This window comes from Ricinus communis, chromosome 7 (genome assembly GCF_019578655.1).
Source record: "Ricinus communis isolate WT05 ecotype wild-type chromosome 7, ASM1957865v1, whole genome shotgun sequence".
In the NCBI taxonomy this organism is placed as follows: domain Eukaryota; kingdom Viridiplantae; phylum Streptophyta; class Magnoliopsida; order Malpighiales; family Euphorbiaceae; genus Ricinus; species Ricinus communis.
The window spans coordinates 24974728-25031550 of record NC_063262.1 but is presented as its reverse complement, the minus strand read 5'-3'; the positions used below and the strand labels follow the sequence as shown (position 1 = coordinate 25031550).

Below are 56823 nucleotides of genomic sequence, written 5' to 3'. Positions count from 1 at the left end.
ATCTCCAGAGAGCTGACCATGTAGAAACTCTTTGGATGGTAGTCTAATGGTCAAATTATGATTTGAGTATTTAGAGAGATAGATGTTAAGATGTTTAGGGTTTAGAGAAGAAGGCGGCAGGGAACATAGATAAGCAGTGAGAAGCCATCCAATCTGCCACCTGATTTCCATTTTTATATACAAAAGAAATATAACATTCGGGCAAATAGTTATATAAATACAAAATACTGTCCAAAAGGGTACAGATTCAATTGAGTTATTTAGGTTAAAAATAATTATGTAATTGGACTATTTGTACAATGACATGTTACCAGTGTATTCAGGTGACCCTATGTCTCATCCCTTTCATGCATCTTAATTGCCTATAATACTATACAATATATTCAATTTTACCCTCTTCAAAAACTATCCATTTAGATGGATTATAATGTGAGAAAATACTAGACAATAAATATATATACAGTTTATTTAGTTTTCTACCTCTTTATTTATATTAATTTGTAACACCCTTAGTTATAATAATAATTATATATATATATAAAAAAAAACTTTTTTTTCTCCCCTCCCCCTCCTCCTTTTCCTTCCTCCCTTCCTTCTCCCTCCCCCCATCGACTGTCTTCTTCCCCGCGCCGCCTACGTGCCGCCCAGCTCGCCGCCGCCGTCGCCAGCGCCTTCCTCCCTTCCCGCCGCTCTGCAGCAGCTCTCCTTCCCCTTTCCTCCTTTCCGCCGATGTTAGCCGAAGGTAGGGAGTTGTCTTCGCCGTTCGGCCTCTTGCCGGCTTGTTTTCGGCGATCTGGCGCCGGAATCGGACTCCCCACCCCCGAAAACCCTTGAAGCAACCCTCCTCCGTCGGAAATCCTTGCCGGCAGCCTTGAAAGGTGTCGCGTGAGCAGCGACTTTCCGGCCCCGATCCGCCGCCTTCCGGCCACTTTCCGGCCAAAACTCTTGTCCTTCCGGACTCTCCGCAACTTGAGCTTCGCGTAGGCGCTTCCGGATTTGAATTCCGACACTGTTGGCGGGACCGGCTTCCGGACCCCAGTGTTTTCTGGACGCGCGAAATATTTTAATTTTCAACTCGGTATAATTTTATTAGACTCTGAAAAATTTTGTTATAATATTAGAAAGTTATTGAGGCTATTAATTGCTTGTGTTGGGTAGTTTAAAAATAAATCAAATTGAATTGTTTGGATTGTGGTGTTTTGGAGTCGGGAAAGTATTAATGCAGTTCTTGTGGCCCGGCTCCTGTTATTAAATTCCAGCATGTCTGATATGTTTTTGGCAGGTCCTGGACCCGTTTTACGGGGGGTAAATATCCGTAATTTAGGGAGGTTCATCAAATTTTCAGTAATCCTCGAGTCTAATTTAATTCTAGGCAGTCGACCTTAGGGTCTAAGTTTAGGAAAAATTTTCGAATGTCTATTAATTGTATGTCTTTTGTTATTAGATAATTCAGCCTTCCCGCCAGCTCCACCCGAGGCGTAGGAGCGGACTGTGGAACGCATCAAATCTGTGAGTTAAAGTCATTTAATCTTTCGCGCTATTGCTAGTCCGATTTTAATATGCTATTTAGAATTTGTGCTTAATATGATTATTAGTATCGCAAGGTAAATGATTTCACTTGATTATTAATATTTGAAATAATATAAATATTATTATTAGTATGTTATAATAAGATAAGCGTTATTATTTTTCCCTCGCAAATTGCACGTTGTTTTACCTTAAATCTTTAATCTTTATTTCCGATATGTGTTGGTTGAGTTCATCGGATAATGATATTTATTATATGTGATGATTGCGAATTGGGAAATGTGGCTTGTAGAACATGCCACTGATGGGTTACATCGGGACGCGTCTTGCCGGTAATGATCATGGACATGTAATAAGATATTTATGGGTTTGCCACGGTCGAGCATGGCTCTGGGCTGATTTGTGTAAATTACTTGGGAGGTAAGGTCCCTGGTCGAGCATTGCTCTCGGCTTATTTGGATATTTAAGTGACCAGTCGGAGGTAAGGTCCCGGTCGAGCATTGCTCTCGGGCGCCAGTCTTATTGGATTAAGAGAGCCGAATGGCTACTAGATTTCTTATTTGGATATTTAAGTGACCGGAGGTAAGGTTCTGGTCGAGCATTGCTCTCGGGGCCTTATTGGATTAAGAGAGCCAAAGTGGGCATTTAGAATTTGGGGTTAGGGTTCTACTTAGCCACACGTCCCGTGAAAGTAAAAATGTCTTTATTTATTTACACTCTCCTTTTATCATTTTATTATTATGGTGTATGATTTTATATTATGACCGCAATTATATTCGGAAATTGGTATATTGTTTTGAATAATTAATATATCATGTGAAGGTTGCAAAAGCCCTTAGATTATTTGATTTTGACTCACTCTCGGTTGTAATTTTTTCGGTGTGAGTTAAAGACTTTCGCTTCAAGACATTCGACAGTCCGACTTCTTCTTTTCGGACTTTTGTAATTATCTTGTACTTGTATACTTGTCATTTTTACTCTAGAGTATCCGCAGTAGGAAATTTTAAAATTTGTATAACTATTCTGACTCTTGTTGGTAGTTTGATGATGTATTATGCAAGACAATTATGACTATTTTATATTTGGTTAATTGTATATTTGGATTTGCGGGTTGGTAAGGCTTACTACGGGTTTCGGTGGCCTTAAGCCTACCCATTCACAATCTTGGTCCACGGGCCCCCGAGTGGGTCGTGACAAAGTTGGTATCGAGCTTAGGTTTAGTTTTTCCTTCGACCTAGGTTAGCTTTCTAAACTACTGCGGAAACTAGGATAAATTGAGTATGTCCTTGCATGTTTCGTTGATTCTAGTATCTGCGCTATCGTTAGAGAGTCTGTTGGGTTAATAGCTTGTTGTTCATTTTCAGCTCTTACCAATGCCGAGAACCCGAGCGACTGCAGCATCGGCCCAGGAAGGCGAAGATGAGTTTTCTGCTCAGACGGCTCCTCCGGACCCAGCCCATGGTACCAGAAGGCGAGGTAGGCCTCGAGCAGCTGCCCAACCAGATCAGGGCGAGGCTCAGGAGGTACATGGTGCTGGTGAAATCCCAGTGGAGGCTTTTGTGTCTAGTATGACTGGGATGCAGAGGGCCCTAGAGCAGTTGCTAGCCTTTCAGCAGCAGCAGGCTGCTCAGGGTGCAGGAAGCCGTGCTAGTGGGTCCGGTATTAGGAATCCGGACGATGTCCCTATGTCTGAGTATACCAAGTTAAGACCTGTGGAGTTTGATGGGACAGCTGGAGACCCTCTGGACTTTTTGGATGAGGTTGAAAAGAGGGCGTCTGATTTGTATTCGACAGGAGGACCATCGAGATGGCCGGGTTTTCCTTGAAGGGAATAGCATCCCGAGTGGTTCGGAGATTATATCCGCCCCCTTTCCGGATGGGTTGTCGTGGAGGCAATTCGGAGATGATTCGAAGAGTACTTCATCCCTTTCGCAAGGCGGGAGTATAGAGAGAGGTTTGAAAGGTTAGTTAAGGAGAATCATCTGTGGGCTGAATACACCGGCAATTTGTTCAAATTTGAGTAGGTATGCACCTTATCTTTGTGGGGACTGAGGAGCGGAAGAACAAGAATACATTTCAGGCTCGGCCCGAGTTTGTTTCCTTGGTTCAATCTAGGAGGAGTAGCTTCCTAGAAGTTCACTGACATGGCGAGGCGGATGGAGATGACGCTACGAGGGTTTAGTCGAGGGCGATTGTAGGAAGAAGAAAACCGGGGTTGTGGGTCAGTCCAGTCGCACTGTCGTACTATGGTAGTGGAAGTTACTCTAGAGGTACCGAGGCCGTGCGGAGAAGTCACCGCATCCACGGGAAAGGGTAGGCGTAATCGGAGGAGTGGCCGAGATTCGTGACCGGTCGGGGCTTCAGTGGTAGTGGGCGAGTTCGGGTTTCGAAGACTAGTTCGGGGCCGACACATGTCGGATGTGTGGCAGGTCACATCAAGGACCGTGCCTAACGTCTAGTGGAGCCTGTTTTAGGTGTGGTGAGATGGGACATATGGCTCGAGAGTGTCCTCGCTATTTCGGTCGACCAGCTTTTCCATGAAGGCTCATCCGCTAGTGCGACCCGACCAGCTTTTCCTGCAACCCCGGAACATTTTCAAGATGGATCTCAGTTTGTTGGCCAGCAGGGCCGTAGTTTTGGAGGGAGATCTTCAGGAGGCCGGTCTGGGGGCAAGGTTCAAGGTCGAGCTTCGTGGTCTCAACCGGTCGGTAGGGGCAAGCTAGAGTGTTTACCCTTACTCCTCGAGATGCGCGAGCCTCAAATGCTTTGTGGTGTCGTACTATTCTTGTTTGTCATTCTGAGGCTAGAGTTTTGTTAAACCCTGGGGCTACCCATTCTTTCGTATCGCCTAGTTTTGCCATAAGATTGGATGTCCAGCCCGTTAGGCTCCCAGTCCCGATGTCGGTCACTTACTGCCAGATTAAGTGAGGCCTTAGAGGCCGATGTCGTATCCGGTGTCCCATTGAAGCCGAGATTTGGTTGCTTCGACCTAATTCTTTTAGATGTGATGGATTTTGATGTGATTTTGGGAATGGATTGGTTAGCTTTGCATTTCGCCATGTTGGATCACGGGAGAAACAAGTGACTTTCCGAATTCCTGGAGACTCAGAGTTCTATTTTAAAGGTGAGCAGATACCTTCTCCCACGAATCTCGTGTCGGCGATTACAGCTAGGCGGATGCTTCGCCGCGGATGTCAGGGATATTTGGCTTTGGTTAGGGATACCTCTGCAAGGAAAGGTTGCGTCGAAGCGTTCAGGTGTGAGTTTCCGATGTATTTCGGAAGAACTACCCGGATTGCCGCCCAGTAGAGATAGAATTACATCGACGTGATACCGGGTACAACACCTATCTCTTTGCCGCCCTACCGAATGGCACCGGCCGAGTTAAGAGAGCTAAAGGAGCAGTTGCAAGACCTCCTAGATAAGGGTTTCATTAGACCTAGTACGTCTCCTTGGGGTGCTCCTGTTCTGTTCGTAAAGAAGAAGGATGGCACCTTGCGTCTTTGCATCGATTACCGGCAACTAAATAAGGCGACGATTCGTAACCGGTATCCGCTTCCTCGCATCGATGACCTATTTGATCAGCTTCAGGGAGCGGTGTATTTCTCCAAGATTGATCTACGATCAGGGTATCACCAGTTAAGGATCCGTGGTGAAGATGTGCCAAAGACGGCGTTCAGGACGCGTTATGGGCATTATGAGTTTCTGGTGATGTCGTTTGGACTCACTAATGCCCCTGCGGCTTTTATGGATTTGATGAATCAAGTGTTCAAGGAATTTCTGGATCGTTTTGTCATCGTATTCATTGATGATATCTTGGTTTATTCCAAAAGCGAAGAGGAGCACGCGTGGCACTTGAGGATAGTACTTCAGACTTTGAGGGAGCATCAATTGTACGCTAAGTTCTCCAAGTGCGAGTTCGGTTGGAAAGCGTTGCTTTCCGGGGCACATAGTGTCTAAAGAGGGTATTCAAGTGGACCCTAAGAAAGTGGAGGCGAATCGATTGGCAGAGGCCAACTTGAAGTGCGTAGCTTTCTCACCGTCGATTTGTGCAAGACTTTTCGAGGATAGCAGCGCCTTTGACTAAGTTGACTCAGAAAAATGTCAGGTTTCAGTGGATTGACGCGTGTGAGAGAAGCTTTCAAAAGTTGAAGCACTGTTTGACTTCAGCTCCGGTGTTGACCTTACCTTGGGACTGGTGGATTCACGGTGTATTCGCGACGCTTCAGAGTGGGTTTGGGTTGTGTTCTGATGCAAAATGGAAAGGTAATAGCTTATGCGTCTAGGCAATTGAAGAAGCATGAACAAAATTACCCGACCCACGATTTGGAGATGGCAGCAGTAATCTTTGCATTAAAGATTTGGAGGCACTATCTCATGGAGGCGTCGCGAGATTTATACGGATCATAAAAGCTTAAAGTATATTTTCCAACGGGAAGGATTTGAACCTGAGGCAGAGAAGGTGGTTAGAGCTTCTGAAGGACTATGATTGTAATATTCTCTACCACCCGGGTAATGCGAATGTTGTGGCTGATGCTTTGAGCAGGAAGTCGGTAGGTAGTCTTGCTCATGTTAGTGTAGAGAAGAGGCCATTTGAAGGGTTGCATGAAACTGTATGATCAAGGGTTTCGGTGGAAATATTAGAATCGGGTGTGATGTTAGCACATTTCGGGGTTAGGTCTGTGCTTGTCGACAAAATCAGGATGGCTCAGAATCGGGACCCACAGTTTTGAAAATCTTGGAAGATGTGCGCAGGGTCGAGCTAATAACTTTATTATAAATGATGATGGCACCCTCATGATGGGCTCTAGGGCTGTGTGTTCCGATGTGGATAATCTCGGGAAGAAGATTTTAGAAGAAGCTCATTGTACAACTTACAGCGTGCATCCGGGCTCCACAAAGATGTACCATGATTTGAAAGGAAATTATTGGTGGAGCGGGATGAAGAGAGATGTAGCAGAGTTTGTCTCCAAATGTCTGACGTGTCAATAGGTTAAATTAGAGCATCAGAAGCCGTCTGGTTTACTGCAACCGCTTCCTATACCAGAGTGGAAATGGGAAAGGATTACTATGGATTTTGTATCAGGCTTACCCAAGACTTACCGGTTATGACTCTATCCGGGTAATTATGGATCGATTGACTAAGTCGGTAGCGATTTTCTTTCGGTAAAGACTACCTATTCTGTAGCTAAGTATGCAAGAGTGTATTTGGAAAGGATTGTCGGTCTTCACGACGTCCGGTTTCCATAGTGTCGTAATGCAATTTACTTCAAGGTTTTGGAAAAAGTTGCAAGAGGAACTTGGTACCAGTTGGACTTCAAGATGCGGCCTTCCATCCTCAGACGGACGGACAATCAGAAAGGACTATTCAGACTTTAGAGGATATGCTTCGGATGTGCGTGATAGACTTTGGTGGTCAATGGGATTGGTATCTACCGTTGGTCGAATTCGCGTATAATAATAGCTATCATGCAAGTATCAAAATGGCACCTTTCGAGGCCTTGTATGGTCGGAAGTGTAGATCCCCCGTATGTTGGGAAGAAGTTGGTGAACGGAAGTTAGCAGGATCGGAATTGGTTCAGATCACTTCAGAAAAGATTCCGGTTATTCGCGAGCGACTGAAGACAGCTTTTAGTAGGCAGAAAAGTTATGCGGATCCAAAGCGGAAGCACGTGGAATTCAGTGTTGGGGAATATGTATTCTTGAAGGTGTCTCCTATGCGTGGTGTGTTGCGATTCGGCAAGAAAGGCAAATTGACACCTCGTTATGTGGGACCCTTTGAGATTATTAAGCGGTGGAGATGTGGCATACAAACTAGACTTGCCACCGAACTTCTACGTGCATCCGGTATTCCACATATCGATGTTAAGAAAGTATATTTCGGACCCTTCGCATGTGTTACAACCACGAATGTGGAAGTTGGTGAAGATTTGACTTATAAGGAGGCGACCGGGGATTGTGGATACTCAAGTTCGCCACCGCTACCAAAAATTATTCCGATGGTCAAAGTTTTGTGGCGGAATCATTTGTCTGAAGAGTGTACTTGGGAGACCGAGCAGGAAATGAGAAGGCTCTACCCTCATTTATTTCAATCCTAAGTGGGCTATGGTTTAAAATTCGAGGTCGAATTTCTTTTCTAAGGGGGGTAGAATGTAACACCCTTAGTTATAATAATAATTATATATATATATAAAAAAAACTTTTTTTCTCCCCTCCCTCCTCCTTTTCCTTCCTCCCTTCCTTCTCCCTCCCCATCGACTGTCTTCTTCCCCGCCGCCACGTGCCGCCGCCCGCCTTCCTCCCTTCCCCGCTCTGCAGCTCTCCTTCCCTTTCCTCCTTTCCGCCGGAGTGTTAGCCAAGGTAGGGAGTTGTCTTCGTTCGGCCTCTTGCGGCTTGTTTTCGGCGATCGGCCGAATCGGACTCCCCACCCCCGAAAACCCTTGAAGCAACCCTCCTCACGTGAAATCCTTGCCGTGACCTTGAAAGGTGTCGCGTGAGCAGCGACTTTCCGGCCCGATCCGCCTTCCGGCCACTTCCGGCCAAAACTCTTGTCCTTCCGGACTCTCGCAACTTGAGCTTCGCGTAGGCGCCCGGATTTGAATTCGACAGGACCGGCTTCCGGACCCGGTGTTTTCGGACGCGCGAAATATTTTAATTTTCAACTCGGTATAATTTTATTAGACTCGAAAATTTTGTTATAATATTAGAAAGTTATTGAGGCTATTAATTGCTTGTGTTGGGTAGTTTAAAAATAAATCAAATTGAATTGTTTGGATTGTGGTGTTTTGGAGTCGGGAAAGTATTAATGCGATTCTTGTGGCCCGGCTCCTGTTATTAAATTCCAGCATGTCCGATATGTTTTTGGCAGTCCTGGACCCGTTTCTGAGGGTAAATATCCAGTAATTTAGGGAGGTTCTCATCAAATTTTGGTAATCCTCGAGTCTAATTTAATTCTAGGCGGTCGACCTTAGGGTCTAAGTTTAGGAAAAATTTTGAATGTCTATTAATTGTATGTCTTTTGTTATTAGATAATTCAGCCCCTTCGACTCCACCCGAGGCGTAGGAGCGGACCGTGGAACGCATCAAATCATGAGTTAAAGTCATTTAATCTTTCGCGCTATTGCTAGTCCGATTTTAATATGCTATTTAGAATTTGTGCTTAATATGATTATTAGTATCGCAAGGTAAATGATTTCACTTGATTATTAATATTTGAAATAATATAAATATTATTATTAGTATGTTATAATAAGATAAGCGTTATTATTTTTCCCTCGCAAATTGCACGTTGTTTTACCTTAAATCTTTAATCTTTATTTCCGATATGTGTTGGTTGAGTTCATCGGATAATGATATTTATTATATGTGATGATTGCGAATTGGGAAATGTGGCTTGTAGAACATGCCGCTCGATGGGTTACATCGGGAATGATCATGGACATGTAATAAGATATTTATGGGTTTGCCTGGTCGAGCATGGCTCTGGGCTGATTTGTGTAAATTAAGGAGGTAAGGTCCTGGTCGAGCATTGCTCTCAGGCGGCTTATTTGGATATTTAAGTGACCGGAGGTAAGGTCCCAGTCGAGCATTGCTCTGGCGCCAGTCTTATTGGATTAAGAGAGCCGAATGGCTACTAGATTTCTTATTTGGATATTTAAGTGACCGGAGGTAAGGTTCTGGTCGAGCATTGCTCTCGAGCGATCTTATTGGATTAAGAGAGCCAAAGTGGTACGTTAGAATTTGGGGTTAGGGTTCTACTTAGCCACACGTCCCGTGAAAGTAAAAATGTCTTTATTTATTTACACTCTCCTTTTATCATTTTATTATTATGGTGTATGATTTTATATTATGACCGCAATTATATTCGGAAATTGGTATATTGTTTTGAATAATTAATATATCATGTGAAGGTTGCAAAAGCCCTTAGATTATTTGATTTTGACTCACTCTAGACCGATACCTCGGTTGTAATTTTTTCAGTGAGTTAAAGACTTTCAAGATATCCGACAGTCCGACTTCTTCTTTTCGGACTTTTGTAATTATCTTGTACTTGTATACTTGTCATTTTTACTCTAGAGTATCCGCAGTAGGAAATTTTAAAATTTGTATAACTATTCTGACTCTTGTTGGTAGTTTGATGATGTATTATGCAAGACAATTATGACTATTTTATATTTGGTTAATTGTATATTTGGATTTGCGGGTTGGTAAGGCTTACTACGGGTTTCGGTGGCCTTAAGCCTACCCATTCCCTAGTGCCGGTCACGGGCCCCCAGAGTGGGTCGTGACATAATTAATCAGTTTAATATTTAAATTCAATAAGTATGCGAATTTTACTTTACTTGCAGACATACTAAATTAAGCAGCCAATAAAATTATATAGTTTATTTTAATTTTTAGCTACCCACTCATCTTGATTTATAGCAATTCTAATCCTAATGATGCAACATATAATGTTTTTTTTTTTAAATTACTTAATATTTTTAAATTATTTTTTAATTAATAAAATTATATGCTATATTAAATAAACAAGAATTAATATAAATAAAAATTAAATATTTAGCAGACGAATATTAAAATATCAAAAAAAAAATTTATTAAATTACATCCAAATTAAAAGCATTAGATTAACCAAATTACTAAAATTGAAGAGCATAAATATCCATTTTGCTCCTAAAAAATAAACTACAGTAGCTAATTCTTCAGTTGACAAGAAATCACGAAACTTCCATAATATCATGGTTAACTCAAACATTCTTCACTTGCAGTCGGCATCACCATCACTTCAAATCTATTTTAATCAGGGTACTTGTAATTTGTAAAAACAAGTTCTTTTCTTCTTCTTCTTCTTCTTCTTCTTCTTCTAATCAAAGCCTAAGACAAATCAGTTTCCTTTATTTTATTTCATATAATTTTGTTATAAAAATCCAGCTCACAAGCATACCCATTGCCCACACTTTTACTCCTTTCACGTCCATCATCACCTCTCTCTCTCTCTCTCTCTCTTTCTCACTTTCCTTACACAGAAACTAAACTGGTGCATTCAAAAAGCACACTTCTTTTTTTCCGCTAAGAATTGCTTTCTTTTATTAATACCCATTACAATGCCACTCTCTTTAGATCCAATCCACCCTCCTGAACTTTAATCCCATTACTTATTATCTCTTAAACATTGGATTTTTTTATTTAATTTTCTTTTTAAAGGAAAATGGGAGTTTTGATAGAATCATGGTGCTTTTGTAAAGGAGTGGGAAAGTCTGAGAAAATGAAAGCCGCCATTTTCTCCGGCAAGGGTTCTGCCATGGCTACAATCTCTTCCGCCGCCGGAAATGGAACTTCCGGTACTGGATTCTTGATCCATCGGAATCTTCTTTTGACTGCTCATGTTAATATTCCTTCTGTCGCTGCTGCTGAAAGTTCAGAGATCCGCCTCCACAACGGCGTCGCTGCTAGTCTCGTCCCTCACAGGTTTTTCCTTTCTTTCTTTCTTTCTTCTTTTTTCTTTTTCTTTCTCTTGTTATTAAAAATTATGTAATTTTTTATGTGATTTTGTGTTCTGGGTTTGTTTTTGTTTGATTGGAAAATGTGGGGTCATTGATAAAAATTGACTTTAAGTAGTTTAACTTTAAGCTGACTCCATGTTCTGGTGGCTTTGGTTTTGGTTAAGTAAAGATGAGATTTGGAATTAAGTTGATGGATTGAGAGGGAAATGGTGAAAGATATTTGTGGAAATTATTTTGTCAATTGGGAACTGTATTTACATTGGTGCGTAGTCCTATTTAGGAATGAAAATATATTCATATCTGTATAAGCATTGGATCTGATATGAGGTTGTGTATAGAAAGCTTCAACTTGGATAGATATTGTGCTGAGAAGCATATTTATTTTTTCATTTTGTTGCATTGTTTTATATGTTGTCTCCATCATCGAAGGAGTTTCAGATACCTGATTGTAATCTTACCAGCATAAATGCTGAAATCTGAATGAATTCATGAAAGTCGCAACTTGCAAACGTGTGGATTATATACTTACTTTCTTTGTCACTGAGCTGTGCTCTTTTTTTTTTTCTGTTACCTTTTTCTGATCATGCTTATACATACAATATCAGAGTAACTACTTATTAACTACTCTTTTCAATGAAGAGGAAATTTATTTTAACATTCATGTTTTGAGATGCCACTCTTAGACGACATTTTTGCTGGAACCCTCCTCCTACAGAAGTATGAGTCTGTATTTAAAGATAATGGGTTTTTATGGCTTAAAACAAGAAATGCTGCTGTGGGAGTGATATGGAATAATCTGATATGTGAATTCTCTGGTGGAATGACTTTCAGACTTGCGTGATTTAGGGTTTTCAATTAGGGAACAAGGGATTAGAAGTTGTGGTTTGTATTGGGCTTGTGGACATAATGCTGGCTTGTTTCCATGAAGCAGAGATTGTAGCTGCTGACTTTCTGGGCAGCCAGAAAAATATTTCTTGCTTAGGTACATTCATGCCATTTCAAGATGCTAGCAAAAGCGTTAATGAAGGGTTTTAGGGCTCATGGGACTAGTCTTCATGATGGAAAGGATAAGATCATAAGACAATTAAGTGCTAAGATTTGAGGCCAAGAAAGACTGGAAATAATGCAGGGAATGCTGCTAAGTGGAAAGAGAAATTAAAAGAAAAGGGAAAGAAAAAGGAAAAACACAACCATTGGAAAGATAGCTAAGTGTTCATAAGTTTATTATCAATGGTATTCCAAAATACTTCAACTATAAAGTATTCAAAGAGATTTGTTTACTTGCCCTACAATATTGGTACTCCTGAAGGAGAAAATTCATAATTGAAATTACAGACTAAGTTGGGCTAAAATTAAGTAAAACTGAACCTTGTGCTGTTTGGCATGGTGAGCTTTACTATGGCCAGTTTAGTTGTTTATAAATATGATTATTGCCTGCATTGCCTGGTTTGTTGAGCTGCCTTGTGGATTTGCTCTAGGTTAAATGGCATTCTGCCCTGATTACAAAAAATAAAATTACTTTATACTTTTATTATAGCTGATGTAGCCACAGTGCCAGAGTGTGGTACACAAGGAAAGAAAAGAAGTGGCAACTTTTCTTGCAAATGGGTTCATGATCCAAGCTAGGCATTTCTCAATTATATTTCTATGTCTATTATTTCATTGCAGGTTTTTCATTACTAGTTCGGTTCTGGACCTTACAATAGTTGGTTTAGATGACATGGATGGAGACTCTAGCACCCAAGGACATCAGCCTCACTACTTGAAGACATGTTCTAAACCAAACTTGGATCTGGGGAGTGTTGTTTACATCTTGGGTTACACAGAGAAAGAAGAACTAACAGTAGGTGAGGGAAAGGTGGTAATAGCCACTGACAATCTCATAAAACTGTCAACTGATGGTATCCAATGGAGCCCTGGATCTGCTGGGTTTGATGCACAGGGCAATCTAGCTTTCATGATCTGTGATCCTATGAAATTAGCTACATCTCCAAATACCAAATCCTCTTCTACTTCATCGTCATCCTCGACATCCTGGAAGAAGGATTCTCCCATGCAATTTGGTATTCCCATTCCCATTATCTGTGATTGGTTGAACCAGCATTGGGAAGGTAACCTTGATGAACTTGCTAAACCCAAATTACCAATCATTAGATTGATGTCCACAGGCCAGAAGAGCGAGCATTCTTCTGCTTCCTTTACACTCCGCCAGGTCTTTAAGTCGACAGAAGCAGATAACATTGGAACCCCTTCATCATCAAATACAATTTCTAAAACTGAGGACCAACATAGACCAGGATGTTCAGGTGCAGCAAACATTGCCAAAGAAGAAACCCTGACCACTGATCCCCATGCCATCCATGTGCAGGGAATCTTAACTCCAGAAATATATGAATCTCGAAAGCTGACTGCAGCTCCTATCAGGAAAAATGAAAGTGCTCCAATCCAGCTTTTGGATATTAATTTCCCGCCAAAGGTTGACAAAGCTACAGTTCAAGCACTGCCCGACAATCAGCTGCCCCCTAACTGTGACGAGAACCATGTTAAGGAACTTCTTTCACGGAACCCATCAGGTGAAGATCAAATTAAAGACAGCAGAATTGTTAGTCCTGAAGCAGAAGCTGAGATTGAATCCACTGGTTCTGTAAATGGGGCCCAAAGTGAGGTCCAGTCTAGTTCCTCTCCCATAGAGGTTCCGGAGATGTATAATGGGTATAGCAGTGAGGGAGAGACAATGTACTCAGCAGAAACTGCTGAGAGCCGAAACTATCCCAGCCCCAGAGAGGGAAAATTTCAGCATGTTGGAAGGAGCCAAAGTTGTGTGAGCCACAATAGATGGGGAACTGCTGTGCATAGGAACCCAGTGGCCCGTAGGACAATGTTAGAACAGCAGAGAAGTTTCATCCATGGAAGGAAGATGCATTCACAAGGAGCAACATCTCAAAGGAGCAATGATTACTTCAGTCCGACTGTGTCGTCAAGAATGAAGAAGCGAAACAACTTGGAGCCACAGACCAAACCGAAGCCAAGTGCTGTTCACTCTTCTCCAAGATGGATGTTCTGATTATTCTAGATTAATTTGATACCAAAAGAGGACGACAACAGAAATATAGTGATCTTTTGTTGTTTGGATCATGTCCATTCAATTGCATATAGTACAGCTAATTTATTATTACCATTTGCAGAGCAATCTAAGATAAATAAAAAAATTCAAGGCTGTAGTTTCTCTCTGGGATTCAATTGTATAATTGTTTTTTCAGTTGATTCCTGATAGACACAAGTGCTTAAAGAAGAGAATGAATGCCTTGAGGCGACAATTAGACTGGTTGCCAATGCTTTACATCCCTGCTACTCTTATTTGTTGCTGGTAAACTGAGGCGAATAGCCCGTAAAATTGTTATGTTATGATGCTGCCATGATAGCATGACGTGTACGATGATGACTTGAATACATATTCTGAGGTTTAAGATCTTGTGGTATTCATAATTAAAAGGTTTAAAACATTGTTGGTTTCTCTAGTAACTACTCATTTCAAACAAAAATTACTGGAAAAGTTACGGTAGAGATGAAATGGCCAATAGCACTCTGATGTCATATGAGCTTCTCTGTAGCTCACAATGCAGAAAAATATTCATATCAAGGCACCCTTTTTCTGTCATTATAATTATATAGCGGATGAGAACAAAAATAAAATATCTTGACATTGTTTAACCCTCAAAATAGGAAAATATACTGTCAGGAATTGCATTATTAATCAAAACAACTACCAGACCTTACCAAAACATTTCTTAAATGGTGGAGATCATATTCACGCTGGTACCGTAGTAGGTAAACTTGAAGGGGAAAGAGACATCACTCTGGGCTTTGTTGATTTATTGCGTGATGATTTTATTGAAAAAGATCGAAGCCCAAAACAATCTTGTCAAGGAATTTCAAATTGACATCAATAGGATGCCCAAGCAGCAGGTCTCCCTGAACTCATCTCAGAACGGGGCATAGTGACAGCTACTTCTGAATTGAACAATCCTAACTTTTCTATTAGCTTTTTGATAAGTTCGCCTGCTAGATATGAAACTCCTGAAGCCATAAGTCCAACAACGGCATAGTGTAGTACTGTCTCGATGTAGTTCTTGGGCGGCCTCCTGACGTAAGCCTTACAAATAGCAAGTATGGTAATGCACAAAAGAGAAGCTGCTGCCACAGCTGCTAGCTTATAGTCCATGTTGTCACTCTTCCTGAATGAGAAGCCATAAACTACAGGAGGTACTAAACCAAAAAGAAGGAACGATAATATAGCAACTGTGGCGTGAAGAAAGAAATTCTGCCGCTTGCCAAGTAATTCCTGATAACGATCCCCTGGTTCATTTGTCTGATTGGAGTTGCTTTCAGGTTGTTCATTTTTAAGTTCCCTAAGCTGCAATATAACATGTTAGTTCAAAATGAAAGACTTAGTTTCATGTGAGAAGAATCTTGTGTTTTGAAGTATCAATAATTTAGAGCACCATTTGACAGGGAAAATTACTCACATTGTGCCCCATGATGAAGAGTCCACCTACGAGGTTTGCCAACGCCAAAACCATGGTGTTCACTACAATCAGCAAATAGTTGATTGAACCATGTAAGTCGAACGAAATAGAATTTCAGAGTCTATAATGAAGTAGAGAGCAAAGTTTGAGACATTCTCAACAGTAAATAAAGTGATTACTTAGTCTAAGGGAGAGAAGGATAAATGAACGAACCTCAAATACAATGTATGATGGAAAATTTACAGCAATTTAGAGTCTGAACTTACAAATGGTAGCATCAGCACTTGCCGCAGATGTCACAACTCCTAAGCTTGTAACTGATTCAATTAAACCACCATATACAATGCTTTTGATGATTTCCCATTTTTTATCATCTCTTGGTTCAGAGGGTATTGTTTGTCCATCTTCAGGATCTGGAATCAAGATTGATGTGCTTGGTGGAAGTGCAGTATCAACTGCTACTGATTCAACAATCAGCAGAACAGACAATCTTTCTTAGTTTAATGAATTTAAATTTGATTTGATATCAAAAGACTGAACAGATAACTGAATGCAGAGATAGTTCCTTACGAAAGAAACATGAAATTTCTTACATACTTTTGTCACTCTCTTCATCTTTGACATCTTTTTCATCATTAGGTTGAATTGTTAGTCTTCCATCATGTTCTGCCGTTTGTGAGTGCTTGTAATCTGCATAATCAGCATACATGGATAGTTGAATTAATTAAGAAAATATAATTGGTCGCATGAGAACAGTTGCTTAAATATTGCTAAAGCTCACATCAGTAAGAAAAATAAATTTCTGTGAGATGATTATGACTATCATTATGAGAAACCTAATGGAAAATACAGCAATACTAACAATGATAAGAAAACTAATCACAAAATGCTCTACAAGAAAATAAACAGAGGAAAATTTTAAGGGAGGAGAACTACCATACATTTCAATAAAAAATTAGACTTTCTGTTGAATCATAAACATATGACTTTTATGATTATTAATCAAGTTTTCTACTGAATAGTTTTTGTACTACTTCCATCCATGGCAAGAAACCTTTTACTTGATATCTTTATGTCAATATGGCATAAAATTCAATTAGAAGGAAAGCAAGATCAGCTCAAACCAAATTCTCTTATAATCAGAAAAATCAAATGTGTAAGAATGAAATGACATTAATAACGAGTCAAATGGACTATTAAACCGTAGTCCAGTAATAGAGTGCCTGCTCCGCACTGCATTAGTTAAGAGTTCAAATCCTGAAAATAGAGTATACATATATATACTTTGAGCATACCTGTATTCACATTTCCCATTGCACCAACTGAACTTACTCCTGTATCAAATTCATCTTCTTGTTTTCCGGAATCAGGTTTTGGGTAAGCCACATTATCCTTTTCAGTATTCTCGGTTTGATTGGCTCCTAAAATAAGAGCAACTCCAGCAGCAACAGCAGCAGGAGCAAGTGATGCAGCAACATTCATGGATGGAGCATGACTATTTTCATCAGGTAGTACACCTTTACTTGGTTGAAGCTTAGTTTGATCATGAATACTTCCCACATATGAATTATCCCTTGATGGATCTTGGACAAGATTAGGTGCAGCTGCACGATCAGTTAGCACAAGTGAGACATGGGCATTTATAACCAAAGCATGATCATATCACTGCAGAAAAACAAAGCTGCATATATTGTTACTCAGAAGAAGTGGACGAGAAGCATTAACCTTATATATTTTAGAAGACAGTATCACATCATCTTGTCTATAATCAGACTCTTGTTATACTAAATGTGTTTTGGCTTTTATGCATTATGATGTAATGAAAATCTGAAAATGAGATTTTTTTGTCATTTGCTTTTGCAACATGGGGCCAAGAAGGAGCGACACAAAAGTCATTGAATAATTGTATGTAGGGTAAAACAGACCATAAACAAGTGGTCTAGCATTGAAATTCTGACAGCTATTAATCCGATTTTGTCCGTGGGTACCCAATTCTTTTATTGAATTCCATACCCGATTTCTTACAGATGAAGTGAAACTCAATTATCATTTGCATAGAAGGACCTACTTGACCCGACCTAAAAAAGAGAGGGGCTTGAGTAGGAAATTACGTAAAGGAGCCTGCAAAACCAAGCTTCTGAAATGGACCGAGCTGGACCAACAAGCTTTGACTCAATACTACTGAAGTTCAGGATTGTGAAGTCTCAACTTTGGTCGGAGTACACTTAATAACATCAATTGGTTTTATAAAAAAGACCCCGGCTTGAGATTTACTGTAAACTTGACTGCTGGAGATGGCAAACTTTCCATACTATCTATATTTCACCATCAAGCATGAGATTAGACATGACCCTAGGTTCGTTGTCTGTATCATCTTTGTACTACAGAAACATTCTTTTATAAAATAGACCTACTTCTTCTCATTATATTGCTATTACTATCTTCCATTCATCAGAATTTGAAAAGGCTGCAGAAAATACATCACCTTGCTTATTCCTCCTTCCTTGCCCATTCGGCATAAAACTACTGAAGAACCAATTCTCTGTCGAATCAAATGTAGATAGATTAAAACTTCCTAGAATAGAACCTCATATGATTCGATAAAGTACACACGAAGAAATGACCAAAAGGAAAGACGATATCGATTAAAACTAGTTGCACAATGGCATATACTAGCAAGATAACGTTGATTTAAAACAAGAATGACGTGTGCTAAAATACCTGCAGGAATAAGAAAACTAAAGCAAGATGAGCATTTGAATGTGTCATCATTTTGTTCAAGAAGCGGTGCAGAATCACTCTCCAGTTCACGAACAATAACCTTCTGGATGCAGGCCTTACAATTAGGACAGTAGAATTCGTGTGCAACTGCCTTCTTATATACCTTGTCCAAATATAATTCGGTTTCATCATTTCTACTTTCTTTTATGAGACTAGTACTTCCATTTCCTGTTCTCTCTTTACTGGAAGCAGCAGCAGCAGCGGCAGCATTTTCAATCTGTTCGTCCACCAACTTGTTGGAAGGTATAAGGCTTGATACAGCTTGTAAGATTGTATTCTCAGAAATGCTAATTTCAAGATTGGCATCTTTTGAGGTAGAGAATTCTCCAATAGATTCAGAAGTGCCTGAAACCATGCACAGTCATGAGTGGATGCCATCTGATGACTACACTGAAGATGCAAATCTTGTAAATTAAGCAGAATAGTTTAGAGATGAAAACTCTGTTGGGTTTGATGAATGTAGCTGATTTCTCATGCATGTTATAGATGCAGGGAGACCCTAAAGCAAAGTTGAAGATAGCCTCCAGGCTCTAAGTCACAAAATAATAATGAGATATTGTAATTCCCAGTATCATTGTACCAATTTCCCTGATCTAGTTGCTGGAGTGAAGGGTTGATTAAGAAATTATTTCTATGTAATGTGACATTCTTACTGGTTCAATGCTCAAGACATATGCCCTTATAATATAGGACTAACTCTAACACTAACATTTTGTTTGATGGAAATTCATAAAATTGATGAAATTTATTTACACATTTAAAATTTATTTGTTTTGAATGAAATGAAAATTAATTTAGAATTTTACATTATTTAATTTGTGTGAAATTAGTTATAACTAAACCAAATTCCAACAAATTTTAATAAAATAAATATATTTAATATATTTAATAATACTATACTATCTTTTTATTATTTTCATTTTATTTTATCTTTTATATATCTTTTTCAAATAAAATAAATCATTTAAATTGTTAGAATACACAAGTGGATATACTGGCTCAAGGTTTATCTTATAACTAAAGCAGCCTCCAAATTAAATTCTTATGGCGAAATATATTATTAATTTTTTAAAGTTTTTAGTTGTATTTAATTGAGCCTTTTGATTTATATTTTATTTTATTTTATTAATTTTATTAATTTTTAATTTTATCTTGATTAAACATTTAATATATATTAATTAAAGTAAAAATAAAATATAATAGCTTAATTGAATGAAGAAAAATCTCACCATGTACAAAAAAAATTTAATTAAATAAAAAAATAGTAAATAGCTCAATTAAATAAATTTAAAAACTTAAAACTGAATTTTACCAACTTTTATGTGGGAAAAAGAGATTTTTTTTTTTTTCATTTTTAGACTTTAAGTTTAATTTGTTGTTTAGTGGCCCTAAATTTTTATGTCAACCGGATTTGGATTTTTCGGATTTTAAGTTTTAATTTCAAGATTTAGGGATCAAGAATTTCTTTATTTGACTTGTTTGAATTCGATCAATATCTTCAATTTGTTTCTATAAATTGCATGGTTTATTTGAAATCTTAGTAACATTTGTTTTTTTTATTTTTTATGTAGTCTTACTATAAAATAATAATATTAAAACTTCTAAATTACCAATTTTAATAAACTTACATTCTATATCTAGATTTGAATATAAAAATATACTTAGAAATTTTAAATTTTTAAAAATAAAAAAGATTAGTTTTTAAAATAAATATTTATATTTTTATTATATAACGTCACCCATAAAGTTATATGAAAAAATAAAAATAAAATCATCCCAGTTTAACTTGTTTCAGCTTTTGTCCTTAAAAAAAGCTTCTACTTTTATACAATTTAACTTTTAAACTTCTCAATTTGTTTTCGTTTTGAAAGGAAATTTTCGGTTGGTTTATTTCTTACTCTTATATTTCTTTCACCTCATTTTGTCTTTGCTTATTTAAATACACAAATAAACAACTTTATTTCTACCGCACCAAACAAAGGCATGCCTGCATATGCATATGTTGGGAACTTGTTGACAAAAAACAAATTTATGTTGGAAGATCCTACTTGATATCCACCATCAATATTTAGTACCATTTTATTCGTCAAATGATCCAAGCCTAAGTTGCCTAAAACAAATTCGTCAAATTTTGTAAAGATAAAAACAAGAGACTCAACAGACGAATACTGTGGGCCTGCAAGAACTTAACCAACTGCATACCTCTATCCTTATCTAAGGCGATGCCACTTTCTAGCTCTCCATGATCATCGGAATTGGAAGATTCAACATCATTAGGTGGTGCAGTTTCTATCATGGTGCTATCAGTGGTCGTCTGGCTTTGATGTCGCCGGTGCCGCCTTCCTTGCAACCCTACTTCCTCCGCCAGCTCCTCCACTTCCTTGTGTATCCATTGCTCCACTGCTTCCATTGGCAAACAGGTAATAACAGTACTACTTCCTCTTCTTTATGCTCTAACTATGGAGTCCAGGAAAGCCTCGCTTAACCTTTAACTATATATAATATACAGAATACAAGTCAATAAAAATTAAGTCAATGGAAATGCTAGCTAGCTAGTTCAGATGGGAGAAATGACTACTTCATGGCACACATTTATTAGATGATGATGATAATAATTCTGAATTAGGTTCTGATACCAACTCCTTAATAATTGCCTGTACAAACCAACAAAATAAAAATAAAAATCATAATTGCAGGTCGTGAAATGTGGTGGGAATGTAAATATATCATGCATATTACATGTTTATTTAAAATAGGGATAGTTTCCATATAAAAATAACAAAATAATTATAATAATAAAGTTCTCATAATTGATTTGTTTGGTTTACAACTATTTATTTTATGGATGTGATGATCTGAACATATCCTTTGTGGACATCTCTTATTTAATATTATCTTACTGTGTTTCTTTTTTTTTTTTTCTTAATTGACAAACTTTTGTACTTTTTTTTTTTTATGGTATTAATCCATAATTTCATCTCTAAATTTTATCAATTCAACTCTTCATACCCTTCAATTATCTTTTTAGCTTATAACACCTCTTAACTTTTGTTTTTTAATATTTTTCACCTTCAGACATATATTTGAACTTCATTTTTATATAATTTCTCATATGAAAATAATAAAAATATAAAATACATGTATAAAAATGAAAGAAATTAAAAACATAACTTAGATGTAAAAATGGTAAGAAATAGAAATTAAAAAGTGTCATAAATTAAAATATTAATTAAGGAGTGATAGAGATTAAATTAATAAGGTTTAGGTTTAGGGGTGAAACTATATATTATACGGTACAGCATTTAGTGCTTTATTATGATCACTGTTTCACTCATCTCAGTCTTACTCTCAAAGGGGCAACTTGGGTCAATTTCAGCCATTCTATGCCTCAACCGACTGAGAAATTAACCCATGCCCATATAAAATTTTCTTTTTTGAAAAGTCTTTTTATTCAGTTTTTAGCACCAAAATGGAACGTTTTACCCATCCTAGCCACAATAGAATGGAATCAATAATTTTAGTAAAGAGGAGTCTATTAAAGTCAAAATTATTAATGACTTAAAAGGATATATATTGATGAAAGAATAAAGCTATTCTATTCAATTCCTGAATATTTATCTTTTTATCTTTTAAAGACTTTTTTAAATATAAATTACCCACATGGATTAAATCCTCTACTGTGTGAACTAAAATTAAAGTTAAGAAAAAAATAAAAATAAAATTCCAGGTCATAAAATTAATATTTGAAAGAAGATAATTAAATAAAGTGTGTGACATGCAGCTAGGATTTTTAAAAATTGCTAAATCCTTTTCTCAAGGGAAAAGGTCCAAATTTGACCTTAATGTTTACCCGTTTTATCACATTGGACCCTCATGTATCTTTTAGCCCAAATATAACCTTAGCATTAGAAAATCAGTACATTTAAATATTTTTTATAACACCAAAAATTTAGATGTTGTTTAGGTTTTTATTGAACCTACAAACATTACATCTCTCTCTCTCTCTCTCTCTTCTTCTTCTTCTTCTTTCTAAATTAGAACCTTTTTTTTTCCTCAGCCCCTAAGATTTATGAATTATAAAAGCATAAAATTTCAATAGCAGGGTTTTTTTAAGTTCATGACAAATTTAAGGAATTTAGATAAAGTAGCTTTGAAGGATTTTTTTTTTTTTTTTTTTTAAGTTCATGTTGATTTTGCAGAGTTATGTATCTCTATGTTTCTACTTCACTAAAGAGAAAAAAGAAGGGAAAGACTTAATAAAAATATATTTCTTAAGAAAATTTATGGGCGAATCATAAGCAAGCTTACTCTGACTTGATTGTTTAGGTTAATGAGTAAAACATTAAGATATTGATTTTGAGCAAAGATAAGCATATACAACAAGGTATAAGAGCCAACACCTGAGAAACAAAAACAAAAGGAAAGTAGTAAACCAATAGAGGGCACTAAAAATTCTTTTTCAATATGCTGTTTCAACAACTCTTGCAACTATGATCCTGTCATGTAAAAACGTATAGCAGGCCATTCCCAATTAAGTTATCCATTTCAATAATTGAGAATTTCAGAGGTTGTGACCATGTGTAATGAGACAATATAACCTACAAAAACTATTCCCAGCTAGTCTAAAAAATTTTAAAATAATTCATTCATTTCATTTATTTACGACCTGTAATTTCTAAGAATAATTCATTCATTCATTTAGGCCTCATTCATGATGCTAGAGCTATATTTTTTATAATAATAATAAAAAAAAAAAACTATATCCTTTGTTTTCTAGTTCATTTACAGTACGTTAATTAATAGGCCAGTGTAGTTCAAAGTTTTCTGAATGCTTCTAAAGCTCTTAGTGTGTTTCTCGCATATTTTCCCTTTGGTTTTCATGCTTCGTCAATATTTTTACGGGTGAACTTGTGCCTTCAGTTCTTGCTGAACTTTTCTTTTGCCATCTCTTGTTACTTTCACCGACTTCAACCACCATTACCATCTCTTGTTTACTTTTACTGCCTTCAACCACCATCAGCAGCTTGACTGTCTCTACTGCTTCACTGGATGTGCAAAAATAAATAGATCGAATGGGAGGAGAGAGAAAAAGAGAGAAGGACATTTGAGAAAGAGGGAGAAAGGAATTATCCATAAATTAAAAGTTTCTTTTAATATTTTATGTTTTCAATATATTTTGATTATTTTTAATAAAAGTAATGGGTCTAAAGTATGTAATTTGAGTTAATATTGAAACCAAAGACCCACTAAGAGAGCTTTATGGAACTCGGACGAAGTTCTCAAGTTTAAACTTTCATTTTTTTCTCTTTATAATAAAAAAAATTAGTATCAATAGAAACTAACACTTAAAATTTTAACTTTATATGAAGTGTTGCTTTCTTGTTTAGATTTTTCCTTTCTTGAGTTTTATACTTTCAGCCTTTTCAATTATAACTTAAAATAACTATCTTGATGATGGACTGTCACTTTCTTTCTAATTTTAGGATTATACTTGAGAAAAAAAAACAACTTAAAGATCTAATATGACAAAATCAATAAACAATGAGGTCAAATTTGGATTTTTCTTTGTTTGGATTTTATACCTTGAACTTTTTTAATTATAATTTAAAATAACTATCATGATGATGAACCATCTTATAAATTAGATTGTGACATACTTTTAAAATATTATCTATTATTTTAATTATAATCTCATGTTTTTATCATTTATAAAAAGAGAGCCTTTAAAAAAGTAAAATGATGTTATATTTTATAAACCCTAAATTTTAAACTCTAAATCTGATATTTTAATATTATAAAAATTTAAAATTTATTTATTTATCTAAAAAAGAAGAGTATCCTCTTTAAATAACAAGCTATTTAACTTTTTGTTTGCCTCTGTTGTATTTTATATATATATATATATATATATATATGAGTAACTTTTACAAGAATATACTAAAAAGTTAAATTAATAAAATCCGGGTCAACGCGGGAAATCAGGTGAAGTTCACACCAGAGTCTTACCAACTCGACCCTGTGTTGGACATGTGTAATTAAATCCTTTGCACATTTAAGGCATGGAAACCGTAATCGTCAGACATATTAATTGAGTGTAAATGCTAAACCATTTTCTAGAACAATTATGGTCCCCTCCTTAACTTATGAATGAGAAATTTTTTTATTTTAGAAAAGGAATATATATTAAAATGCATGAGTAGGCAAAGGCCTTACATCGTCAATAACTAGCGGTTCCACACTAGTTGGAACCTCTTTAATCCAAATAAACTCATCATTAACAACATTAATAATATAAGCTAATCTACGAGCAATTTGAGAAAACTTAAAAACATTCACCAAACGAGCAATGTCTTTGATATCCTGCAGCAACAGCTCGCCATAAATCTCTGGACAACCATTATCATTCAATCCATCCACCAGTACCTTGCCGTCACTCTCCACCTCAACATCCCGAAGACCACCATCATGGATAACTTGACGTGCCCAACATACCGCCATTGCCTCAGCTACAGTACTACTTCCCCCGACCGAATCCTTTTCGCTCCAGCTAGCCATAAGAATATCACCGCTCAAATTTCGAACAACAAAACCAAGACCAATGGTACTCAAGTAAAAGCCCTATTACATCCATCATCCGAACTTCCTTAGCATCAAAACATAGACTGTCTCGAGCTGTCCGCATTGACCAAGTTAACATACAAAACATCACCACATATTCCTTAGTAATTCACGTTACTCCAAAACTATGTTGAAGTGGCAAAATCGCTTTACTCCTTACAGAAATGATTTTTGGATGTAAGTCTTTTATTTTAACAATTGACGGCACTCCAAATCTCTTATTTACTGCATGGAAGGGGGGGTGGGTGATGTAACTAGGATTAAGGTTCACTCATATTCAAATTGAATTTGATAAGTTATGTTTGTATATAATTTTGATAATTGATTTAAAAAAAAAAATTGAAAGTTGGGGGCCTAAAATGAAATAACAAGAAAGAAAATGTAAAGAATATACTGTAAAATATTCTGGAAGTTGCGAACCCTGTATATCCTCCACCACTCAATGAAAGTATATTTATTTATCACAGGCAACTCCTCGAGCTGAACAAGTCATGCACTCCTGCCTAATTGAGTCTGAAGGCAACAACTGGAAAATTGCTTAGTTCTTGCGGTACTCTTTTTTTTTTCCTTCTTACTCTCTGAGCTTGTGATGGAAATTCTATCTTTTTTCCAAAAAAAAAGTATGAAAAAAGTACATTGTGGTTAGACCTTTTTTTCACTAAAGGTATGTAATTTGTTGTTATTCTGGGATATATATATATATATAGGTTTATTTGCTTTGTAACTATAACACTAATTAACTGATATTATTATTTTTTTGGGACGTGACACCAATACAATATCGTTTTTTATGGTAAACTCATTTTCTTAAGTGATTGTTATCAAATTTACTGGGGTGATAAAAATAAAAAAATATTATATATTTATTTTTTTATCCATAGAAGGTCCAGTGGACGATTGCCACTTGAGTAGCTCAAGTATTTGTATATTTATTTTAGAAATTTTATCCTCTTATTTCTAATAAAAATATAGAAATATATGTTAATTCATCCATCATGAGTTTAGTTATATATTAAATCACTCAAAGGGTATTATATTATATTAATACAAAATCACTAAATTATTTGTTAGAAGGGTATTAACGTCAAAAAAAAAAACTGAACTACAAACTCTAAAATGGAAAGAAAAATCACAAGACTCTTACGTCTAAATCTTATAGTTATTTTTTAATACTTTCTTCCAATTTTTAATTCTTTAGAGCCATGTAAGCATAACCAAATTATTGTTTGATCAACTATTTTGCATTGCTAATTTGTCTTGGACTGGAATATGTTTGTAAGGTTATATTTCTGCAAACTTCCTCTCTGCATTGAATTTTTATAGTCCACATCGCATATCTTGCAGCAGAAAATAATTATATCTTCAAACGTATGGGGACCAAAACTGTCCATTTTCCAGGACATTACTGTGACTGAAGAGATAGTCTCTTCAGAATGGGGCATTTCCGGAGGAAAACAATCGCAGCTTGAAGAACAATTTCAAAACTAGAATAAGATACTGCAGCTCAGTATTCCAAACTAGGACTATTGGTAAATTATTTACGTCACCCCGAAATTTCTACTACATTGCAATGATGATAAGATTTTTCCCACTTCTGTTAAGGTATTCATATCTGCGGCCTAGAAGAGCAGATTTGGACATGAATCAACATTTTGATAATTAATGTCACCTTGCGTAGGTTGGGTTCTAGAGATCGGTTACTAGAAGTATTCTTGAAAATTTTTGTTGGGTCGTTGCTACTGTGTCTTGCAAGCTTAATTACGTGTCTCTTCTTGGCAGAACACACCTCAAGAAACAATTGATGCACACGAACTGCAAACAGTCACCTTAAAGTAGAGAAGGGAATGCCAGCATGATGATTTAGTCGATTCCCTGTGGAACCTACGCTGTGAATTTTTGGAAGGTGTTTAATTCAGAGGGACAAATGGATCTGCCACTTGCAACTGCTGCTGACGAAGACTGCCGTCACTTTTTACATCTACTCAGGTTGTCAGGTGATGGGCTTGAAATAAACTGCGGTTTGTGGTAAATTTGTTTTCTTAGGTTAGAAATTACGTTGAGGAACTCAAAAAAAAAAAAAAAGACATTGTTTGAACTGCTAAGTGTTTGTTTGATGCAAAAATGAAAATGTAGTTGCCAAGGTGCCATGTGTATGCATACAAGAAAGGATTGTATTCCATGTGTTTCTTTTAATGATTTTCTAGTATAAATTTATAAATAACTAAGCTTCCTGACAATTTATTTAGATACTCAACAGACATTATAAGAATTAATTATGATTTTGTAATAAATAAATATAAATAATTTTGTATTTAATTTTTTTTAATGTATTTATAGAGTTTTCTAACCTTTTTGTTTTTGTTAGGGATATATTTCTTTTTTCAGCACTATTACTTGGAGGAGCTGGAGTACCAAAACGGGTATTAACTGATATCCATACTTTTATTGCCACTTACTAATGGCTTCTCTGACTATTTACCCATTATTTAATTAATTAAATTGGAGTTGAAAAGCACTTGCTCAAATTAACGGTCTACTTTCCAATAGCTCGGGCAAGAATAATTATGGCGCCATTAGGGTTGCACCCACCTCACAAACTCGACTAATGAATTGTTGACTTTGTTGGAAGTGGCATGGTATAGGCTATAATCCCCTGTTCACCAGTATATGGACCACCGGATGAAAGTATTCTTGTTTTCTCTTTTTGGGATGACATTGATGTGAATATCATTAATAAACGGAAAATTCTAACCCTAAATTTGCTAGCCTATCAGCCTATCATGTTACCCGCCCATAACCATAACTATCACTCAACCTCTGAATCTGATAATTCCTCAAGCTCCCAAGAAGTCTTCCTTCCAGCAGAATGATGAACAGCTAGTGTCTAACAGCATATCAACGGCAACTTTGGAATCTATATGCAGATTCTTAACCCATCTCAAGTTTCGACAGCAGACCTTATCCATCAGATCGGGCCAGACCCTTCCGTTTTTAGCTCAGAACAATTCCTGCTTCTTTCTCTTTCATGCTGTTGTGTTTTGAGACAACCAGCTTTGCATCTGCTTTTGGCACTTGCACACATGGCAATTGGGGCAATCTCGTAATTTCACTTTAATTCCAATGTCGTTTTGCCGTTCTATATTCGCTACCTCGGTCCCATCGACAAACAATACCCATCTTTAAAACACACGAACTCGAGAGGGAGAAAGACGCACAACACAAATTGAATAACTGGTCTTAAAAAAAGGCTTAAACAAAGCAATTCTTTTTTTTTTTTTTCTAAAAGAAAAAAGAATGTTAAAAGTACCTTGTTGTAATGCTACAGACCCAATTCAATCCCTATCTTCCCAATGCAGATTCCTAACCCATTTCAATAACAGACCTTATTTCACTCGCCGCCCATCAATCCCTACCTTTTTCAGTTCAAAGAATTCAAGTGCTTCTCTTCAGGCTGTTGTGTCTGATATTAGCAGTGTTGAATCTGCTGCTTGTGACAGTTTGGCGAATCGGCTTCGTTTAGGGAAGTTAACTGAGGATGGGTTCTCTTATAAAGAGAAATTTATTGTTAGGAGTTATGAGGTTGGGATTAATAAAACTGCTACTGTTGAAACTATTGCTAATCTACTGCAGGTATGTAGTATCCACCTCTGAATTTGATTTTGTTTATTCAAAGTTATATTCTTTTTTATTAATGTGTTCCACTCTTATTTGATTTTTGGACTTTTGAGTTATTTGATAGATTGGATTGTCTGCCGACTAACATTTTTTTTTTTCCGATACATTAATGTGTGTTTCTTTTGATCGACTTTTGTAATTTGTTGTGATTCTGAGGTTTTTGGCATCTGGGTATCTTTTATTATGCTGTTCTCCATCACTTGCACTTGTAAAGATATGGAATTGGATAATTTTGACTGATTTATGATAATATAGCATATAACGATGATTAATTGTGTGATTAGTTTGCTTAACTGCCTGCCTTTTTTCTTTGTCAATTTTGTGACTGACAAGCAGCAAGAAATTGGAAATTGTGGCTGATGTCAATTTTTACCTTGTGCATTAGAAATGGCATCAATATGCAAATAATTGCATTTGGTTATGTTACATAATGCAATGTGCTATGTACTTGGATTCCGTATCTGGATTTTGACTGGCTTTATTTCTGCTTATTATAATGTCATGCAATGATCAAAATGACTGATTGAAAGTGTCTTTTCTTTTCTGTGCACTTGTTGTTCGCTTATACTCATATTTTTGTGTACTATCATGGGGAAATGTCTTGCAGGAGGTTGGATGTAATCATGCTCAGAGTGTTGGATTTTCAACCGATGGATTTGCCACAACCACCAGCATGAGGAAGATGCATCTGATATGGGTAACTGCTCGCATGCATATCGAAATATACAAATATCCTGCCTGGTGGGTTTTATTCTCCCTTGTTGATGATGTTAACGAAATTTGTGGATTTATAATTTTATTTAACTTTAAACTATGGATGCATTGAGCAGGAGCGATGTAGTTGAAGTAGAAACATGGTGCCAAAGTGAAGGAAGAATTGGAACCAGACGTGATTGGATTTTGACAGATTATGCCACTGGTCAAATTATAGGGAGAGCCACAAGGTACTTTAACACTTCCCTCTATCTCCTCTTATATTTGTTGAAGAAACAGGAAACGAAAGGCCAATGATAGAAGCAGAGTTTTGTTTATACAGAACTGTTTGAGTTGAACAAGATTTTTCTCTATACCCATGCACTTGTATTTAATTGGTCTCAAGGCAATGACTCTGGAATTTATTCTGTGACATTGATTGGGTATATAATTCTTCAACCAGAGTTCTTACCGTGCTTTTAATTCTTCTACCTTCTATGCTTCTGGTTCTGTATCCTCTGTTTCATATATATTTAAATAGTTGAACTCTGCAAGTCTTTCTGAGTTTATGTATTTAATGGCATATAGTTATTTTTCTTTTGATTTCAGCAAGTGGGTGATGATGAACCAAGACACTAGACGGCTTCAGAAAGTCACTGATGATGTCCGAGAAGAGTACTTAGTTTTCTGCCCAAGAGAACTTAGGTAGGCCTTAATTCATTTCTAGCGGCCTAAATTGTGCTTTATTATATCTTGTTCTCGTCTCCTCAGTCAAAATTGACTATTAGAGAAACACTATTTACTGCAATACCTACCTTCCCCGGGCCTTGTTGATTTATATTATCTTGTATCTACCGCCACATCATTGGTGCAATCAAAGCCAGATAGCATTGAAGCACTATAAATATTCCGATTATGTTAATTGAATTTTCTAGCAAGATCAACTCAATTCAGAAAATGATGGAGGTATGAATATGATCCCTTGATTTGTTTCCCCTACACCTAGTTTTTGTTTAGGTGTATGGTATTGCATTTGCATCTTGCCTTATTATCTTAAAACATCAATAAATGCTTTGCTTTTTTTCAGAATGACATTGGGAATGGCTTAAGTGGATCCCAAAACAAAACCATAGAGAATAGCAAATTATTGACTTGCTCTTTTAGAGAAATATATCCTCCTTTATATAGGAGGAGAGAGGCTTCTGTTAAAATCTTTGCTGAGATTCTAGGAGAAATATCAGCTGTCAGCTGCAAATTCTGTTAGAAGGAATTTGGCATTGAGGTTATGAAAAATTGCTTTCAAAAGAAAAGAATTTTGAAAACTGCTTTTTGTTTTCCAAAAGCAGTTTGCGAAAAATCAATCAGTCAAATTAAAAAAATTTAGACCTAATTTGTTGATACCCAAAAACAATCTCAAAAAGGCTCTTAAGAGTTTCTTCTAGAAATCATGACATGTCCTATTTGGATTAGGACTGAGAAACGCCTTCCCTTATTTGGAGTGACCTGTCTGTTCGAGCTTGGTGATAGACTGGTATCCAAGGATTGGAATTCAACCCTCGGGTGCAGGCTTCATAGGACCTCTAAGCTATCAGACTTCCCACTAGGATTTGGTCCTCTATCTGACATGTGGTTGGAAAGCATGATACAGTGATTATTGGGGATTGCTACACCTATACCGGCATAAGATAAATTGGTTATCATCATTTGAAGATTCTAAACCATAGTATATATCTGACCATATTTTTCATATTGCAAAAGTGACCATTTGTAATTTCTCTATGGCTATTAATTATATCATGCAAAACAGAAAAAGGCAAAAAAAATTGCCATGGAAAAGTTTTAATGAATATAATTTTGTCTTCATCCCTCACTGGAATATGTGCGGAAGGTAGTGGGTCCCATTTATATTTTTGCAAACTTCCTTTCTACATTTAGTTGTCATCGTTCGTGGCACATATATACTATTGAGTACGTAAATCTTCAAACATATGGGACGAAACTGTCAATTTCCAAGAAATTGCTATGATTGTAGAGAATAACTGGATGTTGATCCTTTGTTTTAGGATATTACTTGTGACTGCTATGATGTTATTGGTCTTTCTCGTTGATGGTATTTACAGATTGGCATTTCCAGAGGAAAACAATCGCAGCTCGAAGAAAATTTCAAAACTAGAAGATCCTGCTCAATATTCCAAGCTAGGACTAGTGGTAAATCATTTAGTTCACCTCGAAATTTCTAATCCATTGCAATTCGTATGATTTGTCTCAGTTCTGTAAGGTTATTCAAATCTGCAGCCTAGAAGAGCAGATCTGGACATGAATCAACATGTTAATAACGTCACCTACATAGGTTGGGTTCTAGAGGTTGGTTACTGAAAATATTCTTGAATTTTTGTTGGCCGTTGCTACTTTGTGTTGCAAGCTTACATGTCTCTTCATGGCAGAGCATACCTCAAGAAATAATTGACACACACGAACTACAAACAATCACTTTGGATTACAGAAGGGAATGTCAACATGATGATATTGTTGATTCCCTCACAAGTGTGGAACCTTCTGAGAATTTAGAAGCTGTTTCAGAGCTTCGAGGGACAAATGGATCTGCCACTACAACGGCTGGTGATGAAGACTGCCGTAACTTTCTACATCTACTCAGGTTGTCAGGTGATGGGCTTGAAATAAACCGTGGCCGCACTGAATGGAGAAAGAAATCTGCGAGATGAACAGGGCATAATATAGATTTTTGTACTTGTTTGTGCATCTGCCAGTTTTTAAGAAGACTCTTACTGGCTTTGTTTTTATTTGTCTTTTTTCTTTTTTTCTCTTTTTTTTATTTGCAATGCATGTTTCTAATTTTGTTATCTTAGGATAGAACTTATGTTGAGGAACACGAAAGACATTGTTTGGACTGGAGAGGAAAATGTACTTTATTTTGGTGACTATTATACCCACCTCACCAACTGAATTAATGAATTATTGTACTTTGTTCCCCTTAGTCCAAGACCGTTGGAAGCTCAGCAACTGCTAGTTGCAGAAATAGCATGCAGGCTAACACAACATATGTCGGAGCAAACATTTATTTTGTGCTTAGGCATTTGATGGCAAGGACGAAATGTACAGCGTATCCGTCCATTTAAAAATATTTAAACTTTAATTCGATTAAAATGAACGTATTTGAATCTACTCCAAATCTATTTAAAAAACTATTTTTGTTATCTGAATTTGAATAAAAATATTCACATATTATTCAAATTCGATTAAATTCTGTTTAAATTAAATAAATATTTTAAAATATTTATAGATATTTAAATAGATAAAGAGTATCTGTTTATAAAAATATTTAGATAATTAAAATGAATATCCATTTATAATAAATAAATTTTAAAATATATTAACAAAGATTAATGTAAATAAAAATATAAAATATAAAATAATCAAATTTAAATATTCATTATTAAATACTCAATATATTAATACAATTTAAATATAAATTTAATAAAATTTTAAATAATAAGAATATAGTATTATATAATAATTTTAATATAATCGGATTCGGATAACGAGTATTCGTGGATTCAAATCCAAACCCGATACGAATAGTAAAATCAAATTTTAAATTTATTCTAAATTTATTTATTATAATTCAAATATATTCTATTAAAATTTAATTGGATTAGATATCAAAAAAAATATCCGTCCAGACTGAGTCTTCTAGACACATGAGCCATAAGCGATGAGGCACATGGTCCCGCTGCCCCTAAAGATCCTTTTACAAAGTGTTATGGAGCCCATTCCAAATCAAACGGGTTAGTGCTCTCTCTCTCTCTCTCTCTCTCTCTCTCTCTCTCTCTCTCCATTAGCTTGCCTTGAATCCCACCCCTCTACCTTTCTCTTTAAAGTGGGTTCAGATTCATGGACTTTGGTCCCATTCATATTCCATTTTCATCTTCAGAACCTCTTAACCATGCTTTAATCCAACACTGCTGGATTTTTCCTGGTAATCTTCTCTTTGATACCAGATTTTGAAACACTAAACTGATTCTCTCGAGTTTTTAACTTGGAATTTAATTGTTTCCTTCTTGCACTATACGAGTTCTTTTCATTTAGTCTCTGGACATCAATTACTTTCATTTCTATACTTACTTGCTCCTTACCATAACATTCATTTTGCGCATGTCTTGAATTGCCATTGATGCGTTTAGAGTTACAACAACTTGCTAGCAGCCAACGATGTGATCTAGTTAAAGTAAAAGCGAGTTTTGTGTTAATTAAATCAAAGTATTCCCTTTCTCACTCATTTTCTCTATTAGCAGTGAACTTTTAACCCTAATTATGTCTTTCTCCAAATCTAACTTCTAGCAGCCTTCAATTCCTTCTCATCTTCGAGAAAGTTGTTAGCTTTTAATCCTAACTTTTTCTTTTTATAGTCAAATTCTAGATAAATCCATGAGTAGGAATAGGGTCTTTTAAGTACATTATGTGGAAAACAAGTTAACAGCAACGTTAACAAATCATCAAATTATTCATATAAGGTACAATTAAATACAAAAAGAAAAAAGAAAATTGGAACTTTGAAGATAAAGTTCAAATTATAGAGAATAAAATGAAATATGATAGCTGCTAATGGTTATATGTATTGATACAGGAATTTTTTTTATTTTTTTTCTTAAACTTTGGCAATTAAAGAGCGAGGAAGACGATGAACTATTTTGGTCTTTCAATTCCCGTGCATGGCAACTACTTGTAAATTTATCAACAAGAAAGTAAATATCAAAAGATGAAGTTAACTCAATGGCATCAACTCAGCGCTTTAGCAATATATTTTTTATTTAATTTTAATAAAATTGTGAATTGGTAAATTTAATATGTAACTTTTCAAATTAAATTTATTTTAATGATTTTAAAAGAATTTCTCGAACTCAACCCGATTAAAATTCTTGATAAAAGCAATGATAAAGCAATACGAAGAACCACATAAAGTATTTAAGTTGAAGTTAATAATTTATTTTAAAGAGAAGAGACAAGGAGTAGAACTCATTCAAATAAGTCATTATTAAAAAATAAATTGATAAAATTATAGTAGCGGCCGGGAGTTCGAATGAATTAAAAAAGTAGTATTCAAAATAGTCAAGTTGTCCGTTTGTAATAATCCACGAATTTCATAGATAAACTTAACTAGCATTTTCTTGGGATAAAAGGTGAAATAGCTCCCTGAACTTGTAACTCATGGCTAAATAAATTTAATATCAATTATTTTAATAAAAATAGGCCTATAGCTTATATTTAAGAGCTAAATAGATCTAAATTTTAAAAAAATATATAAATATATCTATCATATTCATTATTTGAATTAGTTAAATAAAATGAAAATAAATATTAGCTTTTAATATTTAAATTAAAATTTTATATTTTTTCAAAAAATAAAAATTAATAATTATTGTCTCTATTTCACTATCGTCATCGATTTTACTAAACCATCAATAATACTGTTGCCATCAATTTTATTAAATTTAGTTAAAATTTAAATTTATTTAAATTTTAAATAGAAATTATAAATCTACTTATTAAAATAATTAAAATTAAACTTATTCGGGCATGAGCTAAGGAAAGTAACAAAAATTCATTGATAATTGTTTATATCATTACGGTGCTTCGCTTCCATTAAATTCTTCCATAAAAATCTCGCTTACTTCTCATAAATCTCTCAACCAATTAACAAATTTCATAGCCTTTGCCCTTTTGTGATTTCCTTAAACGCAACTTCCACGTGTTTGCTTATATTGAACAAAAAAACATCCGAGTTCCTGTATCATAAATCTGACTCGTGGGTCATATGCGCGGATCGAAGGTCGTGGGATTAGATTTTGGGCTTTATGGATTTAACCCTATCGATTATGGGGCCTTTTAGATTCAGCTTTTCAAATGAGATAGGCATAAAAAGGCTGCGCAAACAAATAATAATGAAAAAATTAATCAAAACGTGACATCGATATGACATATACCCAACCTACGCTTGGCCAGTTCATGAGTCGGCAACTCTAGTTTAAAATTATTGATTCATGGTTCTTAGGCCGTTCTACACCGGTTTAAAACCAGCCACTCTGATTCACCGTAATAGTTTCCGACCGGTTCTAATAAGTTTTAAGAAAATTAAAAGATAATATGAATTAATTTTATTTTTTACATTTTCTACGAAAACTCCCCAACTACTCCTTTGTTCCTAAGCCCAGTTCAATTTACACAAGTCTAGTTATAATCCAATTCCAAGCCCAAACACTAGTTCAATAAGCACTCTTGTGATACTTGTTCCTAAGTGAAAACTCAAAAGCTTCATCAATGAGCTCACCGTACATCCTTAGCAACTTCAATGACCACTATAAGAAAGATCCATACAGCAAGGAGATTTTTATCATAATCCACTACGAACCACCAAATTATTCTCCCTAAAATGGTCAGGCTGCCAATGCATACACTAATCAATCTCACTCCTGAGAAAGCAAGCGGTAACAGGTAACCTCATTCTACAGCTACCACTTGGGCGCACTATAAAATGGGGACTTCTTCTAACAAGAGTAAGAAGCTCTGTCCAATTTATATACAACGGAGAGGAGTTCAAGTTCATTAAGGATTTCTTGCTTACAGCACCTCTTGTTGGGGAAGCAGCAAGAAATGTGCCATCAACAAACGATGAAGTTCCTCATCCTCATAATCTGTTTAGTCTTGCCCTTGCACCTCTTCTTGGTTTGGTCGTTAGGAACTTTTAGGATCGTCATTAAAAGGTCGCCAGGGTTTGGATGCTGCTTGGGGCATTTGGGCAAGATTAAAGCAGGCTATGGAACTAAAAAGAAGGCCATTCCTTCCCGTAATGATGCCAGAGGCTAAGCCCTGTGACTGCACCGCCTCTGGAACAGCAACCGAAGGTAATCTAGACAAATAAATAATAAACCTTATGCGGGTTAGGTATGTCTAAGGTTCATATCCAGCCTGTCTAATGCTTTGTAATTGCTACTTAGAATACGTAGGTTGACAAAATGATCTGCAAAGCAACACACAATCTTTCAGTGTTTAAAAACACCAAAGAAGGAAACCAAGTGTCGCGAACCTAAAGTTACCATCCCACAACCCAATTGGCAAGATTCGCCATTTGCTAGGAAGGCACCAAGCCTGCAGGTGTACTCGTTTCACCTAATTGAACGATTGCCTTGCAGTAAATCCCTACACTGCACTCACGAAGATAAGTCATCACAAGAACTTCATCTTCATCATCTTCATATTTAAAGAACTTTAACAGGCTTTATTGCTTCAAGTTTCACATAATAACAGAGATGAGATTACAAGCCAGGACATGCGTATACAAATTTGACTACCTAATATAAATTTACTGAAGATGAAGGTGATGCATGGACTTCATCACTAAATGTCACATGACACATCTAACTTGAAAATTTAAGACTTAAGTAACGTTGTAAAATGAAGCTAAGGAGGAACCTAGTTGATTATTATGGACAACACCCAGTATCCTACCTCTTTCATACAAATACTTATAGTTATTAATTACTTATCATCACGAATAGGCTACTAACTTAACATAAACTACTGAACCCTTAATTTCATAGAACTATTTTGTCATCTGATTGCTATATAACTTAGCTAACAACAAACAGAACAGATGATAGTCCAGCACATCAACCAATTGACATAAATTTGACCCATAAACAAAATCCACTATTGCCTTCAAGCATATAATTGAACTGCACATGTTAGATGAAGTCCACATATGAAGCAAAAAGAAAAGAATCCACCAACATGCTACAGCAATTGTTCCATCCCCATTCCGCCATATCCGAGCTGTTTCTATCAAACCTGCTGCACAAAAAAGAGTACAAATCGATTTATTGACGATCTGATACAAATAAAAAAAATAATTGAAAATATGTCTACTCACATCAAGTATGCAATTGTTTCTTATAGGAGTTCCAATAGTAAAAGCTTCATTAATGAAAGAAGAAAAGGTAAAATATTATAATTGATCATGCAATAATTTCTCCAGTCTCATATTCCATTAATTTACCTTGGAGAACTTACTTAAAAGATTTCCTTTTCAAAATCCACAGGGCTAAGATGAGGATTGCATGGATATTTATGTTTGTAAACATATTCTAAACATCAAAAAAATTACTGCAGGTAATACTCATTTTCAAACCAGTGCCACAGATAACAAAGCACTCAAAGAAACTTACATAAAGAGCAACAGGTCATGAGCATCATAATGCACTGGTTGCTGGAAGGAACACCCTAATGAGTTCTTTAATGGTGACTCTTTTCCTACATGTAGGACATTTCGACTGAACTCCAATTGCAGTCTTGATGCAAGCCTTACAGAAAATATGCCCACATTTTGTTGATGTTTCCTCGATAAATGGACCCATGCAAATTGGACAGTTGAAAGTTGGCTCCTTTGGTGGTGGAGGTGGTCGTGGTTGGATATTATCTCTCTGCCAATAACCAATAACAGTAAGCTTCATGCCTTCCACGAATGCAAAAGTAAGTCTCAGGTTGCATGAAAACAATCATAAACCAATTAATCACATATTACCTCATATTTGATTTCAGCATGTTTAAGTTTTCCAAACAAAAAATATGTGCAATAGCTTTTATGAATACAGAGGTGGCAACACAAAATACATAGATTACAAACCAATTAGAGTCACTGAAACCGATCAACAAACCTAGCAGCATTAAGCATAATTTTACATCTATAGCAACAGATAATTGATGTCAAACACCACAGGGAAGACAATAAAAATAATAATAGGCAGATAGGCATAGAAAACACGAATGTAGAATAAAGGGTTTCAGGCATTACCATAGAGCTGCTACTGCTTTCCAAATTTACATAATGATCACAATTGATAATCGTTTGGTTTGATGAAACTCTTCTACGCTTGTTTTGAGCATATGTCAACCTAGTTGTTCGTCCTGCAAATGTGCAACATACACACTTCAGTTGACAGAACAGCTAGAATGAAAAAACATCTGCCAACCAATGTCACTGCACAAGCATCCAACACAATAGCACAAGATGCCATATAACAGCAATGAAATAGACGATAAATGAGGCAAATTCAAATGTATACAATACCTGAATCTACATCCACTATGACAGTACTCCCGCGAGTTCTTTGAGCATGGTTCCTTTGAAGGTTATTTCTTTGGGCATTGTTCTTAGCCTAGCATAAAATTATACAAAACAAAGAATGTTCATTAACAATAACAGCTATGATGACTCCCATGAGAAAATACAAATTGATTGTGCGAGAGCATACTTCAGCAAAAGCCCTTGGGGACGATTCAACAACATCATCCTCAAGTGCCTCAACATCAATTGTAGTCAATGGTACAGACTGCTGCCCTTGTTGGGTTGTTTGCCCTCCTCGGTGTGCATCCTGAGATGAAGTACCTTCCTGGTCCCTGCTTTCACTTGGAGGCACATTTAAGTCCAGCATTGTCTTCCTTCTCCTATATCCCCTCAAGGGAGGCCCTCTCACCCCTTGAGTCTGAGTGCTCATGCTCTATCTGTAATCTTCGTATCAGATTCTTAAGCCTTACAAACCTAAAATGCAACCATTAATTGAGAGGAAAAAGAATAGGAACTTTTTCTAATGTATTCAACCAATTATTTATCTTTCTTTTCTTCTTCTTTTTCTAAAAACAATAACAATAATTCTAAATTATTAAAACTGAATCCCAAAATAGATCAACAAGCAACAATGGAGATTGCCAATTTGACACAAACAGGATTTTATTAAAAAAATACTTTTTGGAAACTTTAACCTTTGCCTTAAAAAAAATGCTATTAAATCAGGAAAAGAGAAATAAAAAATCAAGTAGTAAATGAGCAATCGAAAACCAAGAGGTCCATTCCCAATTAAGCAGAAAAGTAATGGCTTTGTTCAAAACCCATCAGTCAAAAACACTCAAAGTTGCAATCTTTAAGGCTTTCAACTTCAAAAGTTCAAACTTTTCACTTAAATTCGTCATCAATTCAATCAATTCCATACAAACTCGAATTTACCACTCCGATCAACGATGATTTCAAATCTTTAATCAAACAAAGCCACAAGGCACAAACACAAAACCAATTCCAGTAAAAACAACCAAAGGTACAATCTTTATTTAATATCTCCGATCAAAAGGTCAATCATCGATGAAGTGTAATTTGATCGACAGAAAAAACTGAAAGTTGGAAGTTAAAAATCAAACCTTCGATTGAAGACCAAGAAAAATCCAACCGATCAGGTAATAGATAAGAAAAGGAAGAAAATAGAATGATGAGACAGACTCAATAAGACATGCTATTTGAGATAATTGAATTTGAATCAATCTAATTCTAGGGTTTTAATAGGAGAGACAAGACATAAGGACGAAGAGAGTAGACTGTCGCCATTCTCCGAACGAAATGAAAAATTTCCGAGTTATTTCTCTGTGACGCGCGGGTCGGTGAGTTATCAACTACATCCACGTGGCACTCTTCGTCAGGCGTTACGTTTTTTTTCTTTGCATATGCACCTCCTGCTTATCACGATGTTTTGCTTCATCTTTAGCCTCACGCGGGTTACTTTTGTAATTTTGTCTTTTTCTTTCAGCATTTATTTTGTTTTTTCTATAAGTAATTTTGTTTTTGAACTTGCCATAACCTTTTATTAATTTCAAAACAATTTTTAATTGAATGCGCCTTATGTGGTCCCACTTTCTAATATTTTAAATGATATTATTGAAATAATAGAGAAACAACTTGTACCAGTTTTAGTTCATTAAATGAAACTGATTATAAATTAAATTATAAAATTTATATTTTTTATAAATTTATTTAATTATTTTAAAATTTTAAAATAGATATATATTTTTTAATTTATTTAAAAAAATTAATGATAATTTTTAAAATCTTACAATAAAAATACAATAAAAAAAGTCCATTATATTTATTAAAAAATAATTATTATAGATTTAATCATAAAACTATAAAAAGTTTCACATATATGTATTTTTTTAAATATTTTATATTTAGATGTAATAAATTTTCTAATGACTCATTAACTTTTATATTAGTAAATATAATTAATTTATCATATCTTTTTATTATAAAAATTTTAGAAAATATTTTTAAAAATAAAATAAAAATATATGTATTTATTTTAAATTTTTAAAATAATTAAATAAAATTATTAAAAAATATAAAATTAATAATTTAATTAGTAATTAAGTCTATTAAATGAAATGAGTATAAAATATTATAGAATTCTAAAAGGTATAAATAGAATGGCTGCTTTCTGTCACGATAATCGCACTCTTAAGATATAGCAGACATCTTTGGCCTACATAACTTGCAGAGGAAGGATATCACGTAGTAATTTCCACACAACGATCTACAAAAGAAAAGCAATTGTGTCTTATCTTTAACAAAGAAGACACTAGTCATCAGATTCTCAGTTCTTCCAATGCAACTAGGATATAATCATTAAGAAAAACATAGAGGTAAACATTTAACTCAAGAATCATCAAATGTTCACATTTGACTACTATAGTATGTCAGGGATTATAGAAGACACATAGCATTTGACATTGAACTAAAGGAAAAAGCAACTTATGTCAGACTTTTATACCCAGCAATTGCTATTGCCTTGATAGCAATAAGAGACTTTTTGAGGAAGAGACAATTAAAGATTCTTGATTGACAGAAGTCAAATTAGACTTTGTATTTATGAATCATTTCAAACATGAAAAGAAAAATTTCTAAGGCACAAACGTATGCCCTTCCCTGAGAACGGCTCAACCAATTTTGTAGGGAATGAGCAGGATAATTTAAAAGAAAAGAAAAGAGCAGATGTATCTAGACAGTAGACGAAGTTCTCCATTAGAGCTTCTCGGTTAATTTGACCATAAAACTATTAACTGCACCTTTATCTAAAACAATCCATGAAGATTCAAATAACTCATGAAAGAACTCAGCTCCAATCTCCTCAGCTGCATTTCTGAATGCAATCCCGAAGGCATTTCCTTGAACTGCCCCAAGTCGAGGCTTTCCACAGACTCCAACAATCAACATCTTGTTTGGCTCCTGTGATAAGCATGCACAAAGTAAGGGCTTTGCTCTAGCTCCTTTCTCTCTCAAGGCATCCATAACAAAATAGCAGAATTTAGTCAAAGCCTGTGGGTATCCCAACAGCTTTGTGTCCACTGAATCCTCAAGCTTTACCCATCTGAATTTTCGTCCGCTTCTGATAGAACCAGGTTTTGTAATTGCTGCACTTCCTTGTCTAAGAATTGACCGCTGTACCTTGATTGCTTGTTGCATTCCAGCTTTCAACTTATCAAGATTACTCAAGGAGAGTGCATCATATGCCACCCCAAACTGCTTAGAAGCACAGGAGCCATCAGAGCTCACAAATGACTCGAGCAATGCAGTAACCCCATAGACCACATCCGCTGCAGAAACCTTGGAGCTATACCCGTGTAACCTCAAAAAACTCCTGTAGTAAAAATCAGTAAGCCCATATTCGGGTAAAAACCGTTCAAACTCATCTTTCATCTTTCGCTTCACTTCAAGATTCATGTACTGAAACTTCTGCTGGCAATCCACAAGCGCAAATCCCATTCTTGCAAGGAGAAGCTTTAGCTTCTTCATTCCATTGTCACTCCATGTCTTCAATTTAGTAGCAATATATGAAGAACACAACATTGAATCAAACAAATTCCACTCCCTTAACAACATAAGTCTTGGTTCATCTTCATATGCAATCCTTGATGATTCAGGAGCTCTAATCTTTGTTCCATCTTTAAGAGTTACCATAGAAACAGCCTCCAAATTCCCTGAACTGTTAATATGCTGTTCAAGCTCCATAACCCCAGCCTGGTACCTCTCATCAGTTAACCTCTCATGAACGAACTGATCAGTTAGCGAAACACAAGCCAACCAAAGCAACTCAGTTGTATTCTTCCTCAATGAATGTGACAAATCATACATCAAACACCCAGATGGCTTGCCATGGAAAGTACCCATATGATAATATTCCCTCTTTAATTTCCTAAATAGCCGAACTGGGTCATCTTCATTCTCTTTTGACACCCTCCTTCGCTTCCTAGAACCCCCACTCCCATCCTCTTCTACCTCACTCTCACTGTCCTCCTCGCTATCATCGCTCTCATCACCACCCTCATCATCACTATTTAACTCGCTAGCATTAGCCAAAGCCGACACATCAAAATCATAAGCTAAATCAGCTTGATGCTCATCGTCATTAGAATAAAGCACAATCACACTCTCATTTTGATCACTCAAATTATGCAAGTGGATGGGCCGGTGACAATCAATAACAAAAACACGGGCTTTAGTACCTAAATTAAGTAGCCTCCTTAAATCACGCTGACAACCCCAATTTATTAATAGAATTGAAATGGGATCAGTTGAATTTTGTGAACTCAAATCAGGACCCGCATATTTATGAATTTCTTGAAAGGAAGACACGGGATAACAAGCATAACGAACAGAATCAGATTCAAGGATATGAAATATAATTTTGAGTGCACATAATGAGTCTACATCAGAAGTTGAAGGGAATATAAGTAATGGTGAGAGTGATGAAGCTGACACTGATTCACGAAGCCGACTGTAAAATGACTCGACTCTTTGCTCCCTCACCATAATAACCCAATTCGCTAAACAAACAAATACTGCTACTTACTAATCTCAAATGCTAAAAATTTAGAGTTATTTAGTGGACTGGTGTGCCCTAATTGCTCAATTAAGTACACATGGAAAAGCGGATAACACTTTTAGACAAAGAAAGAGATTGAAAATTGAACATGGTACAGAGTTCGAATGTGATATAATCAGTTAATTTGCCCAAAGATTAGGAGAGAGAGGGAGAGAGCGCCAATATTAGCAAAAAGATTACACAAGAACTGTTTGTGAATTTGCCCAACTGAATAGTAAGCTAAATGGAGTCCGAAAAAGAAAAACCCAATGAAAATTAGTACCTGAGATTTTGAGGAGAAAATGAGAAATCTTCCATTTCATTTCAAATGATTCAGCTCTAAACTCTAGAAACCCAGATCTTTAGCGAGAGAGAGACAGAGGAATCTATAATTTCTTCTTTTTATTTTTATCTTCTAAGTCAAAAGGATAACAATTTTAGTTTTGGTTTTGAATTAGGCGTTATAGTTTTTCTGAAATTTTTAAAATTTTTGACTGACCGCCAAGTTTTGGCGCTACGTTTTATTTCTACGACGCTGGCTTGATCTAAGATTACAATTAAGTGTACCCGGCTCCATTATAATTCGGCCTTTTGCTCCTGTAGATTTGTTGTAGTGCTAACGAGTGTTGATGATCGAAGAAGTATGCTGATCCGATGGTTTATATTGGAGGTTTGGTCTAGCTTAAATTAAGACTGTTTGTTTTCTAGATCTCACTTTTTGTTTGATTGATTCCTAAAATAAGACAAAAGATTATTGTATAATAAATATAATAAAAAAATTTGTATACACGTAATAAATGACCAGGGCAGGTCCAATAAGGAGTGAACTCAACTTAGGCCCAAAACTTCAGGTTTGCTTTCTTCTTTTTATCCGGTGTGATTGTTTGACCAATACTTACAGGACGCTTGTTTGATTTTATTCATTTTAGAAAAAAATATAAGTGAAAAATAATAATAAATTAAAGAATATTTTATATTATAAAATATATTAACCTGTTAATATAATATTTTCATAAATTTTACTTATATTTTATTATGATTTAGCTTAATTATAATAAAAAATGTACAAATTTACTTATATAGAGTTTTAATTTAACTTTATATTTTGAATAAATTTTATTTAAAAATTATTTTATCTAAAAAATATATAAAAAAATAAAATAAAATAAAAAGAGATTTTCTGATGTTATAAAATTATTTACTTATTGATTTGAAATTTATTTAGAATTCTACATATCCTGCTAAAATTTAATTGAGCTACAATCAATTCCATCAATTTAATTATATAGAATTTTAAATTTAATTTTTATTTTAACTAAAACATATAGAATTTAAATTTATAAATAAATTTTATAAACTATATTTCAACCAAATGCAATATAACTTTCACTCCAATCAACATTTATAAAATTTAAAATTTATAAATAGATTTTATAAATCTTATGAATTTAACCAAACACAAATGTTAATAAAATAAAAATAAAAATGCATTGAATATCGTGATATTATATCACTCTAACATAAATTTAATAGCAAATTACTGATAATGGTATATTTATAATTATTGTTGCATTTTAAAAAGATAAGTTTAATTTTTTAATTTAAGTAATTGATTCATTTATTCTTTATAAAATTTTCTTTGAAAGCATTTTCTTAGAAAAGTTATTTTTATTTTCAAAAATAACTTTAAAATTTTTGAAAGAAAAATTTTTTAACAAAAAAAATTTCACAACTTGAATGTTAAATGCCCCTTTAAATTATGAGCCAAACTTTTTTAAGATGGCTATAATTTCAGTAAGAATAACTAAAGAAAAATGAGTTAAGTTAGTCTTAGAGTTGTTAATCCATTTTATAATAAAAAATAACATAGTTTAAATAAATAAATAATTTAAAAATAATTTCTTTTAATATTTTAATCATCCTAGTTAAAATTCAGAAGAAAATCTAATAATCAAACCTATTATTTATCTTTTTCTTTTTTCATTTGGTAAAATAATTGAAAATATTTCAAATTTTAAATTTATATGATTTATTAAACTAAAATAATAAGAGAAAAATCTCTATAAAGCATTTAAGAATGAGTTAACAACTCTAATATTGATGCAATTTATTTGTTTTTTATCACATAAAATTAAAGGCATGACAATTTCAGTAGGAGGTTATTGGAATCAATATTAAAATACATTGCTAATATTCTAAAAAATAAAAAAAATTATATATTATTATTTAAAATAAAAAATTATCTATATATAAGTGTCAGATATTTTAATATTATAAAAAATAGAATTCATATATTTGATAAATTAAATATAAAATTTAAAGTGTTTAAATTACAAAAATAGAGTTTAAATGTTTATTTTATATATATATATAAATTAAAACAAAAATAATAATTTAACCACAGCTTGCGAATATAAGATTACTAAAACACGGCATTTGTCACTTTTTTATAAATATTAATTTATAAAGGGTGATTATTTTCTCTTTTAAGTTACAGTTGTAATAATAACAACTACTTAAATTTAAATTTTTATATATATTTCTTTTGTTATTATTTTAATTAATTAATTAATTTTTTTTACTTGTATATGGTCATTTCTTGCTATATTTCAATCTTATTTTAAATTTAGTTATTCATTTGATATATCTATTTTTTATTTTTCTTTATTTACTAATTTGAATTCATTAAAAATATTTTTATTCTTTTTTTTCTATAGTTTAATTACTTTTATTTATTATTTTTACTCGTTTAAATTTAAAATTTGCATCCATCTATAACCTTTTTTTTTTCTTTTTAAATGATTTTTTATTTATTAATTTATAGAAAAAAGTATGAAGATTATATAGTTTTACAAAATTTTATAATTTCTACCTACAAACACTTTAAAAAATATATTTTAATAAGAAGATATTAAAGTCATTTAAGTTTTTTCTTAAACCACATCATGTAACGGCCATATCTGAACTGGACCTAACTATCAAATTTTTAATTCTTAATCTTTATTTTTTCAGATTATGGAGTCTAGCAACCCAAAGCTCTAACTGCTTGGCTTATCGGCTTCTGATCTAATCTAACTTTTAACATCCTGCATAATACTAGTGGGGACAATAAGGGTGAGTAAAACTCAATGAGAGGATAAACATATAACAAATAAGAACAAACAAGGATTGAAAAAAAACATGTATATTACTATATTATCTTTTAGTACTTTTTAGCTGGAAATAATACTATAGATTTTCTAAATATAAATATTTATTCAGTAAATCTAGCCGGATAAGTGAAATTTTATAAATCTGAATAGATAAAGAATCTCTTCCGAATGTACAACTAAAATTCTTCTTCTCATTTAAAGTCAACAAAAACACATATTCTCAACTTATCTCGGAAAGCATCGGCAAATCATTTAGAATATAATATCATGCGAGGAAAAATAACATAAAATAAAATAAATAATTCAATAAAAATTAATATACGCTCATATATGTATCATACTAATCTCTAGTAACTTTAGGTGCTCATACGTCTCAACTGTACAGATCTCGAAATGCAAATAACTAACAATATGTATGCAAACAATAAGCTCCCAAAAGACACCACCTAGCATATACGCTAAAAGCGATGTGTATACTAAGCGATGTCCTAAAGATGGTATATTCTGATTACACCCAACATTTAAGGTGCAATCTCATAAATGAGTGTATGCCCATTTATCCAGCTATATAAATTCATATTCATTTATAAGATAAAAAACTAAATTACCACTCATTGTTCCTAATTTCTCTGAAAAATAATAAAGTTTAGAAATACATTTAAATATTTCAACTATCTATAGAAATATAATTATAAATAATATATTACTAGAAAGTACAATGTTATAAATTTATTCACTCACCTGCGCTGTGCAAGCATCAACCGATTATACCTTCACTTAATTTTCAGTTAATTCTCTCTCGACATATATTCGAAAGCATAACTCTACTTAATTTTCAGCTAATTCTCTCTAGACACATATTCGAAAGCATAACTCTAGACGCCTGCTAAGCCAATTTACTCTCCTCCAACCGTCGGAGTTCGATCAACAAACTACGCGCATCTACATACTCGAAATAATGTGCAGATGAAGATTCGAACATCTGATTTTCTTAGGAAAATTTAACCATTGAAAATAGCTTCACCAACTCCTGGATATCATTAAAAATAATGCTTGTTGCTGCTGTTTGAATAACTCTTAATGCATCTCTTAGAAATATCATTTCTGGCTATGAGAGTTTTGATACACATTCCATGCTATCTCTTAAAGCCAAACTTTCTAGAATGAATGATCTGAAATGCCAATATATATATTCTTGAGCCAGACTGAATGATTTCCTCATTTGCATTTCTAGCAATGAATCCCACGCTCTCTTTATGTCTTTGGCTTCTGCTTGCAACATCAAAATTAATTTTAATCCAATCTTGTTGGATATGTTGATGAGTATGCAGATTTGGGATGTGTCTAATGATTGTCAATCCTTCTTCTCTTGTTGCTTATTTGAAATGGAGTATTTCCTTTTTTCTGTTGCTACAATAATCTCTTCTTCAGATAGCCATTTATTTTGAAACAACCTCATATTCCTTGCTTTCCATGTATTCCACAATGTGCATACCATCACGTTGATTGTTGAGTCTTCGTTGCTTTCTTTCTGTATGATCTGGCTAAGTTTATCCCAAGCTAAAGAAACTGTATCCATGTGAAAAGTTGAAGCTATGATACCTAATGGTGACCGGCGCCATATATGCTGAGAAATTGACATTCCCCATCCGCACCTACTCTTTGGTTCATTAATGCTCCTATAGGTAGAGCATTTGATAATGCTTTCCATAGAAACATTTTAACTTTATTCGCGATTCTCATTGTCCACAGATGCTTCCATCTACGGGCTCTCGTGGCCATCATATTTGCTTGAGGTGCTGAAAGTCTTGCTTGTTGTGAGTGCTGGAGAAAAACTTAAGCCTACGGTGTAGCATCCGGCGACATGATAGTGCCAAATCAAAGTGTCCTTGTGCTTATAGGAATTGTGAGGATAGTTTGCGCGTGGGTCGTCGAAAAATGTTGTTGCAACAATATATAATTATTATATAAAGTATAATAAATTTAACTATAATATATGAATAAAAAATGAATTTGTAAATAAAATATATATAATTTATCAATAAAATATTTAATTAAATTTCGCACAAAGTACATGTATTAAACTAGTTAAATTGAAAGTTAAAATTATGCCCCTCTTATTTTATTGAAGATAAAAATTAGGCAAATATACACTTAAACAATGTGTTTTAATTTACTTTTAATTAATTAATTTTATTATTTTAATACTTAATGACTCATTCAAGTTACTCTCAAAGTGTTTTACAATGGCTGTGACTCACACGTCAAACAGTTGTTACTTGAGATGTTAAAAGTAATAAAATGAAAAGTTGAGAGGTGCAAGTAAACCAAGGGGGAGGCAATTGCAAAAAAACCGCATAGTTCAGGGACTAAATATGCATTTAGCCAATATAGAACAGTCATAAATAATTTGTGCTCTTTATATGCATAGGAAAGAAGGACCCTAATTCAGGAATCACAATCCATTTCCCACTTCCAAATCAAACAAAGCATTAAGAGTAATAAAATAAGAATGAGGCTAAAACTAGGAAGTTGCATGACTTATAAAACACATGGGTGCTGCTGCTGCTTAATATTCTCATTAAATTCCAAAGTCTAACACACACGAGAGAATAAAACTATTTGGGATTCGAATTAGTTGGCTTTTATTTGCACAAATGAGGCCATTTGACTCTTATTACTTGAAAATGGTTACTCGATGAGTTGATCAAGGTGGTGGACATGGTCTGTTAGACTACAAATATAAAGTCCATATAAAAGTGAGCTCATCAGACACAATGTACGTGCACCATGTGCATGCATGTCTCACTGTTCAAGTACCAAAAGATATCAACAAGTCTTGATAAAGAATGCTGAATATGCCCCTCATAGTTAAATATCAACAACAAAAGAAAATGTGAAATGAAAATTTTCTATCTCGTATAGATTTTATGGGAGGTGACAGTTGATAGTCATGCCGTCATCGGAGGAAAGGGGACTTTTCCTGGCAGATGATAATCAGTTATGCAAACAAATGGAGAAGCAATAAGAGACGAAAAGGAAAATTATAATGTCTAGATTAGAATTTAGAACAAAAGAATTTGTATCTGGTTCTTCCAGCCAAATATAATTTGAAAGATAAATAGCATACTGCAGAACAATCTAAAAGTGAAAGCAATAAAGATAAGACTGCACTTTTTAACAGAACACTAAACAAAGCCACACAAATAAAAAGAGAGAATGTAGTCAAATGAGTAACTCCGCACGAAGATAGCCTTCAAAGTATTTACAAGTTCCACACTCATAATTATCGACAAATTCAAAGATATCATTTTCTGCCCCATGGAAAGCAGCAGCTCTGAAAATAAATTGAACAAGTAAATAGGAGAAGAAAAAGGAAATGATATAAGATAACCCACAAGTAGAAGAACTTGTGAACTTGGAAATATACAGGCAATAATGGCATACCTTAGAGCTGTTGCTGGAGGTTGGCTTACGACTAGTTCTATAAGGTGACTCGGAAGGCATGCCAGGTACTTTCCCTGCCCCAATTTGCCTTTCCTCCCTCACTTTGTTGAAAATGTGAGTGTAGCCATCAGCTGATGCAGGGTTATTCTCATCCCACTCGCCAAATTTCGGAACAGCAGCACCCTTATCTGGCTGCCACACCGAAAACAATAAAAGCGAAAAAATTTCAGTAAAAGATCAAGCATTGAGAGAAATAAAACTAAGAAATTATTCATCCTGAGCCTTTTTGTTTGTTTTCAAGAGTTGGGATCCAGGAAAGAAAAGCATTACATTATAGTAGCTTTAAGAATCCAATTTGTCTCAAAAGGACAAGGTCAGATTCCCACCAAGGTTAGTTATGTTATAAGATGACTTTTTCCACATAAGCAATTCAGAAAGAATATCATTATCAAACTAAAATTACTTCAAAAGACCAACAACAATCAGCCAAATGAATATAGAAGTAACAAAATTTCTAGAAAAGAAAGGAAATTTACACTTTCATCGCCTTTTGGTTTCAAACGAGATCTTCCAGGAGTACCGTGGCTGCTCTCATATGAGCCTTTTCCTTCCCAAGCAGGAGATGGAGCCCCACTACCTCTCCCGGAAATTTTAGCCTTATGATGGAGTGGGGACTGCTCCAGGCTATTATCAGACCCAATGCTTTGTGCACTTTGTCTTCCAGGTCGTTTGTGGCTTTCACCATAACTTACTCCGCGGCCTCCGTAACGCTGAGGAGCCGAATCTCTCCGATTAATATTGTCATGGCGCACTGGAGAGTCAGTAAACTGTCTGAGATCACCATCTTCCCTGCTACTTTGACGCTCATGTGCACGTCTAACAGCTCCCTGCCCAGTAGGTTCCTCTGATACAACTCTGCCCTCAGGAGGACCTTGAGCTGGGTCTGAATAATCAGAGACTGAATCCAAATTCTCTTGAGGATCATTTGGATTTATCATCTTCCCACCTCTACCCTTTCGAGCCTTATCAAAATAAGCTGTATAAGGAACATTCTCATCACTTTCCCAATTGCCAAACTTTGGCACATGTGAACGTTGCTGCCACAAAAACAAGAGATTATTATCTACAAGAAAGCCATTTATAGAAGCAACAAATATTTTCGTCCATGCAAAAATTTTGACAATTCATCTATCAGGATCAGCAAGTCACATTTATAAAGTGAAGAGATATCATATTGCCCATACTGGGCTTTCCTTTTGCTGCACATAAGGCTACAGATAGGTGAATCAAGGTAGACTAACAAACCAAGAAAGATGGTAAGATCCAAACATAAAGTTTCGTCAGTATCTTATTCCATAATGGATAATATTCTGAGTAGGAGAAGTCCTATTCTACCAATCAGTATCTTATCCCATTCATGCTATTGGCTTTTAATTAGGTCAGCATCTCTCTGCAACAATCAGAGGTAAAATAACTCACATCACACCTAAGGCACGACCAAGGTTTGGAATAATTTATTTGCTATAGTAAAAGAGCACTGCAAACAAGGAAGAAAATAAAATGGAACAAAAGAACATGTTATATCTTACAGTAAATGGTGAATGCATATAGGAATAGATTATATTTTTAAAATAAATGGTGAAGGCATGTAAGAATAGATTAAAATGTATACAAAAACTAGAAAATCTGTTCAAACTATGAGTTTACATTAAAATTAACTTAAACCAGTTGAGCTTTTAGACATCTCATGTCTAAAAGTGTAAGTACAGATCTAGATTACTTGAGTTGCAGTCTGATAACAACTCTACACATCTTAGGAATTGAGTCTAAGATCTGATAACAACTCTACACATCTTAGAAATTGAGTCTAAGATTTTGATTTTCTTGTCAATTACAAGGGTTGGTAGGAAAAGGAGGAAAAGGTGCTGATAAGGAGAAGGAACGTGCAATTTAAATTCTAAGCAAGAGATATGTTAAACAAATGCATTGCATAACCATATATTCAATGGTTGACTAGATCTTCTCAGGATTCTTAAATAGCTTATCACGAAGACCAAGAAAGAGGAAAAATACAACCATTTGGGATTTCAGTGAAGAGAATTTCAAGAGATATCACCAGAATGCTCAACTACAAGCTAAACTTATTCATCAGTCTAAATGTGTGATGTTAATAGTAGTTTAAATTAACAAAGTCCAGTAAAATTAGGGATCAAAAGAAAGAAAAACTGTGAAACTTATCATTCTAACTCTCTATACCAAACTTTCTTTTTGTACCTTCAACTATCAACTAGAACATACAAGGATATGACCGAGGTGAGAAAATCCATGCACCACACGTAAGTTTGAAAGATGAATCAACCGCAAATCAAGTATGCTTTGTGCACTTAAAGTTTTATTAGTTTATTCACCTCCTGAGGGATGAGTGGTCTATACATACCAATAAACCAACCATGCTCGCGTTAGAAATGGTAACCAGGACAAATATGCATCAGTAAGGATACAAGGCTAAATTTTAAAAGACTTATGATTAATCAGAATAGTTTTCTCTGATTTAATTAGATGAAGACAACTGCAGCACACTCAACCGTGAGGCTACTTTCATATTTAATAATAGAATGTCCCAGAGAACTAGACAATTTATTCTTGTTGCTCAACATTTCAATTTTCATGCCCTCGTGATTTCTTAGTTAAATTATGCATGTCAACTGGGGAACTCAACAAATGATTCTTGTTGCTCGACATTTTTAACTTCATCCTTATGATTTCTTAGTTTGAAGCAGGCTTACAATTTCAATTAACTTCTAATTTCTGTTTCCTACCATGATCACATTTATAATCCTCAGTTATCCTTCTTATAGCTGACACCATATGCCTGCCAATCCATCTTTCTTCAAAAGTTACCATCTCAGAAGAGACAAAATTGTTTTCTTAACACTAAAACAAAGTTTTTAGGGAAAGAACTTTAGAGGATAATTAAGGATCAGAAAGAGTGAGGTTCACAAGTTGTTTTGTGCATATCTATAGACTATACCATTTGATCCTAGTATGTTCGATATGGTACATATAAGAATGGAGTTACAAGGGATGAGAAAAGACAAAGCTTCGAGCGCGCGAGACCATCTACAACCGTTTCAACAATCAAATGTTATGAAAATGCCCAGATTAAATTTTCTCCAAAGGAGAAGGGGGATATGATAATCCAGCTTGTTTTCAATAAACAAACAAAAAGACTTGAGACAATTCAGAAATAGAAAAATGACGAAATGTTAAGTCAACCATACCAATCATCAAAAGCCAATGTCTTATCTGGTATTAGCAATTCCTAATTCAACAAATAGATAGAGTGATCCATCAAATAATGCTTGCTAGGATGTTATAATAAACAGCAGGCTTACCAGAGTACAACATCATTGGATAATTAGTGAAGCAAAAGAATGATTTCAAAAGAACAAACTTCCTTAATTAGCATTCACAAATAAGAGAGGGATGCTAACCAAGCCACTGGCATCTAAGTCCCTAAACAATCCTTCTACCACCTAAAATTGACTGAATTAACATACCTAAAGGTGATTTCAGGTGGCCATTGTTCAACATCCAATGTAAAGACAAAAAGTTTCATTATTAGCTTTACGCATCTGTTGGTCTTCATAAATGAATAGAGAGGGTAAAAGAAGTAAACCTACAAGTTTCCAAGAGAAAGCTCTCTCGTATTTTCCTCCCATAATGTTTTGTGAGTGAAACTGGGCCCTTGGCTCCAATTGTGAATGCAGAAAGTTAAATGGGGAAAAGGGGCACATTGCTTATGTCAAAAGACGAAACTAAGGAAATGGTATTCTAATTGCTATTCACAACACATATTATGAGAAAAACCAGTTATGATTTCGAGCACATTACACAAGAAATGGAAACATGTTTGCTCCTGAATTTTTTGTAATTACAGAACTCGTGTGCTATAAAGAATTTTATTCATTCATGCACCAAAGAAAGGTATAATGCTAGTGGTTTTCCCAGCTTTATTTAACCAGTAAAACCAAAAGGTGAATAAGTAAGACCAGAACATTTGCAATTAAAAGACAAAATTTGAGTATAAAATTTTAATACTCCAATAAAATAACATAAGGTAGAAAAACTAAAAGTAGAAAACAATAGAGGAAAATTCAGTTTCCTGGCATGAAACTTCAAACTACAATTTCAAATAAGCAGCAGCTAACCTCCATGGTAAACAGGGAAAGCCAGCTATGAAGTCGCAAACAAAATTGATAAATATGGTCTAGAATTGAAGAGGGAGACTAACTACTGGGTGAAGAATTGAAGATGTTCACTACATGAACTTCAACTTCAAAAGTATGCAAATAACTAATTCATTAATCAACATGATGAGCAATAATGTGGATCAATCTAGAAATAAAAAGGGAGACTATGGACTGGATGAAGAATAAAATAAATGTCCGCTACATGAGCTTCAACTTCAAAGTTATGCAAATAACTAATCTCATTAATCAACATGATGAGCAATATTAGTTTTGGAAAGAAAACAAAAGAGAAAGATATTTTATAGTACAATAGGAAAATATATGTATAACTGACCGAATATACAATCAAAGCAAACACCTAATCTATACAATTCCACAGCTCCAACAGACTATTTGATCTATAGACTATGAGCAATATTCCTTATATGTATCTCACGATGTTCAAAGGTCCCAAGAAAAATGCATTCTCTTAACTAGAGTGAAAATGCACAAAAAGATAGTTTGTAAACAATAAAATTAAAACTAGTGCATCTCACGAGTCATCACGATATTAGAATTATGACTATTATCATGTAAGCAACTGAGTTGTTAAATTCTTTCTCAAGTTATGGTGATTTAAATATGTTTTACCATTTGTTATTGATATTGACATAATCCTAGTTTGTATTCATTCCTTATGGCACGATTCCCTTTTATGCTAATGGATCAAGCAATAAAAACCAAATTCAGACACAGAAACTGCCAATTTAACTAAATTGTTTATTAAATAATAAGATTTGACTAAATATTTTGTTCCTTCTACAATAATTACATAAAGTATTCATCAAAGTTCTAATTTTCCATTATCATGTTTACTACTGAGACCTCATTACTAATTCAAATCCACATAATTCATACTCCAAGAACATAAAACAAGCCAACCCCAGGTTACCAAAAAAACAAAAAAAAGGACCAGTTTAACTGCAGAGCAATTATCACCTGATAAGAGAAAAAACCCAGCATTACCAAATGCCAGTCAAGGTAAACCAAATTAACTGAAACCATAAAGAATATGTCTTTGGTCCTTACTAACCAGAAGCACTAATTTTGTATTTCTACTGTAATCAAACATCAAACAATAAAATTAACCCAACAACGAAAGAATCATAAAGAAATCGAAAGGAAGCAAGAAGAACTTACTGCCATTTTCCCCTCTCCGCCAAGTTAGGAACAAAAGCCAGAAAGCAAAGAGAGAAAGCTTTGGACCAAAATTTAAGATTTACTCTGACAAGAAAAAACCTCAAAAGCTCCAAGGAAACAAAACTCAGAAAGCAAAAGAAACAGTCTTTAAACCAAAATTCAACTTTTCTTCTGACAAGAAAACCCTCAAAAGCAGCTCCAACAAAACAAAACAAACCCACCAAAGAAATATAGAAAGCAAGAAAGAAAGGCAGACTATTCTCTTCTTACCACACGGAGAGAGAGAGAATTGTAGAGAGAGAAAGCGAGTAGGGAAAGAAAGAGTCTATAGGGAGACTTTTAGTCTTAGACAGAGAAAGAAGAGCGTGTTTATACGTTTTAATAATAGAGAGATTAAAGAGAAGAAGGGGTTTATCAACCATTGACAGGAGCCACCGGTAATCTTTGACCATTCTCTCTCTGTGTAAATAATACTTGCACCCCTAAAAAAAGTCTCAATTTTTATTCTTTCTTCTTTGTCATGTTTCATCTTCTTAACCTTAGCAGCTGGCAGGATGTTTCCATTGCTTCCACACCATTTTTCTACTGTATAGTATAATAACTATTTAGCCTGGAAGAAATGAATTTCTGTGTGGAAGTAGTAGTTTTCTTTTTCCCATTTTTCCTGTTAGTGGTAGCGAACACCGTGTTTGGAAGAGCGCAAAATAAAGAAGGAAGGAAAAATAAAGGCGGAAGAAAGATTTACTTTTTCATGCTCACGTCTGAAAAGAGGAGGAAATATAAGAGGGCAGACAAGATAAGATGATGTAAAGATTGGATTTTTATTTTTTTTTATGATAAAAAATTACTTTTAGAAAATAAATTATTCTATAATTTCTTGAAATTAAATATTACATTTTGTCTTAAAAAATAAAAGCAAAGATAAATATTTTGTTAATTACATTATTTAAAAACTGGATAGAAAATTAAAAATCAGAACAGAATAATTAATATCCAACAAATACTTATTTTCTTTCCTCTTCCTATTAATTCCCAAACAGAAATTTTTAACAGAAAAAAACTGATTCCAAACACAGTGTAGAAGTTAACGGCGTGAGTCTGTTAATGGCGGCTGAGTAGAGAAGAAAAATAATATAAACCATAAAAAAAGCTGCGTTTGTGTCTTTGTCAGCGGTGAATAGTCTTTGTCTTCTTCTGTTGAAACACTTCTGCTCAACTTTCATTTTCTTTCTTTTAAAATATTTTAATATTATTAATTAACCTAACATTCTTTTTTTTTTTTTTTCCTTAAGGTTGTTAGGGATTTTAAATTTTATATTATGGTAGAATATTAGTCCTGATTAAATTATATTCTATTTTGTAAAGGAAAATCTTACATTGTCAGATCTAATCCTTAGTTTATATTTCAATATCTCTGCTCATTTATCAAAAAACATTCCTCTCATTTATTTTTTTTGGTCATTTTGTTTTAACCTAGTTTGTCAAAAATCCTTTCTTTTTTTTTCAATTTATAATATAAGCAATTTATTTTAGTACATGATTTTTAAATTAAATTGTATTATAAAAATTTATAAGTTTAAAATATGATATTGAATATCAATTAGGAATAAAAGATCTCAAATTTATTTTTTTTTTGTTTTAATTATCAATTTTAGTGAAAAATTATCACATTTATAATCAATGGAGGGAAATGGCTCCTTAAAAAATTTCGAAAT

The 56823-nt window shown here is 34.6% G+C and overlaps 6 protein-coding genes across 10 annotated transcripts; 2 read left to right on the top strand and 4 right to left on the bottom strand.

The window, feature by feature from the left end:
* Positions 1-10231: 10231 nt before the first annotated feature.
* Positions 10232-14363, top strand: LOC8279043. The gene is made up of 2 exons (XM_048376506.1): positions 10232-10995; positions 12699-14363. The coding sequence occupies exons 1-2, from the start codon at positions 10736-10738 to the stop codon at positions 14092-14094; spliced, it is 1656 nt and encodes a 551-aa protein (XP_048232463.1). The 5' UTR covers positions 10232-10735; the 3' UTR covers positions 14095-14363.
* Positions 14364-14658: 295 nt separating this feature from the next.
* Positions 14659-20894, bottom strand: LOC8279044 (membrane protein of ER body-like protein). 3 transcript variants are annotated; one of them, XM_015727586.3, is made up of 8 exons: positions 20540-20894; positions 18278-18682; positions 18042-18098; positions 16852-17160; positions 16154-16246; positions 15823-16014; positions 15557-15618; positions 14659-15444 (listed from the first exon to the last, which is right to left on the bottom strand). In XM_015727586.3, exons 1-8 carry the CDS (start codon positions 20745-20747, stop codon positions 14974-14976), a joined length of 1797 nt encoding a protein of 598 aa, XP_015583072.2. In that variant the 5' UTR covers positions 20748-20894; the 3' UTR covers positions 14659-14973. The 3 variants fall into 3 exon arrangements, with proteins under 3 accessions (XP_015583072.2, XP_015583073.2, XP_015583071.2); XM_015727587.3 differs by having other exon boundaries at positions 15823-16011; XM_015727585.3 differs by having other exon boundaries at positions 15823-16017; positions 20540-20891.
* Positions 20895-28249: 7355 nt separating this feature from the next.
* Positions 28250-32046, top strand: LOC8279047 (oleoyl-acyl carrier protein thioesterase 1, chloroplastic). The gene is made up of 7 exons (NM_001323751.1): positions 28250-28585; positions 29238-29371; positions 29461-29574; positions 29933-30028; positions 31444-31531; positions 31619-31687; positions 31768-32046. The coding sequence occupies exons 1-7, from the start codon at positions 28250-28252 to the stop codon at positions 32044-32046; spliced, it is 1116 nt and encodes a 371-aa protein (NP_001310680.1).
* Positions 32047-36906: 4860 nt separating this feature from the next.
* On the bottom strand, positions 36907-39848 carry LOC8279049 (E3 ubiquitin-protein ligase RNF4). Of its 3 annotated transcripts, none has more exons than XM_015727592.3 (6): positions 39587-39848; positions 38650-38936; positions 38466-38553; positions 38190-38302; positions 37564-37818; positions 36907-37186 (listed from the first exon to the last, which is right to left on the bottom strand). In XM_015727592.3, the coding sequence occupies exons 2-5, from the start codon at positions 38890-38892 to the stop codon at positions 37588-37590; spliced, it is 675 nt and encodes a 224-aa protein (XP_015583078.1). In that variant the 5' UTR covers positions 38893-38936; positions 39587-39848; the 3' UTR covers positions 36907-37186; positions 37564-37587. The 3 variants fall into 3 exon arrangements, with proteins under 3 accessions (XP_015583078.1, XP_002532746.1, XP_015583077.1); XM_002532700.4 differs by having other exon boundaries at positions 36907-37189; positions 38650-38899; positions 39587-39844; XM_015727591.3 differs by having other exon boundaries at positions 36907-37189; positions 39587-39843.
* A 1206-nt stretch (positions 39849-41054) lies between these two features.
* Positions 41055-43558, bottom strand: LOC8279050 (cell division control protein 45 homolog). Its single transcript, XM_002532701.3, has one exon. It carries the CDS (start codon positions 43023-43025, stop codon positions 41238-41240), a length of 1788 nt encoding a protein of 595 aa, XP_002532747.1. The 5' UTR covers positions 43026-43558; the 3' UTR covers positions 41055-41237.
* Positions 43559-49263: 5705 nt separating this feature from the next.
* Positions 49264-55711, bottom strand: LOC8279052 (RPM1-interacting protein 4). Its single transcript, XM_002532703.4, has 4 exons — positions 55109-55711; positions 50213-50773; positions 49677-49868; positions 49264-49566 (listed from the first exon to the last, which is right to left on the bottom strand). The coding sequence occupies exons 1-4, from the start codon at positions 55112-55114 to the stop codon at positions 49537-49539; spliced, it is 789 nt and encodes a 262-aa protein (XP_002532749.3). The 5' UTR covers positions 55115-55711; the 3' UTR covers positions 49264-49536.
* Between the last annotated feature and the right edge of the window lie 1112 nt (positions 55712-56823).

Bases quoted from the DNA above. Each gene is read 5' to 3' on its own strand.
- LOC8279052 (XM_002532703.4), bottom strand. The intron at 49,869-50,212 runs GTAAATTTCCTT...TCGGTGTGGCAG, and splicing joins AACCAAAAGGCGATGAAAGT to CCAGATAAGGGTGCTGCTGT. The intron at 49,567-49,676 runs GTATGCCATTAT...ATTTATTTTCAG, and splicing joins CCTCCAGCAACAGCTCTAAG to AGCTGCTGCTTTCCATGGGG.
- LOC8279049 (XM_015727592.3), bottom strand. From the start codon at position 38,892: ATGAGCACTCAGACTCAAGGGGTGAGAGGGCCTCCCTTGAGGGGATAT. The intron at 38,554-38,649 runs GTATGCTCTCGC...ATTTTATGCTAG, and splicing joins CCCCAAGGGCTTTTGCTGAA to GCTAAGAACAATGCCCAAAG. The intron at 37,819-38,189 runs GTAATGCCTGAA...GGTTATTGGCAG, and splicing joins AAAGCAGTAGCAGCTCTATG to AGAGATAATATCCAACCACG.
- LOC8279043 (XM_048376506.1), top strand. From the start codon at position 10,736: ATGGGAGTTTTGATAGAATCATGGTGCTTTTGTAAAGGAGTGGGAAAG. The intron at 10,996-12,698 runs GTTTTTCCTTTC...ATTTCATTGCAG, and splicing joins GCTAGTCTCGTCCCTCACAG to GTTTTTCATTACTAGTTCGG.
- LOC8279050 (XM_002532701.3), bottom strand. From the start codon at position 43,025: ATGGTGAGGGAGCAAAGAGTCGAGTCATTTTACAGTCGGCTTCGTGAA.
- LOC8279047 (NM_001323751.1), top strand. From the start codon at position 28,250: ATGTTAAAAGTACCTTGTTGTAATGCTACAGACCCAATTCAATCCCTA. The intron at 28,586-29,237 runs GTATGTAGTATC...AATGTCTTGCAG, and splicing joins CTATTGCTAATCTACTGCAG to GAGGTTGGATGTAATCATGC. The intron at 29,372-29,460 runs GTGGGTTTTATT...TGCATTGAGCAG, and splicing joins ATATACAAATATCCTGCCTG to GAGCGATGTAGTTGAAGTAG.
- LOC8279044 (XM_015727585.3), bottom strand. From the start codon at position 20,747: ATGGAAGCAGTGGAGCAATGGATACACAAGGAAGTGGAGGAGCTGGCG. The intron at 17,161-18,041 runs GTGATGTATTTT...CTGATCGTGCAG, and splicing joins AGGAAGGAGGAATAAGCAAG to CTGCACCTAATCTTGTCCAA. The intron at 16,247-16,851 runs GTATGCTCAAAG...CTGATTATGCAG, and splicing joins AATGGGAAATGTGAATACAG to ATTACAAGCACTCACAAACG.